Source organism: Chanodichthys erythropterus, chromosome 7 (assembly GCF_024489055.1).
Source record: "Chanodichthys erythropterus isolate Z2021 chromosome 7, ASM2448905v1, whole genome shotgun sequence".
Classification (NCBI taxonomy): domain Eukaryota; kingdom Metazoa; phylum Chordata; class Actinopteri; order Cypriniformes; family Xenocyprididae; genus Chanodichthys; species Chanodichthys erythropterus.
This window is the reverse complement of record NC_090227.1, coordinates 21240826-21312914: the sequence shown is the minus strand read 5'-3', so window position 1 is coordinate 21312914 and position 72089 is coordinate 21240826. Positions and strand designations below refer to the sequence as shown.

Below are 72089 nucleotides of genomic sequence, written 5' to 3'. Positions count from 1 at the left end.
TCCTGTCCGCCATATTGTTTTTCTTTAAAAAACTACTTTTTCGAACTCCTCCTAGACCGTTGCTCCGATTTTCACCAAAATTGAACAGTGTCATCTTCAGACCATGCCGACTAAAAGTTATGGATTTCAAGTCCATATGTCAAACCGTTTTCATATACCAGAGCAAAGAATTTGAGGCATGATTCAAAAATGACTCTTGAAGCTGTATCTCTGCAATGCTTTATCATATTCAGACCAAACTTGGTACGTGTAATCACAATCATGACCTGAGGCATCATACAGTGTTTCGGCGCAGCGCCACCTACTGGAGTGGAGATATGAAAAATGGCTATTTTTGCTTATAACTTCTGATGGGTTTGACAAAAATTCATAAATTTGGTATGGGTCATCAGGACAATGCCCTGAAGGAGCCTGAGAAGTTCCAGACCAGCGCCACCTTGTGGTCAAAAGTTATAACAAAATTGACAAAAATGCTAATAACATTTTTTTCTAATTGCTCACTGCTGCTGTTGGTCTGATGCTCCCAGCCATGTTGGCTGGCTTTTTGTGCCGTTTTTGTGCTTGGCCCCGTAATTGCTGCTTGCAGCTATATTTATAATTGAAGTTAATGGTAACCATAGTACCAAGAATAAATACATAATAATAATAATAATAATAATAATAATAATAATAATTTGGCTCCTGGAGGCACCCAAAGCAGTTCCACACAATGCTTTAAGAAAGAGTTTTTCAGGAAACCTGGATGGTTCCTTTAATTTTTACAGTGTAGAACAAAGACATTATCAAAGTCACACATCAGTCTGAGATTTTCACAAACAGCATCTATTTATTTTGTGTACCTCTTCCCAAGATTGCTTTTTTATTGTTTCTTTCTGGGTGTAATATAATGATGTAGCACTTTGGGGCAAATATGGCCACCAGTAAACCAAAACTGGAAGCCAGGATGGCAAATATCTCCACAGCCACTGCATATTTTCCTGGTGAGCTCACATATGCGGGAACAAATGCAATCCATACAGCACAGAAGATCAACATGCTGAAAGTGATGAACTTTGCTTCATTAAAATTATCTGGGAGGTTTCTGGCCAGAAAAGCTAAGAGGAAGCTTACTGCTGCCAACAGTCCAATGTATCCCAGCAGTAGAGAAAAACCAGCCACTGAGCCAATAGCACATTCATATACTATTATAGACCTAATATATTGGCTATTTTTATGGGGTGTTGGAGAGGCAGTTGATAGCCAGACTGCACATATCACTACCTGGAGGGCTGTTAGGATCAGGACTGTTCCTCTTTGTTGAGCTGCTCCAAACCATTTCATCACACCTTTGCCCTCTGGTCGAGATGACTTGAACACAGCTATTACCACCATAGTCTTGACCAGGATGCTGGAGATGCACAAGACAAAGCTTATGCCAAACACAGCATGTCGTAACTGACATGTCCATAACTGTGGCCGGCCAATGAACAGCAGCACACACAGGAAACACATTTTAAGTGACAGCAGTAGCAGAAAGCTGAGTTCTGAATTGTTTGAACGTACTACAGGAGTTTTGTGGTGATGAGCAAAGATGAAAATTACAAGAGCACAGATACAAGTGCCAAGCAGGGCTGCAGTGGTAAGAGAGATGCCCAGAGGATCCTCATAGGATAGAAACTGCACTTCTTTGGGGATGCAATGATCTTTTTCTGGGTTGGACCAGAAATCATTTGGGCATGCTATGCACTCAGTTGCATCTGTACATTTGAAAAGGAAAAAAAAAAAGAAAAAAGAAAGAGCAAAAGAAAATATGGTTTAATGTTATAGTTAAAAAATACATTAATGTTTTATTTTTAGTGTACATTTTTCAACTATACCTCTTACTATTTCTCACCTGTTGTGTTAGAAATCTCTCCATCAGCACATGGTAGGCAGTCAAAACAGCAAACAGGAAGGCCCTTTCTTGTGGCTCGTCTGGATCCCGGAGGGCAGCTCTCACTGCACACAGACCGTGGGGGCTGAAGAGACATCATTGTTATTATTAAGGAAAGCACTGAATGTACACTACTGGCTGTGCTTGTTTTTTCGACTCTTATTGATTGTGTTCCCTCTAACTCTTATTATAAGACTGACAGACGGCAACGGTTGGAGTTAAAAATCATCATTTGTGTTCTACTTAAGAAACAAAGTCACCTACATCTTGGATGTGCTGAGGGTAAGCAGATACACATCAAATTTTCATTTTTGGATGAACTATCACTTTAAGTGGATGTAAACGGGTGGGTAAAACTGGATATGTGTCAGTATATTACATCCATGCATTCAACAGCCTAATTAAATACCTGTCTGTCATTAATGTTAATCAAACAACAAAGTATGCTAAATAAATTTTTAAATAAACCTACCGTTATCTGAAAAAAATATTTTGTTTTTAATTTACTATTGTTTTTGTAATTTGCTAATTTGCTTCTTTGTTCTTTTATATAGCCTAACTAACTTAAAATTAACTTAAACTTAAAATTTCTCATATTAGCCTATGCTCATATTGCCCACCCCATTCCCACCTTTACATATAGCTGATATACAATGTATTGATTTGAAAGTTTGAAAGGGTTTTAAATCTTCTAAAATATATAAAATCTTTATAAAATATAAAATATAATTTCCCAACAGCAAAATTGTGGCCAGTGAAAATGCTGAGTGGCTAGTAACTTTGGAAAACCAAATCACTAGCCACAATGTCAAGCCCTGTGTATATATATATATATATATATATATATATATATATATATATATATATATATATATATATATATATATATATACATTTGCACAAATGATGATATTACAAAATAAAATTACCTTGTTTGTCTCATAGGGCCAGTATATTGCATCCTTATCCAGTGTCAACACCTTCCCTGTTGTTGCCCCTTCATTTACCACACCAACTCTATGGACAATTGTTTCTCCATCAGAGCTCGGCTGCCAGTTCAACACATCATAGATGGCCAGAGCATCTCCATTCTCATCAAATGACACATGATCCCCAAAGGCTGTGGTGAAGTTCACTTTCTGCAGGTAGTGTACCAGCTGTACAGTTTGAAGATGTGTGTTATACGTTTATATGATATTTTAATATATATAGCACACAGCAAATTTTGCTTTTCCACATTCAGCTCTTTAATATGCCTGGAGAGAATATGCATTATATATTTGAATCTTACCTGCCAGGGTTTCAGGTTGGATATGTCGGCACATCTATTCCCACTGAATGGTCCTCTCCCTTTCTCACACTGCATCAGATCATGAACAGCATGTGCTAAGGCATAAACTGCCTTATAGACATTGTAAGAGGCCCTGAGTTCTGATACATCAGTGTATGGTGTGTCTGTGCTGCTTAGATCCTCTTGCCCTGAACATTTTTTTTCTCCCTCTCTGCCTCTAGTGTCAAAATTGCACCCAAACATGTTTTCCCAGAAGATTCTCACCATATTGTTTTGTGAGTTGTTGTCAGGACGAAGGTGTAGCAGAAAATTACCAAGCCCCTGTATCTCTCCTCGTCGGATGGCAACACCTAGTGTACCCCCCAATACAGATTTAAGTCGTGAAGCAAGAAGCACAGGTGAGGTGGCCCAAGCCTCACTAGCAATCCATTGTCTTCCTGTAACATTTTTTAAAACCATCTCATCAACCACGGGCAACAAATAGCTTGAAGTAGAAAATACAACCACCACTTTTGCTGTGGAGCCTTGAATGATTCCAACTATGCGTTGTATTTCCTTCTGGTTGTTAACATTGGGCAGCATCTCAGAGAAGGCCACACACCCTCCAAACTCCTGCACATCCTGGTAGAAGGATTGAGCGGCATTGATGCCATAATCGTCATCACTATAGAGGAGACCCACCCAGGTCCAGCCAAAATGGTTTAAGATCTGAACCATAGCCTGCACCTGGAAGGCATCACTGGGGATTGTTCTGAAGAAAGAGGGGTACTTTTTCCTGTCACTCAAACAGGAGCAGGTGGCATAGTAGCTAATCTAATTAGGAGAGATGGAGAGCAGAGACAGAAAGAAAGATGGAAAAAATATTATCAGTGCCAAAGAAATTGTGATTTATTAGTATTATTTTATTTATTTATTTTTGTTGTTGAAGAAAAAGATATGTTATATTTGCACACAATATTTTACTATTGATATTGACAGTGTGATTACGGCATAGTAGATAATCAATTATAATGTCATCAAAACAAATTAGAAAAGGGTTGCAGAAGAGACTGATAAACATACAGTGATGTGCAAGTATTTCCGTTTTAGTCTGTTTAGAAATGATAGTTTCCTGAAGAATCTTTTTTTTTTTTTTTTACAGAAAAAAAGAAAAAGAAAAAAGGTTAAAAACCTATCTCTTACCATAGGCAGTCGAAACAGCCCCAGGACACTGGAAATTGCAATAGAATGAGTAGAACCTGGATCACCTATGATTCCAATCACTGGTGGTGGGCCTTTACAATTGAGGTCAGAGAAGGTCTCCTCTGTCCCACTAACCAGAGCTGTGGCACCACGGAATGCCACTCCAAGCCTTAAACAGTTGTCGTAGATCTGGTAACCAAGTGTGATGTTTGGCAGCAGGTGGGGATTGTTATTAATCTCATCAATGGCAAAAACCATTGTTAGTGCTTGCTGGAAGCTTGTCATATAGAAGCTGTAGAAGACAATACAAATAAAATTAGATTATTTACTGAATACTGACAATGACAATAGAAAAATTTATAATACAAGATTAACTACAAAAAAGATTTACAATTTTTTCATACAAAGTTATATATGCAGTGAATAATTTCAGCCTTGTAACCTGTCATGTAACATGATATCAGTTTCTTAGACTAAGTCATCATTGACAATGTATATGTAGCTATAAAAAATAGCATTCCATTTTCCAATTATTGCCTTTAAGTGTGCTTCAGTTGGTGTGGTCAAGACTCACAGCTCACAGTGTGGTAGTTTTGGCTCCGTTCTGAAGCTCAGCTCGGGGAATGCTTTGAGGTACTGAACCTCAAACAAACCACCAATGAGCAGGTCTCCATCCTGGTACATCCCATTCAGCCTGAAGTGTCCCTGGAGCTGACAGATACCTGAGCTGGCCATCATTGCTACATAGATATAGTTACAAGACAGGAACAAATAAATATGCAGAATTAACCACATCCCTCACCCTTTATCTTGCTATGTGCTCTTCCCTCAGCTCACTGAATTATCATAAAGATTGTGTGTGGCACTTATATATATATATAGCAGGCGGTGCCATTGGCCTCTCTGGAAATGAGGACGTCAAAGCAAAGCAAAGCAAAGCAAAAAAAAAAAAAAAAAAAGCATTAATATGTTTTTTCTAATAATTATTATTTGTATGTATCTTGTATGTATCAAAGACAACATTTGGTTCCTTTTAACCAAACCATAAAATGGTCTCAAGATTAATAATCAAAAACATGATTAAAAATAACAAAACCAAATTTTTTTTTTCACAAAATGGCATTCACAAATAAAAATAAAATAAAAAAAGATTTATAAATACACAAATGTATTCACCAATAAATTGAATGTTTTAAAATGAACTCAATTATATATGTAGGTTTGTTGAAAATAATTTTTGTGAAGAATACCTTTGCAATTGTAAATCTTGTTTTGCAAATTTGAAGTTTGTGAATCACATTTTGTGAATATTTTCAATTTATATTCATGAATTCATGATGAATCCGACTCCATATAAATTCTTGACAGTATTCAGTCTGACATCTAGATGGCAGTTGTGTACTTTACTTTTTTTTTTTTTTTTTGTAAGACACCTGTGGTCAATTATAAAGACCTGCTTAATCCTCTTGTGTTTATTACAGAAGCTCTGAACATAGTTACTAAGATAGTTATGTGATGTGGCACGGCCCATTAGCCAAATAATATTATTAAAGTTTTATTACTCTTTCTCTTTTTCCTTTTAGATTCTTTTGGGAAGAGGACATTAAGGACATCAGCCACTTAAGAAATTATCAAACTTACTCATTTTTTTATTACAATAAATATTATTAAAGAAACAAAGGAAATAGAAATAAAAAAGTCAATTTAACCTCACTGGACATGGATCCCAGAGCCCACACGTTGTGTTTGGTGTAATTAATTAAGTCAGCGATTACTCTTATTTATTTATTTTTTTGTAATAGACTATGGAACAATTCTATATAAAACAATAGTGGATTTATCATCAAAATCTAATGTCTAATGTTAAAATGTTTCCCTTTAAATACTTCAGTTCAGTTCATGAGTGCAATTTTATATTATATATTTTAAAGAATTAAAAAAGCTGGTTGAAATTGATATGGGACTTAGAAAGTCATTTGTAATAAGTGATGCATTACTTTTTTAGAGAGAGTTAGTACAGTAATCTAATTAGACTGTTAAAGATTTAAGCTAGTAATTAATTACTTTTTTTAGAGTAACTTGCCCAACACTGCTCACATATCACTGCATGAAAAAGGTCAAATCTGGTAATATCTGGCATAGTAAACTGCTGTGTTATTTCAGGTTTGCTGGATGTACAGTATGTGGAAAATACTTGAGCCAAGTTACACAAAATGTATCTGTTACTGATGTAACCCTCGTTCCATGATGGAGGGAACGGAGACATTATGTCGACTGACAAATGGGGTCTAACTTGCTAGCCCCCATCACCTCTGAGTTTTAGAAAAATGGCCAATGGAATTGACAAGCAGAATTTGTATGCAGCCACTCCCCGTAAATACGGGTATATCCCTTAAATGCATATAGCTAATCATTCTTACATATTCGGGTCGTTATCGACCCGGATCAATATCTAACATGGAAGGATCTCTACCTGTCGCGATAATATAAAACTCCTCTGATATTAGAGTAACAATTACAGAAGAATAAAATAAATCGTATTTTGTTACCTTTTGGAGCTTGAAAGGGCTCATTCTGAGCAGATGTTTTATGCCATCATCACTGTCCTCATCAGAGCTCATTTCCCAGTACATTCAGCAAATAATGGGCTAGTTTTATGTTTCTGGTCAACGAATATGAGCCCATTCGCGATCTCAAACGTATTCTCAAAACTATTTCATTTTCAACATCTTCAAAATCAATATTTCGATCACTAACAGCTTCACCAGATCCATCCAGTAACAGTTACAGTCATATTCGATGCGTTCAGTACTTACTCTGCAGTAAATCACTGAGCCATTTCATGTTGTTATTATTATTTCCTTTTCTGTTTGAATGAGTCGTCACTTCAGCATTGTGTATCAGACACTGCCACCTTGTGGAATAAAGGTGAATCGCACTTATTCCGTCATCTAAGATTAAATTATTGTTGTGCAGAAAAATATATGTACACTCATACACACCTCGGGTCGTTTGCGACCCTATACAATTTTTACAAAAAATGCATACAAAAATAGGCATTCTTTTATGATTTTATGATTTTTTTCTTGTTATATTCTTTATAATGAATTGATTGAGGAATACCAAGAAAGTTGATGTCTAACTTTAAAAAATGAACGAGGAGGAGGGTAGTGAATGACGTTCATGCATTTAAGGGATATAAGATGGCAGCACTTATTCAATCATTCAGGTTTATGCTGTGGAGCCGAGAAGAGGGCCCCGGTCATTCAGCAGTGGTTCAGGGTTGTGGCAGGGGGACATAACGAGGGTTGCGTCAGTAACCAAGAAGTTCCCCATCTGTCAGTCACTAAAACATTATGTTGACTGACAGATGGAAACCCTAGGGAAAGTGCCACAACCACTGAACTGTATTAATGAATATCTTCATTGCCATGTTGAAAAAATGCCCAACAATGCAGGGGATGAGGAGAGGGTAGCATCTTTAGAATAATAGAGGGTAACACTTTAGAATAATGGTATGTCAATTATAAGTAACTATGCAGTAAGTAATGCAGGACTAATGAGTTGTACTACTTTAACGCTTCAGCTACTACTATTAACTAATATAGAAACAAACTTAACTAATCAGTAAGTAATGTCGAATTTAGGAGATAGTTCCTTATTAGCTAATCATTAATTACTGAAAGAGATTAGCATCATTAATAACTATTAACTAACTGACGAGTTGTAAAGAACATTATCATATGTCTGAGACGTAATCAGTCATCATTTTTACTCAGAACATGGTCATAAAATACATCACTAATTAATCAATTCTTCAAAAACTACTAGTGATCTGAACCATTATTTTAAAGTGAAAAAGATGTTTTTCACTTTAAAATAATTATCCAGATCACTAGTAGTACCTGCATAGTGACTATGTAACACTTGAGTAATTAATGATACATTTCATGACCACTTTGAGAGTAAAAAATAAATAAATAAAAAAGACAATTGCACTCATCTCAGACACTTTAATGTTGTGATTAGTAATTAATTAGTAATTCTTTATAATTTGTCATAATTACCTATTAGTTATTAATGATGCCAATCTCATTCTGTAATTATTGATTAGCTAATAAGGAACTATCTAAGTAGTAAATTCGATTTTACTTACTGATTAGTTAAGCTTGTTTCTATATTAGTTAATAGTAGTAGCTGAAGGGTTAATGTAGTACTACTCATTAGTCCTACATTACTTCCTGCATAGTTACTTATTAATGATGGACCATTATTCTAAAGTGTTACCCATCTTCTCTTTCAAGTTTTTGTATTACATCACACAGTGATGTGTGAATTCATGACAGCATTGATAAAGCACAACTCCCTCACACCTTCAGCACTCATACATTCTTATTTAAAATATTTAATACCACTGAACTTACGGAACCAGGCACTTCTCACTGTACTTCACCTCTAGCAACACCATAACATTTTGGATGCTGTTAGATTCAGATTGATTGACTTGGTCTCATGAGACCAGAGGATTCTCATAAGTCTACATTTTGTAAATATGGGCCTTGGAAAAGTCTGATTGACTTTATTATGCAAGTCTAATTGACTTTATTATGCTTTGGCTACAGTAGATAGTTCCAGTGAGGACAGCAACTATGCATGTCACTTCTGCAGACTGCATCTTACTCTAGGAGTTAAACAATCACTCTTTTCAGCTTTTGCTAGCTCTGAGACACTCACTTGGTATTTCTCCTGCTCTTTGTCTAGCAAAAAAAAAAATCACTCTAATCGCTAAACGAAAGCTTAAAATGAAGGCCTGATTATTTCAGGGGCCCTGTCACAAGTCCATTGTTGTTGTTGTTTTGTTTTGTTTTTTTCTTGTGTTACTTTTGTTATATTTTCACACTTAAAACAAAGATTTGGTAATCCAAAAAACTGCCATAAACTTACACCAGAAAAAAATTATTTAGTTTTTTTTTTAGGAACTTTCAGGAGGGTGTACTAATTTTTGCAATATAACTTTTTATCACTTTGTTAAGATATATATACACATACACATGCACATACACATCGATCAGGCATAACATTATGACCACCTTCCTAATATTGTGTTGGTCCCCCTTTTTTGCCAAAATAGCCCTAACCCGTCCAGGCATGGACTCTACTAGACCCCTGAAGGTGTGCTGTGGTATCTGCCACCAAGATGTAAGCAGCAGATCCTTTAAGTCCTGTAAGTTGCAAGCTGGGGCCTCCATAGATCTGACTTGTTTGTTCAGCACACCCCACAGATGCTCGATTGGATTGAAATTTAGGGAATTTAGAGGCCAAGTCAACACCTCAAACTCGTTGTTGTGCTCCTCAAACCATTGCTGAACCATTTTTTGCTTTGTAGAAGGGATCATTATCCTGCTGAAAGAGGCCACATCCACCAGGGAATATCATTTCCATGAAAGGGTTTACATGGTCTGCAACCATTGTTAGGTAGGTGGTATGTATCAAAGTAACATCAACATGGATGGCAGGACTCAAGTTTTCCCAGCAGAAAATTGCCCAAAGCATCACAGTGCCTCCGCCGGCTTGCCTTCTTCCCATCCTGGTGCCATGTGTTCACAAGGATTGAAGGAAAGTGGACAGAGGGTCCTTTTGTCCTCTTTTGAAGCTGTAGCCTATGTTTTAACATATGGTTTTCTTTATGTACCGGAACCATTTCCATATAAGGAACAAGGCTCTACTAGGATTGAATGGGAGACAGGGAATGGTCCCTGCTTTTTGTATACACAAATTCGCTGCGAACTCTATGGGCGCCGCCATCTTGCCTGCCGCTATTACTGCGTGCCTGCGAAGTGTGACGGTGTGACACTTGCCGGTGCCCTTTAATAACATTTCAATGAAAAGCGCATCCTGCTCATTAAAGAAAATGTCTGGTGAAAGGGAACATTGGGTAGATGATGTCAGGCAGTGGCCAAAACTTACCGATAAAGGTAATTTATTGACAACATAATGTAATAATGTAAAAATGTAATGTAATTAAGAAGTGTATTAATTGATGACAACAATAAAACCGAACGCTGTCATTACTAGCTGTGTTGCTAATATGTTCACAAGCTTCACAAGTTTCAAATAATTATTAGGCCATCCTTAAAAATATTCTTGTTTGCCATAACCCGACCGACCCTGTCAATTTAGAACCGACCCAATTAATTATTTTTTCCCCTTTTAGTCCGACCGACTTGCCGATTGTCTGACCCACAGATTTTTTTTTTACTCTTCAAACAGCTAATACAAATGCAATAAAATGTGAGACACACGCTTTCACACGCTCTACGCCACACATCCATTTTCTCACGCACAGAAAAATCTCGAAGTAAAGAGGACACAGAGACCGACAGACTAGACAGAGCAGGTTACTTATGATAGAAAAAAAATCTCAGCTCTCAGATTCTGTCAATTTTATTATGAAATTCAAACAATAAATACCGTTTTGGTGCTTGTAAACATGCTAGAAATACAGATTAAAAATTATTACAACATCAAACAACGTATAATGTTATGTTCTTGTAAACATGTTTTTCAAAATGGATTTATGTATTCACACTTACCTTCGTCTGAGGTAAATCTCTCAGAAATGATCGAACGCTGGCAGCCCCTCACACAGAACCTGTTTTGGCTGATATTATTTTTACTTGTATCATTAAATAAAGTTATTATAATAAAAAATGCATTATATTTAAATTGTTATTTTTAAATAATACTGCCAGCTGATAGGGCTCTCTCTCTGTATGTTTACAGCATTAAGTTAGGTGAGTTGTTTTTTTCTTGAGAAAAATGAATGCCTACCTTGTGTAGCCTACCTAATATTTATCCAAATGAGTCAATATTAAATCAAATCACAATAATAATTAAATAATAATAACTGAATAATTGAATTAAAATAATAAAAAAGTGTAGAAATTGTAGACCATGTAAACATTGTAACATGTCACTTAAACCTAATAAAATTCAGCTTAGTTACTAAAATGTTTTGACAATCACAATACACTTATTGTGATGCAATAATAAATTTTTTTTACAGTTTTTACGACCTACCGACCATTTTTTATTTTTTTGGCTGTTACGGCAAACCAAAATATTTTTAAGGATGGCCTTAGCCACGACCAGTTGTAGCAATAAAATACATGTTCTTACAGGTATTCAGGATTATTTTATTAATCATCTGGCATGCGATGAGCATCTCGGTTATGTGTTTCATCCACTTGTGACGCACATCTTGGTCCTCTGCTCGACCAGGAACTCTTTGCAATCCGTATGGCCGTAAACATGGGCAGTCAATGTGCAACAAAGGTTCGTGGATTACACAAACGGTTTTATTCCAGGCCTGTAGTTTTGTGCTGTTGTTAAAACAACCAACCACACAACACGCTCTTCCCAGCATCACTGGACAGCATACGCACTAAAAATACTATATAGCTAACATCTACTACAGCCTACGGGAACAACACGTTACTTCTGCTACTTCCTTAGCAGCAAGGCACGCAGTAATGGCGGCGCTGCTTTACTTCCGTGTTTCGCCGGATTTGTCTATTACAAGCATAGGAGAAGGTCTTTGGGATACCAAGCAACTCATGTGTACCTGACCAGGAGATGACCATATTTAGATTTGTTTTTCTATATGTATCACATTCCTATACCATGAGCTATATGATGTATTCTCTCTCATTGGTTAAACCTATACTACACCCCTTGTACTCTTTCTATATATTCTGTCTTCTGCTAAATAAACGGAGACTATATTCTCCCTCAGCACTGAGTAATTGTTTATTCAATTGCCAATTAAGAGGACTGGGATGAGGCATTTAGGAGCCGTAATCTAACACAAGGTAAGTGACGCACACGTACCCGGCCATCCATGTGATGTGGCCAACCTTCTTCCATTGCTCCGTGGTCCAATTCTGATGTTCACGTTCCCACTGTTGGTGCTTTTGGCAGCTGGACAGTGGTCAGCATGGGCACCCTGACTGGTCTGTCGCTATGCAGCCTCTTTCACAACAAACTGCAATGCACTGTGTATTCTGACACCTTTCTATTAGAACCAGCATTAAAATCTTGAGCAGTTTGAGCTAACAGTAGCTCGTCTGTTGGATCGGACCACACAGGCCAGCCTTCGCTCCCCACGTACATCAATGAGCTTTGACTGCCCATGAGAAGAGATCAGGTGTGCTCCAACAGTAGCCACATTCAAATCCAGGCTCAAAACACATCTTTTTATCTATGCATTTGCTGATTGAGCACTGTGCTATGTCCGAACTGTTTGCACTTTATTTTATACGTATTATCTTTTTATTCTTTTAATTCCTTTTCCTGTTTTTATTTCATTTTTAATATATTTTATATCTTTTATGTATCATCTTGTTATTCTGACTTTTAATGCATTATTGCTGTCTGGTTGAAATAGCTGGGAGAATTAGGAAGAAATTGATTAGGTTAAAATTTGGTAAATTTGACAAACCATGGGGAAATTTAAGATGTAGTGCATGGTTAAGATATCTCTGGATTACAGTCAGGACACTTTCCAAAGGGGGAAATTTCCAAAGGGGAAATTTGAACTGCGTTCCATAGGTAAGATATCTCCGGAAGGGGGATTAGGGCTGTGTGGTGCAGTTTGAGGTGTCTTGGCAAAAGGGGAGATTGAAACTATGTTTATCAGTTTGAAGTGCCTTAACAGGTAGCAGTCCTGTTGGATGAGGAAGATCCATTCTGATCTGCTCTGATGAATAGATCCGTTTAGATCCAACTCTGATGGACGACAACAACAACAACAAACTCCCTGAGACTTCCTAGCTCTTCCATCCAGATAGCAAAATTCTCTGTTTTTACTGTTATTTCTATTCCTTATGTTCTATTTTTATTATTCTTTTTTTATGTAAAGCACTTTGAATTACCATTGTGTATGAAATGTGCTATACAAATAAAATTGCCTTGCCTTGCCTTGCCTTGCCTTGCCATGACCCTGTTGCTGGTTCACCACTGTTCCATCCTTGGACCACTTTTGATAGATACTGACCACTGCAGGCCGGGAATACCCCACAAGAGCTGCAGTTTTGGAGATGCTCCAACCCAGTCATCTAGCCATCACAATTTGGCCCTTGTAAAACTCACTCAAATCCTTACACTTGCCCATTTTCTAACACATCAACATTGAGGACAAAATGTTCACTAGCTGCCTAATATATCCCACCCACTAACAGGTGCCATGATGAGATAATCAATGTTATTTACTTCACCTGTCAGTGGTCATAATGTTATGCCTGACCAGTGTGTTAATATATATATATATATATACCCGATATCCGAATCCCCCCAGAGGGGGCTGCCCTCTGTCAGGACCTCTTCTTTGAAGCCTTCCGAGAGATAATGACGGTCCTCAGATCCGTCCTACCTCCGGAAGGCTTCGCCTGTGCCGCCCGACCTGGTCCCCAAGATCTTTGTGGGGGAGCCCGGGAGGCGACACTGGCCTTCTGTTGCGCCCTGTGCGCTGAGGAGCTGGCTGTCGGCCGAGGCTGCTGGGCGGGAGCTGGGGGGATGAGAGCGGCGGGGAATAATTTTTGAGAAAGCCGCTGTTTGTTTCCGTGTCTCCTGAAACCTGTCGACGACGGTTGACATCGCGTCGCCGAACAGGCCAGCAGGAGACAGCGGCGCGTCCATGAGCGTGTTCTTATCTCTTTCTTTAATATCAGAGAGATTGAGCCAAAGGTGCCTCTCCGTGGTCACCAAGGCTGCCATAGAGCGGCCGATGGACTTGGCCGTCTCCTTGGTGGCCCGGAGAGCTAGATCTGTTGCCTTTCTTAGCTCATGAATTGCCTCAAAGGACGCCTCCCCACTCTCATCAATTTCCCCCAGCAGATCGGCTTGATATGCCTGTAAGATTGACATCGTATGAAGGCATGCAGCCGCCTGACCTGCTGCCGAATAAGCCTTGCCCACCAAGCTGGAAGTTGTCTTTAGGGGCTTGGTGGGCAACGTCGGGGTCTTAAGGGACGATGCCGACTCGGGCGAGAGATGGCTCGCGAGCGTCTCTTCGATCCGAGGCATCGCCCCATAGCCATGATGTTTTAGGCCAACAATATTACTATACAGAGATGTCTGTGGACTGTATAGTTGATACTGAACCGGTCTCTTCCACGACCTCGACACCTCGGTGTGGAGGTCAGGAAAAAACGGCAGACCCCGACGCTGGGGTAGTGACCGTGCAGGGAGAAACCTTTCATCTAGCTTGCTTTTTGGTTTACTATCAGGTCTCTCCGCGGGCCAGTCAATATTTAATTTTTCTACTGCCCTGGTCACCACCTCCAAAAGCTCCTCATATGCAGGGGATGAGGCTGGCGGTTCCTCATCGACGCTCTCCACATCAACCTCCTCAGAGGAAGATACGTTGAGCATCGGTGTCTCCCTTCGGGGGGAAGAAACTGCTATGCGTGCTTCCGCCACCGCAGTAGAGACACTGGGTCTAGCTGGTAAGGGAAGCGATAGGGCAGTGCCCGTCTCTTCCCCCTCTGCTAGATCCATCTGTGAACCCCACGAGTGCAGCCTTCGCTGTGCCTCAGCAGCAGCGGGACCAGACCCGCGAGGAACACTCGCCCCAGCGCCCTCCTCAAAGAGCGCCCGGCGCGATCGCAGCACTCTGTGGGTGAGCCGTTCGCAGCGTACACAGACAGCTCCCTCGAGAGCCGCCTGTGCATGCTCAACCCCCAGGCATTTAACGCACATGTCGTGTGTGTCTCCTTCCACAATGAAACGCGGGCAAGGAGGAGCACACTTCCTAAACTGCTGCTTTTCCGCCATTCTTATATATATATATATATATATATATATATATATATATATATATATATATATATATGTGTCTTATTTGTGCTTGGGAACTCTTGTCCTCGGACAAAGAGACCACAGTGTGTATGATAGACAATACAACAATAAATAAGACAGACAGATACAGATAGCGCTTGCTGAAGACAACAGAAGCTAGCGTGCTTTGTTCCGGGTATGCTTTATAGCTTCCTGATCCGTGACGTCACCCGCCTCTGACATCACGTCTTTCTCATTGGTTGGATACAGAGGTGCTTCACGAACACAAAACACAGAGGGTTCCCATTACGTCATTCGACGTAGCGTCGATAGTTCCCACGAAAGGGAACCATTCTTACTATATCACTGAATATCAAACTGATAATATATAGCCTAATATAAACTTTCTTAATGATATTAACTCTTATGATATTAACTTTAACTGGAAATAAAAAGCATCATGTTCTGCCCACAAAACATTTTCCTCAAATAAGTGTAAAGCTTCACAAACAAGCATTTCTGCTTTACAATTGAACATCAAACTATTTTTTTTTTTTTTTTTTTAACTTTTTTTACTTTTTTGAATGTTCTTAAATTATATTAACATTAGGCTCTAACTTAGGCTCACAACCACTCATCATTCAATTCCCTTATTTAAGAGTAATGGGTAAATTCTTCTTCACAAATAAAAGCATCTCTGCTTAGCTCAGCTTAGTTGATTTCTTTTCTCATTCACTACATTAGATGCAGAGCTAAAGGTCCTTTCGCTATATGCTTGTACAAGGTGCAGACAATATTTTCTCGCCACTTGTGCAAGCACAGGCAGATGGCTTTGATTAACCTCCCAGTACGCAAGTGCGCTTTCGTGCCTGGGAATGATGGGCTCTGCTAGATAAATTGCAACTTGCGTTGACACACACGCACTCTCTATCACAATCCCAGTTTCAATCCCACAATTTCGTTGAACATGGCAGAGAAAGATGCTGATGTTGATTCACTTCAGTCTATGCTAGCCTTCTTTTGTTGTTGTATGATATCTAAAAAATAAAGCATAACGTAAGAACTATTAGGGCTATGTGTTTTTATAAGGACTAAAAACAGATTTCTGAATTATTGAATGGCCTATTATATTGAATATTAAATTTTTTTTAGATAGAAACAGATTCTGCACATATCTGTCTCCAGGGAGTCCGAATTTCTTTACCTCCACAACTAGCATATCATGTGTTTGGCATTTCGTGTCAGCATTAAAAAAAACTTGTCTCTATAGCGTGGATCAGTGGCCGTTGCAATACAGTACATATGGTTGGAAGTTCCTGAAGTGTTTTTGTACTGCCTCCAGTATTTTTTTTTTTTTAACTCCATGGTCACTGTCGGCTTCTTTGCGGAGTAACCTTTTTAGAGTCTCGAACAGGGGGATAACGATAGCAGTGGACACATCTTCCTTGCTAATCTCTCTGGTTATTTGTTCAAACGGTGAGAGAAGTGTGGTTATGCTTTCCATCAGTGCCCACAGCTGCACATTAAGTGTCACAGGTAGCTCGTAATCTGCAGAGTACGCAGTAAGTGCTCTTTTCTGTTCCAAAAGACTTTCCATCATATAGAAGGTGCTATTCCACCTCGTAGTTACATCCTGCTTAAGTGGAAGATAATGGAAGATCCATCTGTGTTTGAATGGACTGTAGATGTGAAGTAGCAAGTTGCGAATGTTTAAAGTGGCCTACGATCTTTTGGCACATACTGACCAATTCTGTCACACTTCTCTGGCTTAATATGCCTTCGTTAGAATGAGCCATGCAGGGCAAACTCATAATATCACTGTCTGTCATGGCTTTAGATATATTCCTCACATTGTCACGTAGAACAGCGTGCACTCTTGATCTGTCAATTTTCCATCTATCTAACATGTCAGCAACTGCTTGTGAGATTGCCAATGAAGTGTGAGAACCGGTAAATTCTTGAGCATGAAGCAAGATTTTAAGTTTAAAATCACAATCGATCCATTGAGCAGTGAGACTAAGCATACTCTTCAGGCTGAAGACCAAATATCTGTGGTGAAGCTTATCGCGGAGTCGTTATGAAGAAGCTCTTGAACATGATCTGCCACACTGAATGAATGAATGAATGAATGAATGAATGAGGCATTTATATAGCGCTTTAATATGTACTACTGTACACCCAAAGCGCTTTACAATCATATCAGGGGTCTCTCCTCATCCACCACCAGTGTGCAGCATCCACTTGGATGATGCGACGGAAGCCACAGTACAACGGCGCCAGTGCGCTCACCACACACCAGCTGTAGGTGGAGAGGAGAGAGAGTGAAAGAGCCAATTCAATGGATGGGGATTATTAGGAGGCCGTGATTGGTAAGGGCCTATGGAGGGAATTTGGCCATGACACCGGGGTTACACCCCTACTCTTTTTACGAGAAGTGCCATGGGATTTTTAATGACCACAGAGAGTCAGGACCTCGGTTTAACGTCTCATCCGAAGGACGGTGCTTGTTACAGTACAGTGTCCCCGTCACTATACTAGGGCATTAGGACCCACACAGACCACAGGGTGAGCACCCCCTGCTGGCCTTACTAACACCTCTTCCAGCAGCTACCTGGTTTTCCCAGGAGGTCTCCCATCCAGGTACTAACCAGGCTCAGCCCTGCTTAGCTTCAGTGGGCAACCGGTCTTGGGCTACAGGGTGATATGGCTGCTGGCATATATCTCCGGTAAGCAGACTTCTGCGAGATGACGGCGACTCTTTAAAGTATAGCGAGGCTCAAGGTGTCTTACCAGTCGCTGAAATCCTGTGTCTTCCACTACTGAGAATGGTTGAACATCAAACGCCATAAACTCTATTACTTTCTGAGTAATTTCTCGAGCTTTTGTGCTGTCGGATTTGAATTTTCTGGTAGTGTCAAATGCTTGCGCGATAGACGGAGTCATGTTAGCCTTTGTTTGGCATTTAGCTTTTTTAGCTGAAGCAGCGTCTGCTTTAGCCTTGATGAACTCATCATATTCCTTGGCATGTCAGCATCTAAGGTGTGCAATCAAATTAGTTGTGTTAAAAGTGTGTTATTTAACGCAAGTTCCGCCTCATGAAATTTTAGCAGGGCAGAGCTTATAAACTGCAGTTCCCATTCAGTCGGTCACGTTCGACGTACGTCGGACAGACCGACGAATAGGAATCTACTTCGAGTGTAACTACAACGAGCCAATGCACATTGGCATGCAATCATATGCATCAGCTGCTCGCCTCGCAGCGCAGGTATATAATGAGCAGCAGGTGCGTTGAATCTTCAGCTTTTCGCTTCGGAGCCGAACTTTTTGTTTCAAACAGTGGTTTTCTACAAGCGTGTGTGACGACTACGTGTCAAGAAAGCTTTTTTTGGTTGATCTCTCTTTTTGTTTGGTGCAGGCGGACAGCACTGCAGTGGGACCAATCTCTTTTGCCTTTACTTTCAGTTTTCACGGTGCGCTTTGAGCGCTCAAAAGCTGTTCTCACAGCTGGTAAGAGGGCGGCTACTAAGAGAGAGAGAGCACACGGCAGGCTATTCCCTGTCTGTGTTGCAGCGGTCATTCCCCTGCGTGCTTCGGCATCTGAAAAGAGCAGTCCTAAAAGAGCTTACACAAGTAGATTCGCGTCTTTTTAAAGATGTCGTTCTACTTGTGTGTTTCTGGATGCGGTCGTTATCTGTCACCGCGGGATGGTCACAAGCACTGTATCACGTGCCTGGGCTTAAAGCACACTGAGGCAGCGTTTGTGGATGAGTAATGTACCCATTGTGGGAAGATGACCATCGCGGAGTTGCGAGGGCAGCGGGCCAGGTGATCTGAGGATCACGGTGAGTGCGCTTCCTTCGGGGAACCAACATGACAGGATGTCGATCGCTGCATCGGAGGGTGAGCCTGAAACTTCTGGGGATGACAATTTGGCGCAGCTGCCTCCTTCTGGAGTGACAACTGTGCCTGATTCGGACCCGAAAATGATGGCTATGCTTTCCCAGGCCGCCAACAGGGTCAGGCTCGTGTGGAATCCTCCACCGTGTCCCGAACCCTCGAGGCTGGACGATTGGTATCTCAGGGTGGACAGGGCTGGTTCTCAGCTCCCCACCCCAGTGCCCTTCTTCCGGAAGTGCATGAAGAACTCACTGGCTCGTGGACGGCACCTTTTACTGCCAGAAACCTAGTCGGTGGGTCCTCCTCCCTCACCACCCCTGACGGCAGAGCGGCTAAGGGATGCACGTGCATACCCCCTGTGGAACGGGCAGTTGCTATGCAACTGTGCCCTAACTCCACCTGGCGGGGGGAGCCGTATCTCCCTTCCCGGGCCTGTAAGTACTCATCGGATCTTACCGGCAAGGCTTATCAGGCCTGTGGGGAAGCCGCTTCTGCCCTGCACGCTATGGCGTTGCTGCAGGTCCGTCAGGCCAAGGCACTGAAGGACCTGCACGAGGGTGGTCATGACACACAAGGTCTTCAGGAACTTCTTGCTGCGACGGACCTCGCGCATCGTGCGACGAAGGTCACGGCGCGGTCAGTGGGTCGTGCGATGTCCACTCTGGTGGTCCAGGAACACCATCTCTGGCTGTGTCTCGCAGACATCTGGCTGTGTTTCGCGGACATGAGGCCTTCAGCCCGTGGTCGTATCCCTTGTTTCTTCGGGCAGGAGTGCCCCTAAAAGGTGTCCTGGCAAGCTGTGGTTTTCACGGATGCCTCGACCACTGGCTATGGTGCCACATACAACGGGCTTGCAGTTTCAGGGGTCCCATCTGCAGTGGCACATCAACTGCCTCGAGTTGCTGGCAGTACGCCTTGCTCTGAGCCGACTCAAAGGGCCGTTACGGGGCAAGCATGTACTGGTCCGTACGGACAACACTGCGACCGTTGCTTACATCAACCGTCAAGGTGGTCTACGCTCCCGTCGCATGTTGCAACTCGCCCGCCATCTCCTCCTGTGGAGTCGGAAGCATCTGAGGTCGCTTCGCGCCATTCATGTTCCCGGTGTGCTCAACCGTGTGGCCGACGAGCTTTCACGAGCTGCGCTGCTGGGAGAGTGGCGACTCCACCCCCAGGTGGTCCGGCTGATCTGGAGAGAGTTCGGAGAGGCTCAGACCTGTTTGCTTCACCAGAAACCTCTCACTGCCAGTTGTTTTACTCTATGACCGAAGGAACACTCAGGACAGATGCACTGGCACACAGCTGGCCCCCGGGGTCTGCGCAAATATGCGTTTCCCCCAGTGAGCCTACTTGCACAGACACTGTGCAAAGTCAGGGAGGACGAGGAGCAGGTCCTGCTAGTTGCGCCCTATTGGCCCAACCAGACCTGGTTCCCGGAACTCTCACTCCTCGCGACAGCCCCTCCCTGGCCCATTCCTCTGAGGAAGGACCTTCTTTCTCAGAGACGGGGCACTCTGAATGGGAACGTCTCGGTTACAAAGATACAAAGGTAACCCTCGTTCCCTGAAGGAGGGAACGGAGATGTACGTCCCGTCGCCACAGTCATTGTCCTGCTGATGCTGCCGCCTGCTTGGTTCGGCTCCGAAGCGAAAACCTGAAGATGCAATGCACCTGCTGCTCATTATATACCCGCGCTGCGAGGCGAGCAGCTGATGCATATGATTGCATGCCAATTTGCATTGGCTCGTTGTAGTTACACTCGAAGTAGATTGGCCTCTCTAGCGAGATTCCTATTCGTCGGTCTGTCCGACGTACGTCTCCGTTCCCTCCTTCAGGGAACGAGGGTTACCTTTGTAACCAAGACGTTTGTCATCATTGACACCTTATTCAAAGTAATTCCACACAAAAGACATTTTCTTTACACACAGAATGAATTCGATGTGTTTTCCCGCCCTCTTTTGATTGACAGTAAATAATCGGCACTGATCATGCGTTGTTTTTTAACAATCGTCTGATGGCCGATAGCGTGAAAAACTGCCTTTATACATTGGTGCACCTCTATATTATATATAATTTTATCCCTACTTTTCCCATCATTAAGATATGGGGAGGTGACATCCTTATTTCCAGTGATGGCTACTCTGTCACCGCCTGCTCTTTTAAAGTAACACCCCATACAAGCTGAGAGGGTGACTGGCTCAGAAAGAGAGAGAGAGATGTGGATCACTCTGTATATTTCTCTACACTTGCTCTTTACCTGCATCACTGCAGCTTCAGTCCTAAGATCAGATACCTGTCAGCTCCAGGGACACTTCAAGTTAAACGGCGTGCACCAGGATGGAGATGTTATACTTGGAGGACTGTTTGAGGTTCACTTTTTTACAGTGTTCCCAGAGTTGAGCTTTAGGACAGAGCCAGAACCACCATACTGTGAAATGTGAGTCAGAATGACTGCATAACTATAAGATAAATATTTAAAAAAAAATAACAATAATACTATAATAATAATAATAATAATAAATATTAATGTTATGTTCTCCTTGCACTCTTTTACCTCAGTTAATTTGCTCAATTGATGTGAGAACAGTAATGCTATCTTGACAAAAATATGTATTAAAGCAACTGTATATTTAACAAAATGTGCACCATAGAAGAGATCAATGAGTGAAGTGTGAACTCTGATGTATTTACTGTGTATTAATGCTTCTATTAATTTGTCATTTGTCATTTATTAATATTTCTTTCTTTCTTTTTTTCCCCCTTAGATTTAATATGGAAAGCTTCCAGCATGCACAGACCATGGCTTTTGCAATAAATGAAATCAATAAGAATTCCAATCTATTGCCTAATATCACTCTTGGTTACCATCTATATGACAACTGTGTGATGCTAGGCATGGCATTTCGGGCTGCCATATCCCTGGCTAGTGGGACAGAAGAGGACTTCTCCAATCTCAACTGCACTGGCCCTCCACCGGTGATTGGAGTGGTGGGGGATCCTAGTTCAACTCCATCCATTGCAATTTCCAGTGTTCTGGGACTGTTTCGAGTACCTATAGTAAGATGGGATGAAAAAAGTAAAAATACACTATATTCATATTTTTGCACACACACACACACACACACACACACACACACACACACACACACATTATTATTATTATTATTATTATTATTTTATAATTCCACAATAGTTTGATTAGCATTAATGAAACAGACAGCCTATATATTAAGACCTACTGTATCACACGAATCTAATATAAACGATCATGTGAGACATAACAGATAATGTTTGTGTGAATACTCACCAAGAGAGGTTTTTTTTTTTTTTTTAATACTGTAATTCTGTGTACATTGGGATCTCTGTGTCTTTGTGCGTGTGTCAGTCAGCGCAAGTAAGATAGTTTTGTTTATATCAGCATGAGTTTAAAAATCACATATTATTTGTTCAGACTCATGCCATCGAGAATTCGCTATTAATATTCACAAAGTTGGAATGCTGCATTTTACAATAATGCCAAACTTGTACTGAGGGAAGCACCAGTCGTCCAGAAGCGAGCAGAGAAAAACAGCATTTTTCATGGACAAAGAAAAGGTACTCATCTCAGAAAATGAACAAATAAAGATACTTTTAGATGTTTAATTGCTATTTGCTAGACAAGGGCTTAATGAAATTTTTTTTGCAAAAACCTCTATTTCGACCAAAACATTTTTCACTTGTTTTGTCTGTAGCTTGAAATTAGCCTGTGCACATTCTGACTCATTTTGCCAACACGGATCATATATATATATAGGGTGTGTGTGTGTGTGTGTGTGTGTGTGTGTGTGTGTGTGTGTGTGTGTGTGTGTGTGTGTGTATGTGATCATAGCCTTCAAATAACAATTCCTTTGTTGTATTCAAAATCGGTGGACACACACACACACACACACACTTTATTTTTGTGAATTGTGGGGACATTCCATAGGTGTAATGGTTTTTATACTGTACAAACCATATTTTCTATCGCCCTACACCAACCCTACACCTAAACCTACCCATCATAGGAAAGCACAGTTTTACTTTCTCAAAAAAAAAAAAAAAAAAAAAAATGGCGACATGGTGTAATATCCTCATAAGTCACCCTCTCCTTGTAATACCTATGTCATACCCATGCCATTATACAAATTTGTGTCCTGACATGTCACAAAAACATGCCAGAGACACACACACACAGTATTTTTCTAACACCTTATACTCTTTCTCCATCTCCCCTAATTAGGTTAGTCACTACGCCACTTGCTCATGTTTGAGTGACAGAAAAAAGTACCCATCCTTCTTCAGAACAATCCCTAGTGATGCCTTTCAGGTGCGGGCAATGGTTCAGATCTTGAGGCATTTTGGATGGACCTGGGTTGGTCTCCTCTACAGTGATGATGACTACGGCATCTATGCTGCTCAGTCCTTCCAGCTGGAAATGCAGCTGATTGGACATTGTGTTGCTTTTTCTGAAATTCTGCCCTATGATAACAACCCCCGAGATATTCAGCATGTACTGGGAGTGATTCATGCCTCTACAGCTAGAGTGGTGGTTATTATTTCTCCTTCATCATTAGTGATACCTTTGATGGAGGAGGTGGTTTTGCAGAACATGACAGGCAGGCAGTGGATTGCGAGTGAATCTTGGGCCACTTCACCTGTGTTTCACACAGCACGTTTCCTTCCCTTCCTTGGGGGCACACTGGGCATTGCTATCAGACGTGGAGAGATCGAGGGGCTTTATGACTTTCTGTTACATCTTCGTCCCAACAATGATCCAAAAAATAATATGTTGAGGATCTTCTGGGAGAACCTGTTTGGTTGCAGTTTTGAAACGGGGGGTAAAGAGACAGATAGAGATCAAGTGAAAAGAGTGTGTACAGGACAGGAGGATCTGAGCATTACAGACACACCATACACTGATGTTTCAGAGTTGAGAGCAGCTTATAATGTGTATAAGGCAGTTTATGCTCTTGCACATGCACTTCATGACCTGATGCAGTGTGAGGAAGGGAGAGGACCATTCAGTGGGAACAGATGTGCTGACATAACCAACTTGAAACCCTGGCAGGTAAGACTCAAATATATAGTGCAAATTTACAAGATGAACTAGTCAAATCAAGTCAAGTCACCTTTATTTATATAGCGCTTTATACAATACAGTTTGTATAAAGCAGCATTACAGTGATTTTCAACTTTGCAACTAGACACAAACAAGTGCAACATATAACCCTTGTCCTGTTTAAAAACTGTACAGCTGGTACACTACCTACAGAAAGTGAACTTCACTACAAGCTTTGGGGATCATGTGTCATTTGATGAGAATGGAGATGCTTTGGCCATCTATGATGTGATGAACTGGCAGCCGAGCTCAGACGGATCAATAAGTATTTACACAGTCGGTGTAGTAAATGAAGAGCCGGAAACAGGCACGGTGCTCAGACTGGAGGAGGATGCAATATATTGGAACTTTGAGACAAAAAAAGTAATTAACATTGCATGTTAATGATATCCTTTTTGCAGATATAGTCTAAATTGTAATCAAAGCTATAAAACAAATGAGAATATATTAATGGAAAGGCCAAGCTTGTCGTTATGTAAAAGACATATAACTGATGATATCTCTTTTAGCCCCCACAGTCTGTGTGCAGTGAGAGCTGCCCACTAGGAACCAGACGTGCCACACGTAAGGGCCTTCCTGCCTGCTGTTTTGACTGCCTGCCATGCGGAGATGGAGAGATTTCAAATGCAACAGGTGAGCAGATAATTGTTGCCAAAAATTTTAATGTAAACTTTTCTTAAATTCTCACCTTCTCTCTTATACTCACCTACAGATGTTATTGAGTGCACCGTATGTCCAGATGAGTTCTGGTCCAATACAGTTAAGGATCAGTGTGTCCCCAAAGAAGTTGAGTTTCTGTCTTATGAGGAACCTCTCGGCATCTCTCTGACCACTGCATCTCTGCTTGGCACCTGCTTCTGTGCTCTAGTGATGTTCATCTTTACTCGTCACCGTAACACTCCCATTGTACGAGCCAACAATTCAGAGCTCAGCTTCCTGCTTCTTGTGTCACTCAAACTGTGTTTCCTGTGTGTACTGCTGTTCATTGGCCAGCCACAGTTGTGGACGTGTCAGTTAAGGCATGCTGTGTTTGGCATAAGCTTTGTCCTGTGCATTTCCAGCATCCTGGTCAAGACTATGGTGGTAATAGCCGTGTTTAAGTCATCTCGACCAGAAGGAAAAGGCGCAATGAAATGGTTTGGAGCAGCTCAACAACGATGCACAGTCCTGATCCTAACAGCCATCCAGGTTGTGATATGTGCAGTTTGGCTATCAACTGCCTCTCCAACACCCCATAAAAACAACCACTATATCCGCTCCATAATAGTATATGAATGTGCTATTGGCTCAGTGGCTGGTTTTTCTATGCTGCTGGGATACATTGGACTGTTGGCAGCAGTAAGTTTCCTGTTAGCCTTCCTGGTGAGAAATCTTCCAGATAATTTTAATGAAGCAAAGTTCATCACTTTCAGCATGCTAATATTTTGTGCTGTGTGGATTGCGTTTGTTCCTGCATATGTGAGCTCACCAGGGAAATATGCAGTTGCTGTGGAGATTTTTGCCATTTTAGCTTCTAGTTTTGGATTATTGGTGGCCATATTTGCACCAAAGTGCTACATCATACTTTTACACCCAGAGAGAAATACTAAAAAAGCCATCATGAGAAAAGAAACACAAAATAAATAATAAAGTTTTGCTTTATTGTGATGTAAAATTATGAACTCCGACTTAAAACTATTTTATTGTTTTGGTTATATTATTTTATTTATTCAACACATTTTACTTCCATATACCATCAACACTTCTCTCTGCTGCTCTCGGGTGTGAGTAATTTCACATAGTCTGCTCACTTAAAATGACACTGATTTATATGCTTCACAATTAAAAGATACAATATAGCTAAATTTCAAATGGTGGAACTTGTGTCATAAACATATTTTGTCATATTGCCCAGCCATAAAACTGCTCAATTTTAAAGCATTAAATACAACTTTCTGTAAAGTTGATTTGAAATAATATGTATTGTGAATACATATTGCAGCGGAATTTTTTATTATGCTTCAGTCACCACTTCTGCTTCTTCCAGTCAAGCATATGTTGGGTAATGCAGCACTCTTTATCATATTAAATACATTTGAGTGTGTTGAAGATGGTTGAAAATGATGTTAATACATTACTCTGTGCGTTTGCTTGGCAGCTTTTATGAGACACTTGTTGCACATTACAGTAAGCTAGATCGATATTAGAATATCATATTAATAAACACTGGATGGCTTGTGTTGGTAAATGGCAAGCAATTAATGTTAAAACATATTTTATGATGGAGAAAATGCTGTATTACTATAACTAAAAATAAAGATGCTTATCTGATTATGCTATGTTAGCCACCTGACAAAATAGTGTTTTTCTCTAAGGCATAGTAAAAACATGGTCCTCATGGAAAATCAAGAAAACTATATTCAAACAATAAGACTAAACTTGTTGAGCTATATAACAATGATTAGTTTTAAGTAAATGTATCCAAACACTTGTTCCCTTGTCTAATAAAACATATAATATTTTAAAGCATATTTGGTGTTTCCATGGTTTCTACAAAATAAAACCAAACATTTTGTGCTTTTAAGAACAAATTCACGAGTTCACACTTTCATATAATTAGATAGAGTAAAGTTAATGCGTGTTCAGACTGCTGTCCAGGGGGAGGGCTCCGAGCTCGGAAATTTGTAAATATTATATATATATATATATATATATATATATATATATATATATATATATATATACACACACAAATATATAATATAATATATAATATATATATGATATATAATATATAATATATATAATATATATGCCAGCACCGCCCTAACCATGTCCCTTATAACCCCCATCAAATAAAATAGAGCCTAAATGTTTGTATTATTAATATTAATATTAATAATAATAAAAGCATTAAAAAATAATGTCATTGAATTTAAAATATCAGATTTGTTTTAATCAGACAGTAAAATCATAATTAGTTTCCCAGGCAGCAAAAAAGCCATTTGAATCAAATGTTTGAATGTTATCTGTTCTGCCATGTTACATGTTTGCCTTTTGTAAGGTGTTTGATTTGAGTTTGTTTTTAACTCATTGTATCATGAATCGTGACCGAACCCCTTTCAAAATTTTGCTGCAATGCTCCCTGTTGTTCTCTGAACACCCCTGTTGAGGAATGCTTATCTAAGAATATGTTTAGCACATATTTTCATATGTTCCATGACCGCTTAGGGCACCTACACACTAGAACGCTCTGACTGAATGTTTGCCATTGATTCGATTTTGGGATGTGGGTTATAACCGTTCCTACGGAAGCCCTGAACCGCATGGTGAAAAAAAAAAAAAAACTTGGTAGGGAGGAAAAAAAAAATCGAAAAGTTATCTCCTTATTTCTCGTCAGGGGTGTCAAACTTACAGCCGGTGTCCAATCTGATTTGAACTATATTAAAACATAGAGATGCACTAGTCCAGGGGCCAAAAACGTTTTTAAGCGGGGTTTTTTTTTTTTTATTATTATTATTCTGGGCTTTCAAACAAACTGCTTTGTAATATTTTCCCAAAATTTCATCTGTGTATTTATGAAGTATGTAAGCAGGACTTTAACACGCTGAATATGGACACAAAGAGAACAGACCCGGCAACAGAGGAACTACTGTACCATGCACAAGCTCACTGTTCATGATAAATAGGGAGAATAATATAAATATTACAGTGGGATTGATATGAACATATCTCCGAAGGCAGCTGTTTTAAGAAAGGTTTTGATGGCTTTTCCTCTTATCTCCATATAAAGTAGTAATATTCATTCAGTCCGTCTGCTGATTTTGTTTTATGTAGCATAATTTCACAAAGCTAAAGTCAGACCAGTCCTAGTTTTTGCTGTTAATCTTGAAATTATTCAGTAATTTAAATTAAAAACAACTGCTCATGCTCATGTGCATAAAATCTTTGACTATGATAAAAAATGCCTCTAATATCCAAATGCCAGTGTTTGGCTCTAATATTAAAGATATATTTGTTTAAGGCCAGTGTGGCCTAAACAACAAATAAATTTGCTTTAAAAAAAAATCTGCAACCAGTATCAGAATCAGACGTTTTGCTTCTTATAAAAATTGAAATTGGCCATGATAAATCAAAATAGTAAATAATCATAAAAATCGAATAGTCTTTTCACTGGAAAAAAAACAAAAAAACAATGCAGTTTTCTTGCAAATTAATTTGTTGTTCATATGTTTAATATTAATGCAACTATCTGCGCACTAAGGTTATTATAAGAAGAAGGTAATTCGGCCCGCATATGGTTCATTTCTTTCCAGTCCGTCCCTCAAACTAAAATGAGTTTGACACCCCTACTGTAGATGCTATTTACACTAAGTGAAAATACTGATACATCCTATTTAAACTAAATGACAATAGCAGCATTTTCACGATATGCTATTTATACTAGGTGAAATAGCGATATATTCTATTGACACCATGTAAAAGCAGCCTATCAGTTCTTTGCAAGAAGTGTAAATAGTATTTAGATGCTGTAGGCTAGTATTGGCAGATAATAATATCTTATAGAGTGATTATATTTATTAAAATTATTAAATGGATGCTGCATTATTGGGAGAATAAAACCCCTCCACTTTCCACCAACCCCATACTGTCATGATCACTAGTGAGAGTGCCCTAGTCAGCCACTAGAGGGCACTCCATCCTGGACTCTTGTTTTCACCCCTTGGACTACATTACCCAATACTCACTTCTGGACTCATTATCCCACTCATTGCACTCAGCTGTTTTGTGTTTCATCATTAGTGTCTGTCTATTTATACTCAGTTGTTTCTGTCCTTGGTTGTGGTTTGTTGTATTGTGACGTGCACTTTTGTTTCTCTGGTCTTTTGTTTTGTGGACTGTTTTCTGGATTTTGACCCCTGCCTGTTTTGGATTTATGATTGTGGATTGCCCAAATAAATGCTGCAATTGGATCCGTCTATTGTTTCTGTTAGTACCGTGACAGAACAAACCACCAATGCAAGGATCCAGCAGCAGGAGACTCTGGTCATCAGTGGGGGCTGAGGAGGCTCAGGCCCTGTTGTCAACCCTTCGTCAGAGGAGAATGGGAGTGCGGGCATTTGTCCAGAAGTTCTGGTCACGGGCGGAGGGGTATAGTCTCCCTGATGTGGTCCTTAAGGACATATTCAATGGATGTCTGGATAAACCTCTGCCGCAATGGGAGATGGAGCTGGTAAAGGGGTTAAACTTTTGGAATTTCTCCAATTACCTGCATCTGCGTGGGAATGGGCTGATTCGACTACCTCCAGCACCCGCTCCAGCCCTTGAGCCCACTCCAACCCGTGTGTCCACTCCAGAGCCCGCTCCAGCCCGTGACTCCGCTCCAGTCCGTAAGCCCGCTCCAGCCCCTGTGTCCATTTCAGAGCCGGCTCCAGCCCGTGTGTCCTTTTCAAGGCCTGCTCCAGCCAATGAGGGCGTCCCAGCCCGTGAATCCGCTCCAGAGGTCTCAGAGGAGGTTGGCACTGAGTCTCCGCTTCACACTCGTAAAAGGAGGAGGAGGAGGAGGAAGGCTTTAGTCATCCCTCAAGGCCCGGAGGCCTTCCCAGCGCCCGCTCCAGCCGGTGAGTCCACTCCAGAGCCCGCTCCAGCCGGTGAGTCCACTCCAGAGCCCGCTCCAGCCGGTGAGTCCACTCCAGAGCCCGCTCCAGCCGGTGAGTCCACTCCAGAGCCCGCTCCAGCCGGTGAGTCCACTCCAGAGCCCGCTCCAGCCGGTGAGTCCACTCCAGAGCCCGCTCCAGCCGGTGAGTCCACTCCAGAGCCCGCTCCAGCCGGTGAGTCCACTCCAGAGCCCGCTCCAGCCGGTGAGTCCACTCCAGAGACCGCTCCAGCCGGTGAGTCCACTCCAGAGACCGCTCCAGCCGGTGAGTCCACTCCAGAGACCGCTCCAGCCGGTGAGTCCACTCCAGCCAGTGAGTCCATTCCAGCTAGTAAGCCCATTCCAGCAAGTGAGTCCATTCCAGCTAGTAAGCCCATTCCAGCCAGTAAGCCCACTCCAGTCAGGGAGTCCGTTCCATCCAGTGAGTCCACTCCAGTCAGGGAGTCCGTTCCATCCAGTGAGTCCACTCCAGTCAGGGAGTCCGCTCCATCCAGTGAGTCCACTACAGAGCCCACTCCAGTCAGGGAGTCCGCTCCATCCAGTGAGTCCACTCCAGAGCCTGCTCCAGCCAGTGAGTCCACTCCAGACCCCGCTCTAGCCAGTGAGTCAACTCCAGTCCCGCATGCTCTTCTTGTCAGTCCTATGATGGCCAAGAGGACTGTCTTCACTTTTTATGTTTTGGTGGCCTTGCGTGCCTGGAGGATGCACTCGGAGCGGCCCGAGCCCGCTCCAGCCAGTGTGCCCGCTCCAGTCCTGCATGCTTTCCCTGTCAGTTCTGTGATGCACTCAGGGCGGCCCGAGCCCGCTGCCGTCCCAGAGCATCCAGAGCCCGCTGCCATCACCGAGCTACCCGCTCTCCCTGATACGGCCACGGAGGCCATCACCGAGCTGCCCGCTCTCCCTGATACGGCCCCGGAGGCCGTCACCGAGCTGCCCGCTCTCCCTGATACGGCCCCGGAGGCCGTCACCGAGCTGCCCGCTCTCCCTGATACGGCCCCGGAGGCCGTCACCGAGCTGCCCGCTCTCCCTGATACGGCCACGGAGGCCGTCACCGAGCTGCCCGCTCTCCCTGATACGGCCCCGGAGGCCGTCACCGAGCTGCCCGCTCTCCCTGATACGGCCCCGGAGGCCGTCACCGAGCTGCCCGCTCTCCCTGATACGGCCCCGGAGGCCGTCACCGAGCTGCCCGCTCTCCCTGATACGGCCCCGGAGGCCGTCACCGAGCTGCCCGCTCTCCCTGATACGGCCCCGGAGGCCGTCACCGAGCTGCCCGCTCTCCCTGATACGGCCCCGGAGGCCGTCACCGAGCTGCCCGCTCTCCCTGATACGGCCACGGAGGCCGTCACCGAGCTGCCCGCTCTCCCTGATACGACCACGGAGCAACCTTGGTCTGCCCCGCCGCTGCCGTCCAAGCCTTCTGCCCTGCCGCCACCGCCCAGATCTTCTGTCCTGCCGCCGTCACCCAAGCCTTCTGCCCTGCCACTGCCGCCCAGGCTTTCTGCCCTGCCGCTACTGCCCAGGCCGTCTGAACCATTGGAATCTGCCTGGTCCGTTCCTCCGGCACCACCCTGGCAATCAGCCAGGACTCCAGACCCACTGGAAACAGCCTGGTCAGTTCCTCCAGTGTCGCCCTAGCATTCAGCCAGGACCCCGACCCTCTTAGAGCCCCCGTGGTCTGTTCCACCGGCTCCCCCCTGGCCTTCGGTTGGGGGCTCTGGTCCTGGCCCACCATCCCTCCCCCTGATCCTCCTCCTGTCCACCTCCCTCCTGAGTTTTTGTGTTTTTCGGTTTTGTTGTCTGGTGGAGCGTCTGGTAGCCGCTCCTATGAGGAGGGGTAATGTCATGATCACTAGTGAGAGTGCCCTAGTCAGCCACTAGAGGGCACTCCATCCTGGACTCTTGTTTTCACCCCTTGGACTACATTACCCAATACTCACTTCTGGACTCATTATCCCACTCATTGCACTCAGCTGTTTTGTGTTTCATCATTAGTGTCAGTCTATTTATACTCAGTTGTTTCTGTCCTTGGTTGTGGTTTGTTGTATTGTGACGTGCACTTTTGTTTCTCTGGTCTTTTGTTTTGTGGACTGTTTTCTGGATTTTGACCCCTGCCTGTTTTGGATTTATGATTGTGGATTGCCCAAATGAATGCTGCAATTGGATCCGTCTATTGTTTCTGTGAGTACCGTGACACATACTCAATGAACACTTTTAATATTATTAAACACTTGTTCACATTTTATTTCCACTTTTTGAACATTATTTTCATTTTATTGAAAATGTATATGATGAGAAAATCGGAGTGAGCTCTACTATTGGGTGAGCTCGGCAAAATGCTGATTCGACCCCGCAGCGATCGCTGTAAAAGCCAAAATCTGAAACCCTACATGTTGTTGTTACGCCACTGAATAGATCAAATTACAACTGTCCCTTTTTAAACTTGAGTGGCCCAACCAGACATTGGAGCTATACTGTAAAGAGTGTTTGTCAACAAGGGGCACTATTTGCACTTACTGTAAATAGACACTCTGTGTCCTATTATATTTATATATATTAGCACCTATTTTGATTTTTATATCTTAAGAAAATATTACAAAGCAGTTTGTTTGCAAGCCCAGAATAATAATAATAATTAAAAAAAACCCGCTTAAAAACGTTTTTGGCCCCTGGACTAGTGCGTCTCTATGTTTTATTATAGTTCAAATCAGATTGGACACCGGGCTGTAAGTTTGACACCCCTGACATTTGCACTGTAAATTGTTTTGTTTACTATGGTCTAATAAATTTAACCTCAATAAAGGTTAGCCTGGGATGAACGCAAATTCACATGATAAGCCACTGGGATTTTGGAGCACCAAATTGTAACAGTAGTTCAACATAACTATTGCGTTCTTTAATTGATTCCCTGTCTTATTCTGCCCTCTAGTGGGTAATATCGAACATGCTGCTAACCCTGCCCAATACTTTTAATGTTATTAAACACTCGTTAGGCAGGTTATTTGCACTTTTATAACATTGTTTCAATTCTTACTGAAAATGAATGCCTTTTTTGATATGCCACCACCGCCCAGGCCATTTGTCCTGCTGCTGCCACTCAGGCCATCTGCCTTGCTGGCGCCACCCGAGCTCCTTGCCCATGAACCCGCCAATGCCTCTGTTGATTTCCCCAAGAACTTTTTTTGGGGGGGGCAGTATACCTAGGGGTATACCTGAGCCACCGGACCCGCCGTGGCCGCCTGAGCCACCGGACCCACCGTGGCTCCCTGACACCCCTGACCTGCTGTGGCTGCCCGAGCCATATGACCTGTCGTGGCAGCCCAAGCCACTGGACCCGCCGTGGCTGCCCGAGGCTCCTGACCCGCCATGGCTGCCCGAGGCTCCTGACCCTCCGTGGTTGCCCAAGTTCCTGGAACCTGCATTGGAGATCCGTTCCCGGCTACCATTAGATCTCCAATGCACCCCCCCCCCCTCCCTAGCTGTTCCGTTTACGCCGCGAGGACGTGCCTTCCGGGAGGGGGGCATTATGTCATGATCACCGTCTGCTCCTTTCAGTTCCCGGACTACACTTCCCAAAACCTCTGTCAGTCACATGTTCACATCACACCAATCACCTGTTGCCACATCCACCCTAGCACACCACACTGATCACCACACCCAGCTGCTGCTCATTAACAGGACTATAAAGGACTTCCACTCACACCACCTCACCGCGAAGTATTGTTAACATCCTGTTGCAATTTCCGAGCATTTATTCCGTTTGCCTGTCTGTTCTCGACCTTGTCTGTTCCTGTTTATTGATCCGTTGCTGCCTGTCCTGATCCTTGCCTTGTATACTGTTTTGTGAGTAATATCTGCCTGCCTTTTGACCTACCGCCTGTACCCTGACTACGACCCTGCCTGTCCTTTGCTGCTCCTGTTTGTTCCTGATTGACTCTGCCTGTACGACCATTCTCACTGTAAATAAAACGCTGCACTTGGATCTCCAGCCTGAGCTTCCCATTCATGACAGATATCCTCCCGCCATTGTCATTGTAGTAAATCTCACAACCAAAACTTTCAGCCAATGTCACGATCCAACAACGTGTGTTCTGTCTCTTCCGCATGCATGCACATCTACACAGACACACATCAGTCTCGAATATTATGCAGCAAGCCATATTTTATAATTGTATAAAACAATCGAGAAAAAAAGCACAAAAACGGCTGAGATGCTAAATTCAGCGGCAGCTGAGGTAACATGACGGCTCACAGACAGCAGCGCAATCTACCTGTCACTCAAGTGACCACGCCCTTAATTATGCAGAACTTTAAGGCTTAATATAATTTAAACGGATAAGTTATAAAAAAATTCACCCCCCTCAGAGTTGTCATGAAGGGCAAAAATAGCAGTATAGACCAAAACCACAATTTGAACCAACTTGTAAACATGTTTTTTTTCTGCTATAAACTTGGCTAATTTAACATGGGACTCTTTGAGATTCTGCTCTCTTTTGGAGCCTGTCCCTAGCGGCCAGTCGATGAATCGCAGTTTAAGTTACTTCCGTATTGGCTTCATGAGAGAAAGGGGGAGGTTGCCGCTTGGTTCCTCCCTGCTTCTCACAGGAGAACACATTATAAAACTCTTACTTTTAAAGGGGGAAAAACCCTAATGATTTTATCAGTCTGTTTGTACACCATGTAGTGTAACCATATGAAATTGCCTTTTCTAGATCACTTTCTAGAATGAAACCATAAACCAAAAGAAATCGCCTTTTCTAGATCACTTTCTTTATAAAAACACCACCATGTATCAAACAATACACATTTTGGAAATACGCATACGACGTGCATCAGTAGGATAAAAAAAAAAAGATCTTATCTGTAGTGATGAAGACAATGATCCTTGTTTTATTCAGTATACACAGAACAAACACAACTGAACACACAAACTGACGTGAAGATAAGTGCCAGTCATTTCCCCCTTTAGAGTCCTTTGTGCAATTGTCCAGATACAGAAAAAAATATATACCAGTTTGTGGCATTATCCAAGGATCCACAAACGAAGGTCAACAACAACAACAACAACCAAAAAACAAACAAAAAAAAAAACATGAAAATGTCCCTCTACCAAAAATAAATAAATAAATAAAAAATACACCACATTAGAAAATATGTAGAAATTGACTGTCACCACAAATACAGAAAACGAGAACAAATCCTAAGATTGGGCCATAAACCATATCAGGTTTCTCAACCAGGGGTGAGTTTCCCGAAAGCATCGTTGGTGAACCATGGTCGTAAGTCCCATTGAACTCTATTGGTAATGACGGAACATGCGACCATAGTTCGCTTTGGGAAACGCACCCCTGGATTGTGTTCATGGTTTGGAGTTTTCAAAAACTTTTGTTTAGAATCTGTGGTTCGGAGCGTATATCAAACTTTCAAAGTAACATGATTTCAGTAAACGAGGCTTTGTTATGTCATAGTTCAAAGAAAAGAGACATCTTTTCTTTTAAAGAAATAGATACTGTATGGACAGTAATCTTTGTGAAGGTCTGCTATTTTGCAAAGAACTTCCAAAAAAGAACAGTGGCAGATAATGTCATGCACTGCCTTGATGAGTACTTCACTTTACTGTCTTGATTGGAAATACTGCTCAGGTTTTTGCACAGACGGCACGGCTGCTATGACGGGACAACATTGCAGTACAAATAACAAAACAAATTGTGTGTGTGTGTGTGTGTGTGTGTGTGTGCCACAAAGATGGCAATATCTGAAATCCTTGTGGGTACATTTTTTTATCTCCATGAGTAAGACAGCTTTTTAATCATACAGAATATTTTATATATATATATATATATATATATATATAAATGCAGAAGGTTTTCTGTGATGGGTAGGTTTAAGAAAAGGTTTAGGGTTAGAGATTAGAATATACAGTTTGTGCAGTAAACTACATGTATAGTAAAATAAATGCTAAATATATAGTAAAATACATCATATAGATTTTTCATTCATTCTGTTACAAATGTGTCTGTAGATGGTGGAGCTAAATAAAACTATTTATTTTGTGTTTCTTTTTTCCCATAATTGCTTTTTTAGTGTTTCTCTCTGGATGCAAAAGAATGATGTAGCACTTTGGGGCAAATATGGCCACCAGTAATCCAAAACTTGAAGACAGAATGGCAAAAATCTCCACAGCAACTGCATATTTCCCTGGTGAGCTCACATATGTTGGAACAAATGCAATCCACACAGCACAGAATATCAACATGCTGAAAGTGATGAACTTTGCTTCATTAAAATTATCTGGAAGATTTCTTGCCAGGAAGGCTAAGAGAAAACTAACTACTGCCAACAGTCCAATGTATCCCAGCAGCATAGAAAAACCGGCCACTGAGCCAATAGCACATTCATAGACTATTTTAGAGCGGATATACTGGTTGTTTTTATGGGGTGTTGGAGAGGCAATTGAGAGCCAGACTGCACATATCACAACTTGAAGGGCAGTTAGGACCAGAACTGTGCATCTTTGTTGGGTTGCTCCAAACCATTTCATCGCTCCTTTGCCCTCTGGTCGAGATGACTTAAACACGGCTATTACCACCATAGTCTTGACCAGGATGCAGGAGATACACAGGACAAAGCTTATGCCAAACACAGCATGTCTTAACTGACACGTCCACAACTGTGGCTGACCAATGAACAGTAGCACACACAGGAAACACAGTTTGAGTGACACCAGAAGCAGGAAGCTGAGCTCTGAATTGTTGGCTCGTACTATGGGAGTGTTATGGTGATAGGCAAAGACAATCATCACAAGAGCACAGAAGCAGGTGCCAAGCAGAGATGCAGTGGTCAGAGAGATGCCCAGAGGATCCTCATAGGACAAAAACTCCACTTCTTTGGGGACACATTGATTCCTATCTGGATTGGACCAGAACTCATCTGGACACAACATGCACTCAAAAGCATCTGTGGGTAAGAAAAAAGACAGAGGGTAAGATTTTTAAGAGAAAAGTAACACTGTTGCCCGTGTTAGTTCACAGTACATTAAATAATGTACAACTCTTGATTTTAAACCTTAAATGTATACCTCGGGACATCATTCACTACCCTCCTCCTCATTCATTTTTAAAAGTTAGAACTCAGTCTTCTTAGTATTCTTCAATCAATTCACTATAAAGAATAGAACAAGGAAAAAAAAAAAAAAAACATAAAAAGAGTGCCTATTTTCCTATCCATTTTTTGTAAAAAAAAGTCACTAACGACCCGAGGTGTCGCATTTTTTTTTTTTCTGTATAACAATAATTGAATCTTTGATGATGGAATAAGTGTAATTCCCCTTTATGCCACAAGGTGGCAATGTCTGATACACAATGATGAAGTGACATTTCATTCAGACAGAAAATGAAAGAACAGGCAAAACGTCTCGGGTTACGAGTGTAACCCCTGTTCCCTGAGTAAGGGAACGAATGACGTGATGGGAACCCTCTGTGTTTTGTGTTCGTGAAGCACCTCTGTATCCAACCAATGAGAAAGACGTGACGTCAGAGGCGGGTGACGTCACGGATCAGGAAGCTATAAAGCATACCCGGAACAAAGCACGCTAGCTTCTGTAATATGTCTGAAGCAAGCGCTCCAGGTATGTAGGAGGTACGGCAACGTGACGTAGCGTCTCGTTCCCTTACTCAGGGAACAGGGGTTACACTCGTAACCCGAGACGTTTCCTTTCGTGGGAACTATCGACGCTACGTCGAATGACGTGATGGGAACGCTATCCCAACTACGCCGTGTCTCCGAGTGCCTGGCTGTTGTCTTGTAGAACTCTGGCACCCGGAGTAACATTTAGGTTGAGATTATAAAATCTAATGAAGGTGTGCTGGGATGACCATCCAGCTGCACCACATATGTCATCCAGAGAGACTCCGGACAAGAGAGCTTTAGATGCAGCCATACCTTTCGTGGAATGAGCACGCACGATTAAGGGACATGGGCGTCCCACTGTTTCATAAGCTAGTGAGATGGCTTCAACCACCCACTTACTCATCCTCTGCTTGGATGCTGGGCCCCCTCTCTTAGGGGACCCATAACACACAAATAACTGATTTGTTTTTCTCCACAGGGCAGCTCTGTGGACGTAAGCATCCAGTGCCCTCACAGGGCAAATCAGATTTTTCTTTTCCTGATCTGGATTTGTGAATGGAGGCGGGTAGAACGCCTCAAGTATGATGGGACCGATGGCACCTTCGGAACATAGCCCGGTCTAGTGTGTAGAAAGGCCTTAATCATATCCGGTGCAAATTCTAGACATGATGGAGCGACTGACAGCGCTTGTAGATCGCCGATCCTTTTTAGTGAAGAAACGGCCAGTAGAAAGATGGTTTTTAATGTCAGGAATTTATCTGACACTTCTTCTATTGGCTCAAAGGGAGCCTCGGCTAACCCTTGAAGCACAATAGTCAGATCCCAGGTCGGAGTTTTTGTGCGCACCACAGGTCTCATCCATGGAGGAAGTGTATAACTAGGGGGTCTCGGCCCACTGAAGAACCCCCTACAGGATTATGATAAGCCGAAATGGCTGCAATATAAACCTTCAGTGTTGAAGGGGTTAAGCCTTCTCAAAACTTTTCTTGAAGGAACTGTAGCACATAGCTGGTAGGAGACTGGACAGGGTCCAAATTACGTTGTTAACACCATGTAGCGAACAATTTCCATTTATATGAATACAACTTCCTCGTGGAGGGAGCTCTGGAGTGAAGTATGGTCTCCACAACCTCGGTTGGGAGACCAGATTCTATGAGCCTTGCCCCCTCAGAGGCCAGGCCCACAGTTTCCACATTTCCGGACAGGGATGGAATCGTACCGCCCGCTTGAGACAAGAGGTCCTGTCTGAGAGGAAGCTCTAGGGGAGAGCCGCTTAGTAGTGACATTATGTCTGAAAACTGGTCGGCCAGTAAGGGGCCACCAATATTAGGTCGACCCTCTCCTGGCGGACCTTCTCCAGAACTCCCGGGACTGGGGGAAATGCGTACAGACGCAGCCTCGGCCACGTCTGTAGCATAGAGTCCAGCCCTAGAGGTGCTGGGTGCTGTAGGGAATACCACAGAGGGCACTGAGCTGACTCCTCTGTGGCAAATAGATCGACTTGAGCTTGACCGAAAGTTTTCCATATCAACTCCACCACCTTGGTGTGGAGTTTCCATTCCCCCTGCCTCGACAGGGCGTCCGCTCCCACATTCAACCGCCCGGGGATGTAAGCTGCTCTCAGCTCTCCCTGGGACCAGAGGAGGATGCGACTGGCCAACTTTGATAACAGGCGAGACCGCAAACCCCCTGATGGTTGATGTACGAGACCACCGCAGTGCCGGACCAACACATGGTGATCTCTCAGGTCTGGGAGGAAGTGCTTCAATGCAAGAAACACCGCCATCATCTCCAGCCGATTTATGTGCCAGGAGTGCTGATGGTCCTCCCAGAGACCCTGAGCCGAGCGACCACTCATGATCGCCCCCCAGCCCGTGAGGGAAGCATCTCTCATAAGCATTACACGATGACCAGAAGTCCCCAGCACGGGTCCCTGGGATAGGAACCAAGGTTTCTTCCACATGACCAGAGCACGAAGGCATCGCTGCGTGACTTTGATCATGCGAAAAGGATTTCCCCTCGGAGAAAACCCCTTGGTCCTGAGCCACCACTGTAAGGGTCTCATGTGCAGGAGTAATAACGTTGGACGCGGCTGCCATCAGACCCAACAGTCTCTGAAACAGTTTTACAGTGAGTGACTGGCCTAATTTCACCCCATTCACAGCCCCGAGAATGGAAATCACACGAGCAGGGGACAACTGCGCCTGCATCGTGGTGGAATCCCAGATTACTCCTAGATAGTTTGCAACCTGACTCGGGACCAGCACACTCTTTTTGGCGTTGAGCCTCAGCCCAAGCCTTTTCATGTGTGACAGGACAACATTTCAATGTTGAACTGCTAATTGTTCTGTTTGAGCTAGTATCAACCAATCGTCGATATAGTTCAGTACGCAGATGCCCTTGAGTCTCAGCAGAGCCAGTGCTGCATCCACGTACTTCGTAAACGTGCGGGGTGAGAGGGATAGGCCGAAGGGAAGAACCCTGTATTGGTAAGCTTCGCCCCCGAAAGCAAACCTGAGGAACTTCCTGTGAGAAGGATGGATGTATTCATGGAAGTATGCGTCTTTCAGATCTATCGCTACAAACCAGTCCTCGGACCTGATCTTTTTTTCTGAGCGATGATCTGTCTGAGTGTAAGCATTTTGAACTTCAGCTTCTTTACGGATCGATTTAGCACACGTAAATCTGTGATCGGACGCAACCCTCCATCCTTCTTCAGAACAATGAAGTAGCGGCTGTAAAAGCCCGACAATTTGCTGGGAGGGGAAACCCTTTCTATAGCCCCTTTTTGCAAAAGCGTCGTAACCTCCTGTTCCATCACCAGAGACTGCTCTGGGGTTACCACTGGTCGAGAACCAAACTGAATTCTGTACCCCTGTTCTATCATGAGCAGCACCCACTTCGAAATGTTCAGGAGACTTTTCCATTCTTCCAAATATTCTACTAAGGGAATCAGTCTCTCGAGACTGGTCTCTGGGGTTTTTTGAGCACTTGGCTCATCTATCTGACACGGCGCACCGGCAGACAAACGAATTACGTGCTGACCGACCCTCCTCGGAGGATCGGCGGAGACCGCTGTGCCCTGACGCACACTGGGTGGCAGGGTTGACAGGACGGTCCCCTGAGGGCACCGGGGAGGACCCGATATCCAAATCCCCCCGGAGGGGGCTGCCCTCGAGAGATCCTGCATCATAGATGTCAGGACCTCTTCTTTGAAGCCTGTGCCGCCCGACCCGGTCCCCAAGATTTTTGTGGGGGAGCACGGGAGGCGACACTGGCCTTCTGTTGCGCCCTGTGCGCTGAGGAGCTGGCTGTCGGCCGAGGCTGCTCCCGCCCAGCAGCCTCGGGGGGATGAGAGCGGCGGGGAATAATTTTCGAGAAAGCCGCTGTTTGTTTCCGTGTCTCCTGAAACCTGTCGACGACGGTTGACATCGCGTCGCCGAACAGGCCAGCAGGAGACAGCGGCGCGTCCATGAGCGTGTTCTTGTCTCTTTCTTTAATATCAGAGAGGTTGAGCCAAAGATGCCTCTCCATGGCCACCAGGGCTGCCATAGAGCGGCCGATGGATTTGGCCGTCTCCTTGGTGGATCTCTCACCTTTCTTAGCTCATGAATTGCCTCAAAGGACGCTTCCCCACTCTCATTAATTTCCCCCAGCAGATCGGCTTGATATGCCTGTAAGATTGACATAGTATGAAGGCATGCAGCCGCCTGACCTGCTGCCGAATAAGCCTTGCCCACCAAGCTGGAAGTTGTCTTTAGGGGCTTGGTGGGCAACGTTGGGGTCTTGAGGGACGATGCCGACTCGGGCGAGAGATGGCTCGCAAGCGTCTCTTCGATCCGAGGCATCGCCCCATGATGTTTTAGGTCAACAATATTACTATACAGAGATGTCTGTGGACTGTATAGCCGACACTGGACCGGTCTCTTCCACGACCTCGACACCTCGGTGTGGAGGTCGGGAAAAAAACGGCAGACCCCGACACTGGGGTAGTGACCGTGCAGTGAGAAACCTTTCGTCTAGCTTGCTTTTTGGTTTACTATGAGGTCTCTCTGCGGGCCAGTCAATATTTAATTTTTCTACTGCCCTGGTCACCACCTCCAAAAGCTCCTCATATGCAGGGGATGAGGATGGTGGTTCCTCATCGACGCTCTCCACATCAACCTCCTCGGAGGAAGATATATTGAGCATCGGTGTCTCCCTTCGGGGGGAAGAAACCGTTATGCGTGCTTCCGCCACCAAAGGAGAGACACTGGGTCTAGCAGGTAAGGGAAACGACAGGGCAGCGCCTGTCTCTTCCCCCTCTGCTAGATCCATCTGTGAACCCCACGAGTGCAGCCTTCGCTGTGCCTCAGCAGCAGCGGGACCAGACCCGCGGGGAACACTCACCCCGGTGCCCTCCTCAAAGAGCGCCCAGCGCGATCGCAGCACTCTGAGGGTGAGCCGTTCGCAGTGTACACAGACAGCTCCCTCGAGAGCCGCCTGTGCATGCTCAACCCCCAGGCATCTGACGCACATCTCGTATGTGTCTCCTTCCACAATGAAACGCGGGCAAGGAGGAGCACACTTCTTAAACTGCTGCTTTTCCGCCATTCTTATATATATATATGTGTGTGTGTCTTATTTGTGCTTGGGAACTCTTGTCCTCGAACGAAGAGACCACAGTGTGTATGATAGACAATACACCAATAAATAAGACAGACAGATACAGATACAGATAGCACTTGCTGAAGACAACAGAAGCTAGCGTGCTTTGTTCCGGGTATGCTTTATAGCTTCCTGATCCGTGACATCACCCGCCTCTGACGTCACGTCTTTCTCATTGGTTGGATACAGAGGTGCTTCACGAACTCAAAACACAGAGGGTTCATCACGTCATTCGACGTAGCATCGATAGTTCCCACGAAAGGGAACATGAAATGGCTCAGCGATTTACTACAGAGCAAGTACTGAACGCAATCAAATATGAGTGTCACTGTCACTTGTGATGGATGATTGATCTGGGGAAGCTGTCAGCGATCAAATATTTATTTTGAAGATGTTGAAAATTATAGTTTTGAGAATATGTTTGAGATCACGAATGTGCTCATATTTGCGATCTCAAACATATTCTCTTCAAAAATATAATTTTCAGAATGTACTGGGAATGTACTCTGATGAGAAATGAACCCTTCCAAGCCCCAAAAGTTAATGTATGTTTTATTTTATTCTTCTGTAATGGTAATTCTAATATTAGGGGAGTTTTATATTATCACGACAGGTGGATCCGTGTTAGCTATAGATCCGGGTCGCTAAAGACCCAAATATGTAAGAATGATTGGCAAACATTCATGCATTTAAGGGTTAATAATGTATTAGTAAATCATGAAATTAACATCAACAAAGATTAATAAATGCTGTAGAAGTGCAGTTCATTATTAGTTCATGTAAACTAATGAAGTTAACTAATGTTAACTAACCTTATTGTAAAGCGTTACTGAAAATTCTATCAAATTATATTCAAATTTTTCCAGCAATCTCCTTACCTGTTGTATTAGAAATCTCTCCATCTCCGCATGGCAGACAGTCAAAACAGCAGATAGGATGGCCCTTCCTCGTGGCTTGTCTGGTTCCTGGGGGGCAGCTCTCACTGCACACAGACCGTGGGGGCTAAAAGAGTCATCATCTGTTATCAGTCATGTTTGTCATCACTTTTACATAACACACTTTTGGTTTTTACATTAATTTATGTTAATTTGTCTTATCTTATAGCTTTGATTCGAATTTAGACTTTATATCTGTGAAAATTATGACATTTAACATTCAAATTTAATTACTTTTTTTGTCTCAAAGTTCCAGTAAAATGCATCCTCATCCAGTGTGAGCATCATCCCTGATGCTGCCCCTTCATTTACTACACCAACCTTGTGGAGCCTTATTGACCCATCAGAGCTCGGCTGCCAGTTCAACACATCATAGATGGCCAGAGCATCTCCATTTTTATCAAATGACACATGATCCCCAAAGCCTGTGGTGAAGTTCACTTTCTGTAGGTAGTGAACCAGCTGTACAATTTGTATACAGGACAGGTGTTAAATTTTTATCTGAAATTTGAATTAATATAGAGCACATATTTTGCTTTTCCACATTCAGCTCATCTAAATGCCTGGAGAGAATCTGCACTATTCCTGTGGGTCTTACCTGCCAGGGTTTCAGATTTGTTGTGTCAGCACAACTGTTCCCACTGAATGGTCCTCTGCCCTCTTCACACTGCATCAGGTTATGAAGTGCATGTGCCAAGGCATAAACTGCTTTATACACATTATAAGATGCTCTCAACCCTGAAACATCAGTGTATGGTGAGTTTATGGTGCTCAGATCCTCCTGTCCTGTACAGAGCTTTTTCACTTGCCCTCCTTCTGTCTCTTTACCCCCCATTTCAAAACTGCACCCAAACATGTTCTCCCAGAAGATCCTCAACATATTATTTCTTTGATCATTGTTGGGACGAAGATGTAACAGAAAGTCATGAAGCCCCTCAATCTCCCCACGTCTGATGGCAATGCCCAGTGTGCCCCCCAGGAATGGCAGGAAACGTGGTGTGCGAAACACAGGTGAAGTGGCCCAAGCTTCACTTGCAATCCATTGCCTGCCTGTCATGTTCTGCAACAAAGCTTCGTCCATCAAAGGTATCAGTAAGGATGAAGCAGAAAAAACAACCACTACTCTAGCTGTAGAGGCTTGAATCACTCTCATTATACGTTGGATATCTCTAGGGTTATTAACATGGGGCACTATTTCAGAAAAAGCAACACAATATCCAAACCGCTGCATTTCCTGCTGGAAGGACTGAGCAGCGTAGATACCATAGTCATTATCACTGTAGAGAAGACCAACCCAGGTCCATTCAAAATGTCTCAAAATCTGAACCATAGCCTGCACCTGGAAGGCATCACTGGGGATTGTTCTGAAGAAAGAGGGATACTTTTTCCTGTCACTCAGACAGGAGCAGGTGGCATAGTAGCTAATCTAATTAGAAATGAGGAGCAGAGACAAGAGACAGAGAAAAATTAACAAATGTTATCAGTTGTATAGACATTGTATTTACAAATATGAAAGTCTAAAAAAAATTGTAAAAAAATTTTAACAGAAAAAAAGGTTTTAAATATCATACCATAGGCAGTCGAAACAGCCCCAGGACACTGGAAATTGCAATAGAATGAGTAGAACCTGGATCACCTATGATTCCAATCACCGGTGGTGGACCTTTACAATTGGGGTCATAGAAGGTCTCCTCTGTCCCACTAACCAGAGCTGTGGCACCACGGAATGCTACTCCAAGCCTTAAACAGTTGTCGTAGATCTGGTAACCAAGCGTGATGTTAGGCAGCAGGTGGGCATTGTTATTAATCTCGTTGATGGCAAAAATCATTGTTAGTGCTTGCTGGAAGCTTGTCATATAGAAGCTAGAGAAGAAAATACAAATTAAATTAGATTATTACCTGAAAAATAATAAAATACAAGATTAACTTAATTCCATAACAAAATTTCTGTGAGATCGGATTTTGGAATTCTAAATTTATTTATTTATTTTTTTCATACAAAGTTATATATGCAGTGAATAATTGTAGCCTTGTAACCTGTCATGTAACATGATATCAGTTTCTTAGACTAAGTCATCATTGACAATGTATATGTAGTTATAAAAAATAGCATTCCATTTTCCAATTATTGCCTTTAAGTGTGCTTCAGTTGGTGTGGTCAAGACTCACAGCTCACAGTGTGGTAGTTTTGGCTCCGTTCTGAAGCTCAGCTCGGGGAATGCTTTGAGGTACTGAACCTCAAACAAACCACCAATGAGAAGGTCTCCATCCTGGTATATCCCATTCAGCCTGAAGTGTCCTTGGAGCTGACAGATACCTGAGCTGGCCATTATGGCAACAGAGATATAGTTGAAAGACAGGAACAAATAAATATGCAGAATTAACCACATCCCTCACCCTTTATCTCGCTATGTGCTCTTCCCTCAGCTCACCTGCTATATATATATATATATATATATATATATATATATATATATATATATATATATATATAGCAGGCGGTGCCATTGGCCTCTCTGGAAATGAGGGCATCATTTTTGTCAGTGTGTGGCCCTCCACCATATATGACAATCAAAACAAAGCAAAGAAAAAAAAAATGTTTTTTTAATTATTATTATTTGTATGTATCTTGTATGTATCAAAGATAATAGTTGGCTCTTTTAAACCAAAACATCAAATGGTCTTAAGATTAATAATCAAAAACATGATTGACAACAACAAAACCAGAAAAAAAAAAGATATTTATAAATACACAAGTAAATACATAAATAAATTGAATGTTTTAAAATGAAGTCAATTATATATGGGTGTTTGTTGAAAATAATTTTTGTGAAGAATACCTTTGCAACTGTGAATCTTGTTTTGCAAATTTGAATTGAAATTTAATTTGTGAATCACATTTTGTAAATATTTTCAATTTATATTCATGAATTCATGATGAATCTGACTCCATATAAATTCTTGACAAATAATATTACTAAAGTAGCTGACTTGGTTGACTTTTTGAGACCCTAGGAAACTAAGTATGATCTCTAACCTCTTTCTCTTTTTCCTTTTAGATTCTTTTGGGAGGAGGACATTAAGGACATCATAATTAAGTCCTTATTTACTGTAATTTAATCACTTTTCCTTTGAAAAAGTACAGTAAGCGATTACGTTTTTTTCTTTTCTTTTTTTTTCGTAATAGACTATTGAACACTTCTATATAAAACAATAGTGGATTTAATATCAAAATTTAATGTCTAATGTTAAAATGCATGTTTTTAATTTAACATTCTCCCTTTTAATACTTCGGTCAGTTCATGAGTGCAATTTAATATTATTTATTTTAAATAATTAAAAAAGCTGGCTGAAGTTGATATGGGATTTAGAAAGTAATTTGTAATAAGTCATGCATTACTCTTTAGAGAGAGTTAGTACAGTAATTACACTGTTGAAGTAGTAGCTAGTAATTAATTACCTTTTTAGAGTAACTTGCCCAACACTACCCACATATCACTGCATGAACAATGTTAAATCTGGTAATACTGCTGTGTAATTTCAGGATCGCTGGATATATGTGGAAAATACTTCAGCCAAGTTACACTGGCGAGCAGAATTTGCATGCAGCCACTCCCCGTAAATATGGGTATATAAGATAGCAGCATTATGTTGACTGACAAATTGAAAACCTAGGGAAAGTGCCACAACCACTGAACTGTGTTAATGACTCAAGTGTTACTACATCCTTCATAAGGAACTACTTATTATTTGGATCAGTATTCTAAAGTGAAAAACATGATAACTCCCTAGTAATACAATGAAGTCATAATCAGCATAAATCCTTATCATTTTTTGGTCCATTAAAGTAACTTGACATTATCATTGAAGACCAGCAATAGTAATTTTCATTTTGATTACATGTAATTACTCTTTTTAACATTTGTAACAAGGACACTGTAAAATAAAGTGTTACCCAAGAAATTCTGATTAACTAATTAATAAGTAACCACTCAGTTGAAGTTCACTGCTAGCCAATCAGTATCTACTATTTTTTCATACCTCCAAGAGAACTACTAAGAACAACTATATACAGATCCATAATTAATGTGAATAATGCATAATCAATTATTAATTCTAAAGTGAAGATCATGGTAAACCATAGTACTTGACCTACATTGCCCTCCAAAAGTTTGGAAGCCCTAAAAAAGTGGAGTTTTGGACAATATTGGCATGAATCCTTTTAAATGTGTGATAATTTTGCACTGATAAGTGAGCCTCACATGTCCTATAAGTATTTTTACTCATCCAGGAAACTGTACACACACAGTGGAAACCACACCTGGAATAAAAGCCAATGCAATCACACCCACTGAGACAGAAATGTTTCAATTCACATCAAGTATGGACTCTACAAGTTCAAAACACTGCCACAAGGACTTGAGACAGGTTTGAAAAAGAAATAAAGCATTTCCAAGGTCATAAAGACATTGTTTTATTTAACTGTGTATTTTGGGACAATCAACAAGTTCCACGGGATGAAAGGTGGGTGTGATGGGTGGACACCTGGAATGCTATGACCCAATCACATCACCACATCAGGAAAGGTGGGGATTAGTAATCCCCTCCCCAACAAGAAGGAATAAAAGCTTTCCCAAATGAACAAACCCTTGTTCTGAGTTTCTGACCTGACAAGGGAAGAACAACAGCATGACCAAGGTTATACTCTTGAGAGTAAATTTTTCACCGCACGGAACTTCAAGCAGCCCAACTGCTTCTGCTGAGGACTTTGGCTCCTGACCTGCGTAACTCCAGTACCTCCAATCTACAGAAGAATCTGCGGATCGACTACCATCTGACCTACAGTTCTCTGGATTACACAAAGACCCCAGCACTCAGTGCAGCTCTGCAACTGTTGGAAAGCAATCCAGTCTCTCCTACTGCAAACGGAAGGATATCAGTGGAAGACGTTTCCTATCGCCGGACTGATCACCCGACAAAGTGAAACGTATATATAAGCTAACCAAACCTTTTTCCAAAGGCCTTGGCATTAGGTTAAGACTGTTTATCTAGGGTCAGGATATACAGATAGATACAACAGACATGTTATCTGTATTCATAGTAAATGGTTATTTACTATTTCATACCAGCGTCCAGAAAGACCACAATTGACTCCCCCATATACTGCTAATTATCCATTCATTGCTTCGTCCAATCCATTGCTCATCTACATGGCATTCATTTTGTTAACGTCCATTTGTGCAGTATTTTGTAGTTTCTGTTTGATTATTGATTCAATTTTCCTTAGTACTTTAGTCATTTTCCTTAGTAGTTTAGTCATTTTCCTTAGTAGTATTTAGGCGAGTGTGATATTTTACTCTTGTATATATTTTTGTTAATAAATTCATTTTTATTGTCAAACTGTGTCATTCTGTTGATAATCAGAGGCTCTTTAAGCTCGTCCGAATCTCACTAAATCCTTCAGATTGGTCAGATGACAAACTTTCTCCAATTTATAAAATTATAATTCAGTCAACAATTTTCTGTGATTGTTCTTTATTGTCAAGGTAAGATTCCTAGACTGGTGCCCCGAAATATTGGAAGGAATCATCTGACTCAATATTAATATTAATACAAAATATTGTCCCAGATCCCTTGTCTCCTGGACTTCAATTCCCATGATCCTCATCAGCACATCATCTACACCTGGACTTTCTCATCAGCACTCCCTATTTATATGGACTCACTCCCTTCACTCCTTGTCTGTTCTTAAATGTTATTTGATGTGTTTGGTTGTTGTCGCTCTTCATTATATTAATAAAACCCATTTATTGTGGAAAGTCCGTGAACACTTCATCTCTACAACACCGACACGTAACAGAAGAACAGACCAATACCGCTGGACCTCCATAATTTAAGATGGGACTTTTTCCCCAAGCTATGGCTTCTACTCCTTCACCACCTCTCACACCAACATCTGCGGCGGAACGGCTCGTTGGACTTTTCCAGGTTGGTCGTTCACTGGAGAGGTATGTGGAGGAGTTCGTAGAGCTCGCTTATTTGACAGATTGGTCAGATGCTCATTTGATCGCCCTGTTTTTGGATGGACTGGACGAGGACACAATCCGCTTTTATGAACCTGACGATTATGTTTCCTTAACTCATACTATAAATTTAATTTTGTATTTAAACGGCTCCAAATTCTTTGTCCAAAAGGTTCAGGATGTTAAGTGTTCCTCTCGTCCAGTCCTTCCAGAAAATGTCACAGATCCCTTGTCTCCTGGACTGCAATTCCCATGATCCTCTTGTCTCCTCACCTGCACTCACTTCCCTTGTCAGCTCCCCATCAGCACATCATCTACACCTTTCTCATCAGCACTCCCTATTTATATGGACTCACTCCCTTCACTCCTTGTCTGTTCTTAAATGTTATTCGATGTGTTTGGTTGTTGTCGCTCTTCGTTATATTAATAAAACCCATTTATTGTGGAAAGTCCATGAACACTTCATCTCTACAACACCGACACGTCAAGTCAAGTCAAGTCAAGTCAAATTTATTTATATAAATAGCTTTACATATTAGAAGCACAGAAAAAGGGAAGTGGTTAAAAATAAGCTGTACAACCAAGCGTGGTAATATGTAACATATACAAGATGGTGCTACATTAAGCCAATGTTGGCTGACTCTCAGGGGTGGAAAAAAACCCCTAGGAGAAAAACCCAGCGTGCTAGCACTGGGAAAAAAAGTCCTAGGAGGGAAAAAAACCCTTGGAAGATATATATAATATATGTAAATGGATATGGAGATCAAAATCTGAATTATACATTTTTATTATAGAGATTAAAAATAGATTATATATAAATATATGTAAGGGGATACGGGGATTAAAAATCTGAATTATAGATGCAGCCAGAACTGGGTCTGTAGGCCCATTGTCTCCTGGGCTACTTTGTAGTCAGGTCCAGACACAGGTTCTCCATCTGATCTGGATACGGCTGAGGTAATGAGCTGCAGCTGGGTGTGGTGATCAGTGATTAGTGTGAAGTGTGTGCAGGTGAGTGACAGAGAGGATGATGGGAGATGTAGTCCAGGAACAGTGACAGGAACAGACGGTGATCATGACATCTATACGATGTTTAATAGGGAGCCAATGTAATGTTGACAGAACTGGGCTAATATGGTCATACTTTCTGGTTCTAGTAAGAACTCTAGCTGCCGCATTTTGGACCAACTGTAGTTTGTTTAAAAGCCGAGCAGAACAACCACCCAGTAGAGCGTTACAATAATCTAGTCTTGAGGTCATGAATGCATGAACCAACTGTTCCGCATTTGTCATTGAGAGCATATGCCGTATTTTAGATATATTTTTTAGATGGAAGAAGGCGGTTTTACAGATACTAGAAACATGACTTTCAAATGAAAGAATGGTATCAAAGAGCACACCCAGGTTCCTAACTGAGGACGAAGATTTAATGGAGCACCCGTCAAGTGTTAGAGAGTATTCAAGGTTTTTTCGTGAGGAAGTTTTTGGTCCAAAGATTAGGATATCAGTTTTTTCTGAATTTAATAATAAGAAATCTTGTCATCCAGTTTTTAATATCAGCTATGCATTCTGTTAGTTTTGTGAATTTGTAGGTTTCGTCAGGGCGCGAGGAAATATAGAGCTGAGTATCGTCAGCGTAGCTGTGAAAACTAACACCATGCTTCCTAATTATCTCTCCTAAGGGCAGCATGTACAGAGTGAAAAGCAATGGTCCTAGTACTGAGCCTTGTGGTACTCCATATTTAACATGTGATCGATACGACATCTCTTCATTAACTACTACAGACTGATAACGGTCAGATAAGTACGATTTGAACCATGCCAAAGCAATTCCACTAATGCTAATATAGTTTTCAAGTCTTTTTAGAAGAATGTTGTGATCGATATTGTCAAAAGCAGCACTGAGATCTAATAACACTAATAGAGAAATACAGCCACGATCGGATGATAAGAGTAGATTATTTGTAACTCTAACGAGAGCAGTCTCAGTACTATGGTTTGGTCTAAATCCTGACTGGAAATCTTCACAGATTCCATTTCTTTCTAAAAAGGAACACAGTTGTGTTGAAACTGCCTTTTCTAGTATCTTTGACAGAAAAGGTAGATTCGAGATTGGCCTGTAATTTACTAAATCTCTCGGATCTAGTTGAGGTTTTTTAATAAGAGGTTTAATAATAGCCTGCTTAAAGGTTTTTGGCACGTATCCTAGTGTTAAGGATGAATTAATTATATCAAGAAGTGGACCTACGACCTCTGGAAGCATTTCTTTCAGTAGTTTAGTCGGCATTGGGTCTAACATACATGTTGTTGATTTTGATAATTTGATAAGTTTAGATAATTCTTCCTCTCCTATAGCGGCGACTGATTCTAGTTTTACCTCAGGGACACTACAGTGCACTGTCTGAAGCGAAACTGTAGACGGTTGCAAGTTCATAAAGTCATTACTGCTGTGCTCTATGGAAACGTCCACTGTGTCAAATAAATACCTAGGATTATGTTTGTTTTCTATTAAGAGATTTGAAAAATAAGTAGATCTAGCATTTCTTATAGCCGTTCTGTACTCAATCATTTTTTCTTTCCACGAAAGGCGAAAAACTTCTAGTTTTGTTTTCTTCCAACTACATTCAGCTTTTCTAACAGCTCGTTTTAGAGCCCGAGTGTGCTCATCATACCACGGCGTTGGATTAGTTTCCTTAATCTTCTTTAGACGTAAAGGAGCGACTGCATCTAATGTGCTGGAAAAGAGAGAGCCAATAGTTTCTGTTGCAGCATCGAGTTCTTCTAAGTTGTCAGGTATACTAAGGCGATGAAACTGCTCGGGGAGATTATTTATAAAGCAATCTTTAGTGGTAGACGTGATGGTTCTACAATATTTATGGCTGGGTGGTGGTTTTGCAGCCTTGGCTAATTGTATTATACACGAGACTAGATAATGATCTGATATATCATCGCTCTGCTGTAGAATTTCAACAGCATCAATATCAATTCCATGCGACAGTATTAGATCTAGGGTATGATTACGACAATGAGTGGGTCCTGACACGTGTTGTCTAACTCCAATAGAGTTTAAAATGTCTGCAAATGCCAATTCAAATGCGTCTTTATTATTATCTACATGGATATTAAAATCACCAACAACAAGGACTTTATCCGCAGCCAGTACTAACTCTGATAGGAAATCAGCAAATTCTTTGATAAAGTCAGTATGGTGCCCTGGTGGCCTATATACAGTAGCCAGCACAAATGTCAACTTACATAATGTTACATAAAGCACCATCACTTCAAAGGAATTATATTTGAAATTCTTTTGAGTGATTCTGAATATATTACTATAAATTACAGCAACACCTCCCCCTTTGCCTTTCTGTCGAGGATTGTGTCGATAATCATAACCTTGAGGACTAGATTCATTTAAAGTAATGTAATCGTCTGGTTTTAGCCAGGTTTCTGTCAAACACAGCAAGTCTAGTTTATTGTCTGTGATAATTTCATTTACAATAAGTGCTTTTGAAGAAATACATCTAATATTCAGTAACCCAAGCTTTATCATTTGTTTATCCGATTTATCTGTGATTTTCATTTTTTGAACATCAATTAAATTTTTACCCTTAAAAGGTTTCGGAAGTTTTTTGTATTTACTAGTTCGAGGTACAGACACAGTCTCTATGTGATAATATCTAGGTGAAAGAGTTTCTATGTGCTGTGAATTATTTGAGTTCTGTGACGTGAGGCGGCTAGCAGATGGTCGGTTTAGCCAGTTTGTCTGCGTCCTGATCTGGGCCCTGGTTTGTCATGTTTCAGCTCTAAGACTATTTGTCAAATTTCTAGATAGAAGAGCAGCACCATCCCGGGGGGATGAATACCATCTCTTTTCAACAGATCAGGTCTGCCCCAAAAGCTTTTCCAATTGTCTATGAAACCTATATTATTCTGCACACACCACTTAGACAGCCAGCCATTGAGTGATGATAACCTGCTAACTATCTCATCATTCCGACGAACAGGAAGAGGGCCAGAACAAATTACTTTTGCTGACATTGAATTTGCGAGTTCACACACCTCTTTAATGTTAATTTTAGTGATCTCCGACTGGCGAAGTCAAACATCATTTGTGCCGACGTGGATAATGATTTTAGAATATTTACGTTTAGCATTAGCCAGCACTTTTAAATTTGCTTTGATGTCAGGTGCTCTGGCCCCCGGCAAACATGTGACTATGGTGGCTGGTGTCTCTATTTTCACGTTCCGTGTAATAGAATCGCCAATTACTAGGGCACTTTCAACAGGATTCTCAGTGGGTGCGTCACTGAGTGGGGAGAACCTGTTTGATGTTCTAATTGGAACGGAAGAGTGGTGTTTGTTCTTGCCATTATGCCGCCTCACAGTCACCCAGTTAGCCTGCTGCGTGGCTTCTACAACCGGAACCGAATGTGCAGTGTTTACTAGGCTAGTCGCATCCAAAGCAGTATCTAAGGCCCTTTCATTCTCACTATCCTCAATTAAAGTTCGGATGCGTGTCTCTAATTCTGAGATTCTCTCTGTCAGCCTGACAATATCCCTGCATTTATCACGTGTAAGTCTCACTGCTGACAGAAAGAGCTAAGCTGTACATGTTGCATTTACTACACATGATAATCGTCGGACATGACTGACCGTGTGTTTGATGAACGCCGTCCGAAAAACTGCAACGCACACGGGACTCGCTGGCTGGATGTCTCTGTCGCTTGCCGGTGCCTGGGGCGAGGGTGATGTGCGGGACGCTGTACCTCGCGGTGGATCGATGAATGCCGGGCAGCAACGTCTCCACAGCTTCCCGATCTGGCGAGGACAGATCAGAATAACATACATCGGATAAATCCGCCATTCAATCGACAAGGAAGGTTGGTTTAAAGGAAAAAAGAAAGTAGACGGTAGCTAGCAGGCTAGCGGGCTATGGCTAACACTAGGTGATTACGCTGGTGGATTGCTAGTAATAAATCGTTCCGTTTAGTAATACTATGCAATAGGTTAAGTAATCTAGTGAAAATAAGAAAGTTATATTATGTGAATAGGAATAAAGAGAAGGATTTAGGATAAACTCCACGAAGCTCCGAGCGTAGGTCAGACAGCAGACAGGCAGCAGCGTTGAGCAGCGTTGAACCGGAAGTCGTGACAGTTAGGTAGGTTGGTGCATAACAAATATTAATATTTAAGACCATAAATAACTACATTTGTGGTGCCCTCGTGTGAGGCAATCCAAAATCGCTACATTAATATTGCACTACTCGCTTGTTCCTGTGTAGTTGTTCATTAATGACCAGTATTCTAAAGTGTTATTGCTCCTTGCTCTACATGTGTGTTTTGGAGGCATTGTAGAGTGCTCTGCAGTGAGGGTGAGATCTTATGCTTTCAAGGCAAGCTCACTATTGCTAGCCTCTCCAAAAATTACGAGAAGGGTCTGGCTGCAGACATGCAATCTCAGACATGCATACGCAGTCCGACACATACATTCTCAGACACGCATGTGCACTCAGATACATGCAGTCTCAGCCGCACTTGCGCAGTCCAACACGTTCTCGTGGACACTCAGATACATGCACTTTCAAACACATGCGTTTTATTGCACCTACAGGCCACTTGTAAGTATATTTATGCAAGACATACAAGATTAAGTTAAAGTAAAAGAGTTGTCCATTATTTTGTAAATGTTATCGAAAACGATCCTGATATGTATCTGGTATATCCCACATGCACAGGAGTCGACATTGCACGTGTTTTAGAGGATTCGACAACCATTAAATAATTGATGTAAGTATAATTACCTCATTCATACAAGATTAGCTAGATCTATTTGCTAATCTATAAGATAATGACCCTATTGGAGAAAACAACTACTTTATCAATAATGTAGGGAAAACACCCTAGGAAGTAAAATTAGCTCAAATTAAATATTTATAGGGAATTATAAAGAGTTGTTCAGATTACGACCGAGCAACTGATTCGTCCAGCGTTCATTTGCTCGAGCCGTAATAAGCTCTTGTAATGGATATAAATATCCAACAATCGTGAAAACCCTGATTAAAGCAGGTAGCTTGATCACAGTTTAAGACATTAAATCATAAAGCACATAATACAAGACACTTTCCTTTTAAAATCTACAAGAGGTTTTATTTATTCTAACACAAACTAATCTAACACAAAGGCACGCACAAACACACACACACACACACACACACATTCATACGCGTTGCAGTAAGAAGGAAATGAGAGAGAAGGAGTTTTGAAAGAGAGAGAGAGAGAGAGAGAGAGAGAGAGACCTGATTAACCGAATTCCTATCAATGCATTTCAAAGACCAGAACGAACCATGAATCATTCATTTAAATGCACCAGTTCAGTTTTCATCTGGAGGTACTTGCTTGCGTTGATTAAGGTGAATTTCCCTCGTCGTGCAGAGAGGGGTTTCCCAAGTCGATGATTGGTCCAGATCAGGTCCGTGTGGAACAATGAAGGAAGTCTCTTTGTCGCTGGAGTTGAAGAGGCAAAAGTCGTTGGTTGAACTTTGCGGCGAAACTTAGGACACAAGACTTTCAGCGGTAAAGGAAAATTAAGTAAAGAAAAGAAAAGTGAGTGAAGGTTGGATGGCTTGAATGAGCGGCTGGTCTGTTCTTCTTGTCACTCCATTGTTCTTGGTACTTGTCTTGGCTTCTTTTCCAGAACAGAACCAACTCCTTTCTCGTTTACTAACCAACTCCTCTCCTTCACTATCTTGCAAAATGATCCTTTAAACTTAGTTGTTTGTCACCCCTCTGAGGAGTCCTGGCCAATCAGACATTGTCCTGTTTCAAGAGGGCCTTCCTCTGCCCCCAATAAAACATAAGTGTTACATCCTGTTTCTGCTTCAGCAGAGAGTGCCATTTTAACATAATTTCTATTAAGTGGGATACAATACATTTTAAACAGATTTAATTCAAGTCAGGATATAGGAAAGGGGGAAAGAATCAAATTAAGTCCAAATAAGGCATACTTTCAATCATTCAGTCAAGATTTAACACATTTACATGAATTGTGAGTGTTCTAAAGCCTCACTGTTTACAGGTAGTACTTGTGGACACATAATGCAAAATGTATGTAGTTAAAAGATGTTTGATAAGTCCGTTAAAATTGTTGGAACAATTTTGAAGCAGATTTATTCAACAGTCTCTTTGGCTTTCCTGTGAAGTAAGGAAACAAAAGGGTCTGGATTGTCTCTCTGTCTTCTTGGGTGACCCTTTGGTATGTCGCTTCTGCTATCAGGAAGCATGTGTCGTAAAAGTAATCAGCCTGGCTTTATCTGCAGACGGGCCGGAGCCGGAACCTCAATTCTGAATTAGAATTATGTTTTGAAAGAATCGTCTGAATGATTCATTTGTCTGGTTCGTCCGCAGTTCCTACAATAATATGGCTCCCTCGACACACATTTTCATTATGCAGAACATTATCCATAACAAAAATGCATCAGCAAACCAGAAGATGTTGGAGGGACAGCTACAGCATGGTCACATACCACACAACATTGAAAACTAATATTGTTAATAAATTTGCAGATCTAATCTTTTATCATCTTTCTTTCTCAGCCCCATGTTTCATTGACAAGCAAATTTCTTCTGACTTCGGGTTAGGACCTGAGCGTGAGTCATTGAAACATTCACCACATGCAGTTGAGGAAAATGGTAAGGATTTTTTTATTATTAATAATATTTTTTTGTTCCTTGCTAATTATTGGAAAATTCTTGTTTTTTTAGTTTGTCTTGAAATAGCAGAAGAGTGTGGACCCCAATGCGAAGAAGTCACAAATTGCAAAAACATTACTGTCTGCAGAGCATTGTGGTCTTTAACATACCATTCAGCTCAGAAAGAACTGGTTAGTTTCATAAGACCCACAATACAACAAATCTGCATAAGTTTGTGTAAACCTTGCATTTCCAAATATTGCAATTCTATTCGCTCAACTACATACTGGACATAGAGAACCCTGCAAAGGAGCTGATTATTCGAACAGCAAAGGCATGTCTGACCCGTGCAGATTTTTGGACTTTAGGGTTAAACAGAGACATGGAGTCTACTCTAAGATATTGGTTGTTTTACATTTATGATACAATTTTCTATATGTATTGTTACAAGTGAAGAGTTCAGATGCATTACCGTCTTAAAGCCATCTGAAATGTAGCTCTAAAATTAGCATTTTTATCAAGCTCATATGTCTCTGTTCAGTTATTTTACTTTAATGGCAATGAGAAGAACCTATACATTGATATTAAAGTAAAGTTACTGAACCTAAACACATCATCTGGCTAAAATGCTAATTTTAGAAAAGAATTTCAGATGGCATTTGCACCTGAACTTTTCAAGTGTTTTCTTAATTTACTTAACGTTTTGTCCCAAATATAACCAGCCCAACTTGGCTCTTCAAATTACCATGGTTTTGCTAAAAACAACACTGTTATTGTAGTAAAACCATGGTCACCACAAATTAATCATGGTTTGGCTACAAAAAAACATAGTTTAACCATGATATTTCCATTTGTATTATCTGTTTATTAAGTCAATATACCAAAAACATGAATTTACTACAGTAAAACTATGGTTAGTTTTTGTAAGGGTTGTCATTCATGTCAATCAGTCACAGCTAGCCATGCATCATCTCTTACATATATGTTTCTCTAAATTGGAAACGGTTGTTCTTTTTCATAGGTTCACTCGATGCTGCATAGCTTATGACGTAATGGGAACGCCTTTGGGGCAGTGCTGATTGTCTGAACCAGTATAGAATCACACCAATTCATTGGCTGATGGAGCGGGCGCCTTCTTCCTCACTCTTATACAGTGAACACGTCATATGCTCCTCAGATTTTCTTCTTCAGAAGAAGCGATTTATATGGCCCGTGTTAGTTAAGCTGTTTCATTTGGATATTCTTTATGCTTCTGCTACCACGTATAGTGGAACTTGCTACATTCTCCTTCTGGTGAAGCATAATGGATCTGCGTCGTTGCCAGTCGCCGTGCCCTTGCTTCATTTCAAGCGATGATCCACATGGTAAGTGTGTGAAATGCATTTTGAAATGCTATTTATGGTGCATCTGGCTGCAAGTTTTTGAAAATGTTTAAGATTAAAGATGAATCCGCTCTCCCCCATCGCTCTGTTACTACTTGAGGCTGTAGAGAGAAAGCAAGCTGGATAATCCCTCTCTCTCTCACCGGAGAGCGTGCCATGCTGTTTCTCCTGTGGAGTTTCTCCACAATTATTTATGCCCCAGTCCAGAAGCACGATGTCGTTTCTTTTGGAAAAGAGGATAGCGGCTAGGAAGTGCGACCAACACTGAGCTCGTGGACGTGCTAGCGTGTGCTACAGAAAAGCTCAATATCGGGTGGCTTACAAGCCTTGCGACTCTCAATCCTCTAAGCTTTACATGTATTGATTTGGTGCTTAAGCTTCCAACTCTTGTGTTGTGTGATTGCTTTTAGTGGAAGTTCTGTGGTAGACATTTTGTCTTGCGCTATGGTTTTGCCGCCTTAAAAACAAAACAAAAAAACAAACAAAAAAAAACGTTCCGCTCCGCTGCTGCTTGAGCCGGAACAGATGATTGGAGTTCAGGTATTGAGTAATTTCCTACGGCAAGCTATTTTAACACTATACCATAGTTGCTGCAGGCTGCAGAGTGAGCAGACAGTTTTTCCTATCTCTCTCTCTACTTTCTGCTTTTGATTTGGTGCTAATGCTTCCAATTCTTGTGCTGTGTGACTGCTTTAGGTGTGGACACTGAGTCATGCAGCAGACATTTTGTCATGCACTCATGGTTCTGGCACTTAATCCTGTCAAGCATTAGTCTGGCTGACTAATTACTATAGCTTTCAGCTCCGCTGCTGCTTTGAGCTGGAACACAAGTGGACAAGTTCATGTATTTAAAAGTAAATTCCTGTGGCGAGCTTCCTGTGGCAAGCAGTTATCACTAATGTCATAGTGGTTTAAGAGTGAGCGAAAAATTTTTCCCTGTCTCTCTCTCCACTTTATGCGCTGCATTAGTGCAGGCACGTGCATTTGATTTGGCGCTTATGCTTCCAACACTTGTGTCGTGACTGCTTTAAGCATGGACTCTGAGGAATTCTGCAGCAGACATTTTGTTGTGCACTTTTGTTTTGGCACTTCATGCTACCAAACATTTGTCTGCCCGAATAAATACTATTTCAGCTCCACTGCTGCTTTGAGCTGGAACAAATGAGTGGACGTGGAACAAGTTCACGTACTAAGTGTAGGCCTAATTTCCTATGGCAAGCTGTATTAACATTAATGGCATAGTGGCTGCAGAGTGAGCAGACATTTTTCTTATGCCTGATAGCGGCAATTTGGTTGATGGGACAGCTGTTTCACTGTCTTCAGTCATTACTATTATAATGTTTTTAAAAGAAGTCTCATGCTCCTCATGCTGTATTTCAAACATAGAAGAAAAAACAGCAATACTGTGAAATATTATTACAATTTCAAATAATTGTTTTCTATTTTAATATACTTTAAAATATAATGTATTTCTGTGATGCAAAGCGTCTGAATATTCATGTTACCTCTATATAAGCCTATATATTCATATAGGCTGTTAGCTTAAAAGCATGCACATTTGGAGAAATATTGATTGATTCTCATATGTTTGTCAATTTTCTATACAGAGGAGTAATATTTATTCAATATTTATTTTCATCACTATGAGTGCTGGATACTCTGGTATACTGTGTTTTCAATTCATACTTGCAGCTGGAGGGCACTCTGTGCACATTTAGTCAACAAATGACTCGTAATGAAGAACAGGTATACCATATGACATTCCAGGAACTAACAGAGGCTTTCAGAGATCGCTATAACCATTGCTATAACATGCAGATAGATACTTTTGAAGATAATACACAATTGTGATGATGTATACATGTATTGCCTCAGAATTTGTGTCTGAATAGCACTCGCTCCATGGGCGTGGTCGAATTAGTGGATAATGAGCTGACTCATGGATGTCTGACATGTCTCTTTTTTCATACAGATTACATAAACAGAGAATTTTTGTTTTCAATTTGATTTACACAATTTAAAACCTGACATTTTAATCGTTTCTTTGGACATAAGTCTCATTTTTTTTGTGATTAGTATTCACTAAGTTACAGTTCATTTTCTGAGAACTATCAGATTGGACTTCCTTCAGAGGGAGACGACAGATCACGCATGATGTTAGTTTTCTTTATTTTGTAAAAAGCACAACATTTTGTTTTTACTCTGAGAGAACACAAATAAAAGAAGACATTCTATAGTTTGAATTGATATATTACTTTTGTCTCTATGACAAAAAAATGACTTTAATTAGTAATTAGTAATTTTAGTAGTATTTTAAGTCTGTTTTGCTGCAATGTGAAAAAAATCCTGCAAAACGCACCGGTGTGTTTCCCGACTCCAGAGGGTTAAGGTGGACAGAGATAACCCTGCAGAGAACCGCTCCTGCAAAAACTCCAGCACTGTACCAACTGGGCAGTTAACTGGGTCTTGTTGACTGTTTCCGCACCAAGAAGTGAAAAGTTATAATTTCAAAGCGTAGAGTTTTCTTGTGGAAGGGGCTCTGGATTGAAGGATGGTCTCTACATCCTTCATCCTTATACCAGGTCCGAGAACCATACTCAGAACCACCAGCCTCAGCCACGTCTGAACCATAGCATCCAACCCCAGAGGGGCTGGCTGTGTCAGGGAAAACCAGAGTCATATATCAGACAGTGATTCAACTCTCGAGATGTAAAGAGATCCACTTGCACCTGACCAAACCTGACACCACCTCGGGATGAAGCCTTAGTTCACCGGGCCTCAGCTCCTGCCTCGACAGGATGTCTGCCACCTGATTAATTGACCCCGGGGTGTACATAGCCCTCAATGATAGAAGCTTCCCCTGGGACCACAAGAGTTTCTGATGTGCCGGTTTGCAAAGTGGGCGTGATCGCAGACCCCCTTGATGATTTATATAGGCCACCACCAATGTATTGTCTGAACGAACTAAAACACGGTGACCCCCGTGGTCTGGGAGGAAGTGTTTCAGTTCTAGAAACACTGCCATCATCTCTAAACAATTTATATGTAAAGTTAGATGATGGTCCCACCACAGACCTTGTTCTGAGTGGCCATCCAGGATCGTCATTAGAACTAGGTGACAACAAGAAGCCCCCCACACTGGGCTTTGGGTCAGCAACCAACGATTCTTCCACATGTCCTAGGCACGAAGGCATCGCTGCGTGACCTTGAACATGCAAAATGGGTTTCCCCTCAGGGAAAACCCTCTGGTCCTGAGCCACCACTTCAAAGGTCTTCTTGGTTTTCTTAGAATTGAGCCTTAACCCCATTTTTTTTCATGTGATTGAGAACGACATCTCAGTGTCGAACCACCATCTGTTTGGACTGAGCCAGAATGAGCCAGTTGTCTATATAGTTCAATATGCGAATGCCCTGAAGTTGCTGTGGAACCAGAGCTGCATCCACGCATTGTGTTCCTCACATATTATTGTAGCCTAGTTTGTGCTGAATACAGTGTAATGACACTTTTTCCATTAATATGTTTATGAACAACTGAAAAAAGCACAAATGTCAGGGCATGTCAAAACTTCTCCAGGGCCCCAAAAATCCTCAGACCCCTGAGGGTTAAGGGACGATGCTGTTTCAGGCGAGAGATAACTGGCTAGCATCTCTTCAACCTAGGGCATAACCATACATTTTGCCTCCTAATATATTAGAGTAATTCGAAGTGGCAGGGTAAACTCTGAGACCAGCTTATTCCATGATTTCGACACCTCAGTGTGGATGTCATGAAAAATGGGTAAGGGCCGGCATGGAGGTTGTGCGCGAGAAGGGAGAAATCTTTCATCTAGTAGGCTTCTCTGACGCACTTCATGTGTCTCGGCTGACCATTCAATGTTTAATGGTGCATTCAAGTCATGTCGGAAAGATCGTATTTACGAGCAGAACTTACATGAATGCCACCACAATGTCGTAAATACCAGTGGGAAGCTCGTAATTTTCTTTAAGCTCCGATCTGTACGAGTTGGGGGCGTGTCAGTCAGAAACATGGCGAAATACCACAATATTACAGGTATTTAGCAGTGAATTGTCAGGCTTTTCTATTTACAACAAAGTAAGCTGATTCCCAGCAAAAAATACAATAGCATCACAATATAAAAATGTAATATGCAACAATGAAGTTTACAACAGCTTCATACATTAATTAAAAAACATAAAAAAGCAACATACAACTAATGTACATTATTTGCTCTACATTTTCTAGAAGCAGAAGTGTTGTTATTTTGTGTAATTAATTTAGAGAAGGCACACCGCCATCATACTCCGACGAAAGTGACTTGAACGCACCTACCGTCGTACACACGATTTCCCACCTCGTAAATACGAACTTCCCAGGAAGACTTGAACGCACCATGACCTGGCAACAGCATGAGTTATAACCTCCATAAGCTCCTCATAAGCTGGGGTGTGGGGTGGCAAATCCCCCACATCTCCAGGATCCATGCTCACCACATCCAGTTCCTCAGAACCAGACAGGTGAAGCACGGGTGCTTTCCCAGGGATGGAAGAAAACGCAGCGTGGACTTCCAAATCCCGAGAAAAAGCGCTGGATCTAGAGAGTTATCGTGTGCATCCCCATCCAGAATGTAACGAGGGCATTGCTCTCCATAATAGTGCTTGATGCAACAACAGACAGACAACAATAAATAAAACTGACAGTCGCACAGATCGCTTAGTGAAGACACAGAAGCTGACACTGTTTGGTCTGGGTATGCTTTATAGATTCCTGGTCAGTGACATCACCCACCTTTGACGTTCTGTCATGCCACTGGACTGTTTTTACATGTGCTTCACGACACATTCACGCAGAGGCGTTCCCACAGCGTCAAAACTTTGATGCAGCACGAGTTCTCTTAAAAAATAACTCTTTTTTTTTTTTTTTTTTTTTTTTCAAAGGGGGGAAAACCCTAATGATTTTATCAATCTATTTCTACACAATGTAGTGTAACCGTACACGTTTAACTATTCAAAATTGCTTCTTCTGGACCATTTTTTTTTTTAATAAAAACACCACCATGGAATAACAACACACATTTTGTGAATACGCATACTTGGGGTGCAACGGTTCAGATTACTCACTGATCAGTTTGTATCACTGTTTTAGGCTCACTGTTTCAGTACTGTTCGGTATGTGCTATGATTAGGTTAAAAATTACTGTCAAATAAAAATAAAGAAAATAAGAACAAATAATCAAACAGCACAAAAGTTGTATAAAGTTATATATTTAAACTGTATCCTCATCATGCAGTGACAGAAACATAACAAATCAGAAATGTATTCTATTTCAGTTCTTTTTTATCGGCACTGTAACACATATTTTGATTAGATAATCAAGTTTTCTAAAATAGAGGGATATAATGTGTGAAAGTATACAGGTGCTGGTCATATCATTAGAATATCTTCAAAAAGTTGATTTATTTCACTAATTCCATTCAAAAAGTGAAACTTGTATATTATATTCATTCATTACACACAGACTGATATATTTCAAATTTTTATTTCTTTTAATTTTGATGATTACAACTGACAACTAAGGAAAATCCCAAATTCAGTATCTCAGAAAATTAGAATATTACTTAAAACCAATACAAAGAAAGGATTTTTAGAAATCTTGGCCAACTGAAAAGTATGAAGATGAAAAGTATGAGCATGTACAGCACTCAATCCTTAGTTGGGGCTCCTTTTGCCTGAAGTACTGCAGCAATGTGACGTGGCATGGAGTCGATCAGTCTGTGGCACTGCTCAGGTGTTATGAGAGCCCAGGTTGCTCTGATAGTGGCCTTCAGCTCTTCTGCATTGTTGGGTCTGGCATATTGCATCTTCCTCTTCACAGTACCCCATAGATTTTCTATGGGGTTAAGGTCAGGCGAGTTTGCTGGCCAATTAAGAACAGGGATACCATGGTCCTTAAACCAGGTACTGGTAGCTTTGGCACTGTGTCCAGGTGCCAAGTCCTGCTGGAAAATTAAATCTGCATCTCCATAAAGTTGGTCAGCAGCAGGAAGCATGAAGTGCTCTAAAACCTCATGGTATACGGCTGCGTTGACCTTGGACCTCAGAAAACACAGTGGACCAACACCAGCAGATGACATGGCACCCCAAACCATCACTGACTGTGGAAACTTTACACTGGACCTCAAGCAACGTGGGTTTTGTGCCTCTCCTCTCTTCCTCCAGACTCTGGGACCCTGATTTCCAAAGGAAACGCAAAATTTACTTTCATCAGAGAACATAACTTTGGACCACTCAGCAGCAGTCCAGTCCTTTTTGTCTTTAGACGCTTCTGATGCTGTCTGTTGTTTAAGAGTGGCTTGACACAAGGAATGCGACAGCTGAAACCCATGTCTTGCATACGTCTGTGCATAGTTGTTCTTGAAGCACTGACTCCAGCTGCAGTCCACTCTTTGTGAATCTCCTCCACATTTTTAATGGGTTTTGTTTCACAATCCTCTCCAGGGTGCGATTATCCCTATTGCTTGTACACTTTTTTTCTACCACATCTTTTCTTTCCCTTCACCTCTCTATTAATGTGCTTGGACACAGAGCTCTGTGAACAGCCAGCCTCTTTTGCAATAACCTTTTGTGTCTTGCCCTCCTTTGGCAAGGTGTCAATGGTTGTCTTTTGGACAACTGTCGAGTCAGCTGTCTTCCCCATGATTGTGTAGCCTACAGAACTAGACTGAGAGACCTTTGCAGGTGTTTTGAGTTAATTAGTTGATTAGAGTATGGCACCAGGTGTCTTCAATATTGAACCTTTTCATAATATTCTAATTTTCTGAGATACTGAATTTGGTATTTTCCTTAGTTGTCAGTTATAATCATCAAAGTTAAAAGAAATAAACATTTGAAATATATCAGTCTGTGTGTAATGAATGAATATAATATACAAGTTTCACTTTTTGAATGGAATTAGTGAAATAAATCAACTTTTTGAAGATATTCTAATGATATGACCAGCACCTGTACATATAATAGACCCATGCTATGCATTTGTGTGTAAAGATGGCAATTTTTAAGCATGACTGTTTGATTTACATGAAATGGTAACACTTTACAATAAGAGTCCATTTGTAACATTAAATAAGGTTAATAAAATTATTTTATTTTCAACATTTCAACATTTACATTTTAACATTTTAAAGTTTTCTCTTACAATAGTTATAATGGACTATGAATTAACATGAATGATCAATGTATAATTAATATATTAGTATTTTTTTATATTTAAAAATTACAATAAACATTTAGCCATTTTTATTCAAAGAAACAAAATGAAAAGAAAGTTAAAACTGAAAACAATCTTGCTGCTCAAACTGTGTATAGAACATTTTTTTTGCTACTTTTGTATTTTACATGTACTTTTTCTTTCAATACTTAAGTACGTTTAATATATATATATATATAATATTTTTCGTACTTAAGTACAAAAAATATCACATACTTTAAAACTTTTACTCAAGTAACATTCTAAACAGTTACTTTAACTTATACCAAAGTCATTTACTGGTACAATATCTATACTTTTACTCAAGTATTGAGTAAAAGTATTTGAGTACTTTATACACCACTGCTATTGTCTGGCTATCACCAGACCAAGCTCAATTTAAAATTGAACATTGGTCTGGAGAGTCTATATGTATATGTCTGCACAAGAGGCGTGATCAACAAGCATTTTTCATGCAATTGGATAGTCCTTCAACCAATCAGATCAACAATCCGGATGACGTACTTTGCAAATCGATGCAAAAACTCCAGGCAGGTTTAAGCTGCGTTCAATTCGACAGGGTCCCTACGCAGTGTTCACTGCTCCCTACTCCCTGAGCACGGTATATCCATTGAAGTGGACTTCGCTGACAATAATCACTCATTTGGAACACACTACAAACGTCATCAAAAGAAAGTCAACGACGGTGTCGCGCAGATTAGGATATAACAAATAAATAGATATTATAATTTACTTTCAAATTTAAAATTGACTCTTAACAGATTTGAAGCTGTAGCCTCTCATGCCATATGAAAATAAATTCTCATTTCGGTTAACTGTATAGATGTATACTTAATCCACCATCTGGGTCTCATCTTGTGTGCTTTCTTTTCCACGCGCATCAACATAGTAAACACTTCTGAGGTAAATAAAGTAAAATAAAAAATGACAGAGCCTCAGCTGCTTTTCAACACTTTTACTTTGTCATACCTATTCATACAATAAAATATGCAAATACACTCATCGCCATAATCATTCATACTTTCGTTCATATAATAATAACAAAATTTATTAATACTCAAAATTCAAACGTCCTCCATTGGAGAGCCGTTAAAAAACTCTTTCAACGGCTCTGCTCCATCATAGTTCTGACTGGTGCTAATTCACAGTGCGCAATCACAGTTGGGTGAAGTGATGTATCGATGTTCCCTTATTCCCTATGCCATTCGCAGTGCCCTTCAAACTGAACATGTTCGCTCCCTTCGGAATGGAATCTCACTTAAGATGGCGAAATACCCTGTGAAGTCCACTTCGGAGTCCACTTACGTTCGAATGGAACACACCTTTAGTTTGTAGCATTGATCAGCGGTTTGCAGAAGCAGCAATGGCACTGAGCGATTTTTGCAGGTTGTGCAAAAAAAAAAACATGAAAGTGAGTGGTATTTACACCGACTCGAGCGATTTGTTTGCTAAACTAAAGTCATTCAGCATCGTCGAGAGGTTAAAAGGGATTGGATTGACGGTCGTGCTTGCCGTCACTTCTCTATCGTCATTGTGTAATACCCGCTAATAGTGAGCAAGGTGGATAAGCCTGTCTGTGATTGGTTCCCGCAAAAGTGTAACAGAAGCAGTAGAAATGAATGTACGGGATTCCAGACTGAGTTGCCGGGCGAAATCAAATCACCGGCAGATCAGGCTGGGTTTACCCAGTCTACCACTGCTATTCAGTCATGAGCAATCAGTGATTCCCTTGTCTTTTGTTGTTTAACATTAAAAACACATTCAGACTGCAGGAATGCAAGGGCTGTTGTGTCTTGAAGACATAATACATGGATCAGTACACTGATACTGAAAACATGCGTTCTTTCTCACTAAAGAAAGTTCACTAAAGACATAACCGACTATGCTCGCTCAGATACTCGCCAAGACGGACATGTTGACATAATTTTGTGTGAATTTGTCCGTTCAAGTACAAGAAATGAAAGAGACCTCAATATTTGCGTGCTGTACACGCGTAGATGAGTGCACAACAAATCTTCTCACAGAGCTTGCGCACTTTTATTCATTCTCAGGATATGAATTCTTGATATCAACAATTCAGTTTTCACTAGTTAAAATGCTAATTCTTGATATCTGGAATTACATTTCCACTAGGAACAATGGCAATTTTTGATATCAGGAATTACATTTCCACTAGTAAAAACTAGAATTCTTGATATCTGTAATTGTATTTTCACTAGTGAAATGTCACCATAGGCTGCCATTCAAATTCAATTATTGATATCAAGAACTGATTTCTTACTAGTTGAAATTCCAATTTCACATGTCAGAAATACAGTTCTTACTAGTAAAAATAATATTTTTTGATATCAATATTTCAGTTGTCACTAGTTAAAATGTCAGTTCTTGATATAAAAAATTGAACTGGTACTAGTAAAAATGTTAATTTTTGATATCAATAATTTGATTTTCATGTTGATGTCAAGAATTAACATTGTTACTAGTGGAAATGTAATTCCTGATATCAACAACTGAATTGTTGATATCAAGAATTCATATCCTGGGATGTGAATAAAAGTCAAAACGGCTTACCATACGTGCAAGTTCTCTGTCGTGCTGTAACGTCTGGATGGATCCTTTCAGAGTCAATAAACTTTGGAATTTTCAGAACGCTTTTAACCTTATGAACTGTGTTTTTAAATCACTAAATCAGCTCCGGCCGACTGCGACTTTTGGCAGGTTTGTAGACCCGTGAGGTTAAACAGAAAACTTCCAACTTCCTAACTTTTGAGACTTCAAAAGAAGCACCCCCCTGGTGTGGGCCCAGAGACTGACCAGACAAATTCCACACACACACAAACACACACACACACACACACACACACACACACACACACACACACACACACACACACACACACACACAGACACACACAGACACACAAAAACACACAAACATACATTATTGACTGTATATGTAAAATATAACTATGCCAAAATGTACCCGTCATGTATCTCAAGCGTATGCAGGTTTCCTAATGTTTAGACTTAGTTTAAATAACTGTAGTTGAGTTAGTTTTAGTTTTAATGATGGAATTTTTTCTGTAAACCATAACTTCTGTTATATGCCTTTCTGATCTGTCGAGTTTGATCTTGTTTTAAAGCTCTGGCTACTGCTCATTCACTGAGATATGTCACATACCTGACAAATGCATTTTTCTATGTGTTTAATGATACTGTGAAGAAAGTACTCCATCTCGAAATCCGATCTGATAGTCATAAATTCAGCTAGGAGACAAGACAAAGAAAGAGCTTGCCCGCCAACTTTGCACCAATGTCATTGGCTATTCCACCTCAAGGAGGTGTGTCGGCTTATCTGTCATAAAAGAAGAACACCAGGATTCTCCTGGATGCTCTCCCGACTGCCCTGAATCATCCATTGCCCACTCACGCACATCTCTCCCGGACGTCACGGCGACCACGCTACCATCGCGCCAGTCTCGTCGGGACCACCATTTCTCCGGCGAAACTAACTTTCACGTCCTCAGTTCAAACCATCCCGTGGAAACGGAAGAAGCCAATGAACTGCAGCGGCACTGAACTGAAACCCAGCAAGCAAACTGACACAAGTACCGTTCCCATTCAGTCGGTCACGTTCTACGTACATCGGACAGACCGACGAATAGGAATTTCGCTAGAGAGGCCAATCTACTTTGAGTGTAACTAAAACGAGCCAATGCACATTGGCATGCAATCATATGCATCAGCTGCTCGCCTCACAGCGCGGGTATATAATGAGCAGCAGGTGCATTGCATCTTCAGCTTTTCGCTTTGGAGCCGAACGGTGTTTGTTCCTGTTCTCTGCAAGCGAGTGTCTGCTAGAAGACGAGTCAAGCTTTTTGGTTGAACTTCTCTTTTTTTCCGAATGCGGGTGAACAGCACAGCAGCGGGGTCGAAGTCCTCTCTTTTTCTGTTTTTTGTTTCGTTTGCCGTTATTTTGACAGCGTCAGAAGGCTGTTCTGACGGCCGGTACGGTGCGCTTTTGAGCGCTGAAAAAAACGTTTTTACGGCTGGTAAGAGTGAGTGCCTTCAAAGAGAGAGAGAAGCACACAACAGGCTGCACACAATCCCTGTCTGTGTTGCGGCGGCTGTTCCCCTGCATGCTTCAGCACTTTTAAAAGAGAAAAGTCCCTGAAAGAGCTTACACAAGTAGATTCGCGTCTTTTTAAAGATGACATCCTACTTGTGTTTCTGGATGAGGTCGTTTCCTGTCCTCACTGACGGCCACGATCACTGTTTCACATGTCTGGGCGCGTGCTGAAAGGATGTTCGTGGGTGTTTCATGTTTTCATATGAGAACATGATCACGTCGACACGCCGGTCGTGACTCTTCTTTCTCCGGGAAGCTTGAGTCCCCTCCGTTGTTGGCCAGCTGCCGCTTGTGTGTAAAAGCACAGCCGCGGGTCTGCCTAACACTCTGGGAGACCGCGGAGATCAGCGAGAGCAAACCTCTCGCTCCTCTGCGTGTCGTGTGCCGTCGAGCTGCCGGTCTGCAGCACGGGTTGTCATGGCAACCCAGCACTCGCTCGGCACTCTAGATGCGCAGTTCCCTTGCTTAATCTCCATTGTAGCGCCCTCTCTGGTGCACCAGAAGAGGTCTACTTTGCTGATATGGCTTGGGTGACATGAGGTTGAGGGGTTCCTTCAGGGAACCAACCCCCTAGGGCCCCTCCCTCTCTAGCGCATTGCAAGCTGTGCAGTTTCTGGATTGGATTGCTGGTCCTTCTCATAGGGGAACCTAGCATTTCATTCAGAGCTCCAGCTGAGGGACAGACGTCGATTGCAGCATCGGAGAGAGTGCTGTTATGCTCTGGAAATGAGGGTGACGCTGCTCACTGTAATGGTGTGTGCTTATACTGACTCCGATTCGGAGTTTACAGCCATGCTTTCCTGGGTCTTCCAGATGTGCATGAAAAATTTGGCAGTATGGGGGTATATTGGTGTCATAAATATGGAATGCCAAAAGTGCCAAAATCTGCATAAGTTTTTCCTCTCTTACTACCCTCTTGGATGGGGTGGCTGTACACAGACCACACCCACCCTGCATGTGAGGCCAAGGCACTCTTTATGCATGAGGGTAGTTCTGTGCTGGTTGAGCTGCGCTTGTTGACTAACCGTGATCAAAGTCACGGCGCAGGCCCTCAGCCAGACAATGTCCACCTCTGTGGTCCAGAAGTGCCCCTGGCTTACCTTGCGAGGTGCGAGAGGTTGTCAAGCTAAATGCTTTCTCAATGCTCCCATCTTACGAGGTGGCCTTTTCAGTGACACTGTAGAGGACTGAGCCCAGCGGTTCTCCTCAGTTAGTAGCAGATCGGGGAGCTTCCCATGACAAACCATTGAGTTCCTCTTGGGCCGCCCCTCAGTCTGCTCGTCGCCAAGGGTGTCGTCCCCTGCAAGAAACTCCAGCCCAGCATGCTCTGCTATGTCCATTGTGGGGAGATGACGCCTCCCGTCTCTGCAGCTGTTTAAGTGGTTGGTGAGAATCACCCCTGAGCGGGCGACCCAGAGATGGGTTGGGCTGCTCTTCCACCCCTGGAGGAGGGCCGGGTGGTAAATCCTTTTATTGGGTTTGTTTCTGTTCCACCACTGACCCAAGAGGCAGAGGTAACCAAATAAAAAAAAAAAAAAGAGCAGTTCCTCCATTTCCAGGTCTGAAGAGGGTTTGGAGAGCAGTGAGAGGAGAAAAACCTCACCACTCTCATCCCCCTCTTCTGTCACCAGCGGACAGCAGCGAGCAGCGGGCAGACAAAGCTTCGACTGCTCCCTCTGTCCATCCGTGGAACCAGGTAAGTGTTGCCTAGCACATTGTGACGCCGCTTCGGGCCGCCTCACAAAGAGAGCCCCCCGAGCCGCGTCCCTGTGTTCCACCTCGCTGCCCCGTTGCGGTACGCCGGTGGTCCCTTTTGTCCCGCTTCTACGGTCTCTGCGAGTCTGGTTAGCGCTCCCCAGTCCGTCTCGCTGGCTCATTCGGACCATCAGGCTCGGCTATGTAATTCAGTTCGCCCGGCGTCCCCCCAAGTTCAGGGGGCGTCCTCTTCACTACAGTGAAATATGTCGTTGCCCCTGTCTTGCGTGCGGAGATCGCAGTCCTACTGGCGAAGGACGCGATAGAGCCGGCCCCTCCAGCTGATATGAGGTCAGGGTTCTACAGTTCCTACTTCATTGTACCCAAGAAGAGCGGTGGGTTACGACCAATCTTGGACCTGCGAGTTTTGAATCGGAGCCTGTACAAGCTACCGTTCAAAATGCTTACGCAGAAGCGCATTTTTGAGTGCATCCATCCCCGAGATTGGTTTGCAGCGATCGACCTGAAGGACGCGTACTTCCATGTCTCGATTCTTCCGCGACACAGGCCATTCCTGCGCTTTGCGTTCAAAGGTCGAGCATATCAGTACAGAGTCCAACCCTTCGGGCTGGCCCTGTCTCCCCGCGTCTTTACGAAAGTCGTTGAGGGAGCCCTTGTTCCCATGAGAGAACAGGGTGTTCTCAACTACCTCAACGACTGGCTCATTCTATCACAGTCCTGGGGTCAGTTGTGTGAACACAGGGATTTGGTGCTCAGACACCTCAGCCAGTTGGGTCTTCAGGTCAAC

The 72089-nt window shown here is 41.9% G+C and overlaps 3 protein-coding genes and 1 pseudogene across 3 annotated transcripts; 1 reads left to right on the top strand and 3 right to left on the bottom strand.

Annotated features, from left to right (window-relative positions):
• Positions 1-822: 822 nt before the first annotated feature.
• On the bottom strand, positions 823-8353 carry LOC137022690 (extracellular calcium-sensing receptor-like). Its single transcript, XM_067389129.1, has 7 exons — positions 8341-8353; positions 4960-5125; positions 4386-4677; positions 3204-4016; positions 2842-3069; positions 1874-1997; positions 823-1736 (listed from the first exon to the last, which is right to left on the bottom strand). The coding sequence occupies exons 2-7, from the start codon at positions 5121-5123 to the stop codon at positions 823-825; spliced, it is 2535 nt and encodes an 844-aa protein (XP_067245230.1). The 5' UTR covers positions 5124-5125; positions 8341-8353.
• A 9466-nt stretch (positions 8354-17819) lies between these two features.
• On the bottom strand, positions 17820-17936 carry LOC137023557 (5S ribosomal RNA; annotated as a pseudogene).
• A 3398-nt stretch (positions 17937-21334) lies between these two features.
• On the top strand, positions 21335-25881 carry LOC137022689 (extracellular calcium-sensing receptor-like). Its single transcript, XM_067389128.1, has 6 exons — positions 21335-21555; positions 21884-22175; positions 23377-24204; positions 24391-24618; positions 24765-24888; positions 24968-25881. The coding sequence occupies exons 1-6, from the start codon at positions 21335-21337 to the stop codon at positions 25879-25881; spliced, it is 2607 nt and encodes an 868-aa protein (XP_067245229.1).
• A 10037-nt stretch (positions 25882-35918) lies between these two features.
• LOC137022893 (vomeronasal type-2 receptor 1-like) lies at positions 35919-70926 on the bottom strand. The gene is made up of 11 exons (XM_067389363.1): positions 70743-70926; positions 62612-62754; positions 60932-61052; positions 60755-60847; positions 53775-53790; positions 45268-45420; positions 44670-44961; positions 43697-44524; positions 43333-43560; positions 43042-43165; positions 35919-36817 (listed from the first exon to the last, which is right to left on the bottom strand). The coding sequence occupies exons 1-11, from the start codon at positions 70924-70926 to the stop codon at positions 35919-35921; spliced, it is 3081 nt and encodes a 1026-aa protein (XP_067245464.1).
• Between the last annotated feature and the right edge of the window lie 1163 nt (positions 70927-72089).

What these genes read in the sequence shown, in the direction of transcription:
- LOC137022690 (XM_067389129.1), bottom strand. Translation starts at nt 5,123, where the DNA reads ATGATGGCCAGCTCAGGTATCTGTCAGCTCCAGGGACACTTCAGGCTG. An exon ending in GGCTGTTTCGACTGCCTATG is followed by an intron (nt 4,017 to 4,385) that starts GTAAGAGATAGG and finishes TCTCCTAATTAG; the next exon opens with ATTAGCTACTATGCCACCTG. An exon ending in CCAACCTGAAACCCTGGCAG is followed by an intron (nt 3,070 to 3,203) that starts GTAAGATTCAAA and finishes CAAACTGTACAG; the next exon opens with CTGGTACACTACCTGCAGAA.
- LOC137022689 (XM_067389128.1), top strand. Translation starts at nt 21,335, where the DNA reads ATGTGGATCACTCTGTATATTTCTCTACACTTGCTCTTTACCTGCATC. An exon ending in GACTGTTTCGAGTACCTATA is followed by an intron (nt 22,176 to 23,376) that starts GTAAGATGGGAT and finishes TCCCCTAATTAG; the next exon opens with GTTAGTCACTACGCCACTTG. An exon ending in GGAACTTTGAGACAAAAAAA is followed by an intron (nt 24,619 to 24,764) that starts GTAATTAACATT and finishes TATCTCTTTTAG; the next exon opens with CCCCCACAGTCTGTGTGCAG.
- LOC137022893 (XM_067389363.1), bottom strand. Translation starts at nt 70,926, where the DNA reads ATGGACATAGCAGAGCATGCTGGGCTGGAGTTTCTTGCAGGGGACGAC. An exon ending in GTCACTGAAAAGGCCACCTC is followed by an intron (nt 62,755 to 70,742) that starts GTAAGATGGGAG and finishes GGGATTTGGAAG; the next exon opens with TCCACGCTGCGTTTTCTTCC. An exon ending in GGAACTTTGAGACAAAAAAA is followed by an intron (nt 43,166 to 43,332) that starts GTAATTAAATTT and finishes TGACTCTTTTAG; the next exon opens with CCCCCACGGTCTGTGTGCAG.